The 72089-nt window shown below is 39.4% G+C and overlaps 1 protein-coding gene across 1 annotated transcript; it reads left to right on the top strand.

Moving 5' to 3' along the window:
- The first annotated feature begins 3133 nt into the window (after positions 1 to 3133).
- Positions 3134 to 48622, top strand: NEIL3 (nei like DNA glycosylase 3). The gene is made up of 10 exons (XM_040243240.1): positions 3134 to 3289; positions 17005 to 17132; positions 24228 to 24362; positions 24669 to 24882; positions 30391 to 30465; positions 32211 to 32377; positions 37495 to 37664; positions 39115 to 39532; positions 45408 to 45582; positions 48267 to 48622. The coding sequence occupies exons 1-10, from the start codon at positions 3134 to 3136 to the stop codon at positions 48447 to 48449; spliced, it is 1821 nt and encodes a 606-aa protein (XP_040099174.1). The 3' UTR covers positions 48450 to 48622.
- The last annotated feature ends 23467 nt before the right edge of the window (positions 48623 to 72089 follow it).

The following is a 72089-nucleotide window of genomic DNA, read 5'->3' on the forward strand; positions in this document are numbered from 1 at the left end:
TATCTATTTCTGCTTTATTGACTACGCCGAAGCCTTTGACTGTGTGGATCACAAGAAACTGTGGAAAATTCTGAGAGAGATGGGAATACCAGACCACCTGACCTGCCTCTTGAGAAACCTATATGCAGGTCAGGAAGCAACAGTTAGAACTGGACATGGAACAACAGACTGGTTCCAGATAGGAAAAGGAGTACGTCAAGGCTGTATATTGCCACCCTGCTTATTTAACTTCTATGCAGAGTACATCATGAGAAACACTGGGCTGGAAGAAACACAAGCTGGAATCAAGATTGCCGGGAGAAATATCAATAACCTCAGATATGCAGATACACCACCCTTATGGCAGAAAGTGAAGAAGAACTAAAAAGCCTCTTGATGAAAGTGAAAGAGGAGAGTGAAGAAGTTGGCTTAAAATTCAACATTCAGAAAACGAAGATCATGGCATCTGGTCCCATCATGTCATGGCAAATAGATGGAGAAACAGTGGAAACAGTGTCAGACTTTATTGTTTTGGGCTCCAAAATCACTGCAGATGGTGACTGCAGCCATGAAATTAAAAGACACTTACTCCTTGGAAGAAAAGTTATGACCAACCTAGATAGCATATTCAAAAGCAGAGACTAAGGTCCGTCTATTCAAGGTTATGGTTTTTCCAGTGGTCATGTATGAATGTGAGAGTTGGACTGTGAAGAAGGCTGAGCACCAAAGAATTGATGCTTTGAATTGTGGTGTTGGAGAATACTCTTGAGAGTCCCTTGGACTGTAAGAAGATCCAACCAGTCCATTCTGAAGGAGATCAACCCTGGGATTTTTTTGGAAGGACTGATGTTAAAGCTGAAACTCCAGTACTTTGGCCACCTCATGCAGAGTTGACTCACTGGAAAAGACTCTGATGCTGGGAGGGATTAGGTGCAGGAGGGGAAGGGGACGACAGAGGATGAATTGGCTGGATGGCATCACTGACTCAATGGACGTGAGTCTGAGTGAACTCCGGGAGTTGGTGATGGACAGGGAGGCCTGGCGTGCTGCGATTCACGGGGTCGCAAAGAGTCAGACATGACTGAGCGACTGAACTGAACTGAACTGCCCACAGTAGTAGATATAATGGTCATCTGAGTTAAATTTACCCATTCCAGTCCATCTTAGTTTACTGATTCCTAGAATGTCAACATTCACTCTTGCCATCTCCTGTTTGACCACTTCCAATTTGCCTTGATTCGTGGATCTAACATTCTAGGTTCCTATGCAATATTGCTCTTTACAGCATCCGTCCTTGCTTCTATCACCAGTCCCATCTACAACTGGGTGTTGTTTTGCTTTGGCCCTATCCTTTCATTTTTTCTGGAATTATTTGTCCACTGATCTCCAGTAGCATATTGGGCACCTACCAACCTGGGGAGTTCATCTTTCAGTGTCCTATCATTTGCCTTTTCATACAATTCATGGGGTTCTCAAGGCAGGAACAGTGAAGTGGTTTGCCATTCCCTTCTCCAGTGGACCACATTCTTCAGACCTCTCCACCATGACCCATCCGTCTTGGGTGGCCCCACAGGGCATGGCTTAGTTTCATTGAGTTAGACAAGGCTGTGGTCCATGTGATCAGATTGGCTAGTTGTCTGTGATTTTGGTTTCAGACTGTCTGCCCTCTGATGCCCTCTCTCAGCACCTACCATCTTCCCTGGGTTTCTGTTACCTTTGACATGGGATATCTCTTTGTGGCTGCTTCAGCAAAGCGCAGCTGGTGCTCCTTACCTTGGACGTGGGATAGCTCCTCTCAGTCATGGCCCCTGAGCTTGGGCATATGAAGACTGTATTCCATCAAAGGGCAGAAATCATGACTGAATTTGGGTTGTTAGGAAATAGGATTCTTCCTTGACTATTTTGTAACCTGACCTAGAAGCGTAAATAGTAATTAAACAAGGAAGTACAAAGAATCCTGAACCTGATCCAGCTAACTTTTTATGACTAATCTCTCCCTACAGAAAGACATTACTTTCCCAATTTTTAAATTTAAATCATTAGTATATATATTCTTCTGGTTTAATGATGGCCGTGATAAGCTTACTAAATTTTTGATAAATTGACATTGTGTTTTAATGTGCTATATTTTAATTTTCAAAAAGGATTAGATTTTTCATTATTTAAAAAGTTGTATGGAGTCATTATATATTTTCATATGTGCAACATTATGTAAATTCTAAAAACTATGCATTGCCTCAAATTTATATAGAGCCCTGCCTTTTTACAAAACAATTTCAAATGGTGCTCATCTCGGACATCCCAAAACAGAATATTTGCATGAATTTTTGTAGAATCTTGCTTAGCTCAGGTATCAAAAAATGAAGTGGATTTTAACATAGACACTAAGATATTCTTGGCATATTAGGCCACGTTTTCTAAGACATGCTAAACCTATAGGTGAAGTGAAGTCGCTCAGTCGTGTCCGACTATTTGCGACCCCATGGATTGTAGTCTACCAGGCTCCTCTGTCCATGGGATTTTCCAGGCAATAGTACTGGAGTGGATTGCCATTTCCTTCTCCAGGGGATCTTCCCGACCCAGGGATCGAACCCAGGTCTCCCACATTGTGGACAGACGCTTTACCCTCTGAAACCTATACGAGAAAAGTAAAAGCTGCTTGTTGTAAAAACCTTCCCCTGAGTCCCTCTGCGCCCACCCAAGCCCGAGGAGGGCCTGCAGAAACCTGAGGCCTGCCAGGCCACCTCGGACTTCGGGAAGAGTAAGAGAATCAGGTCACAAAACGTGCGTGTACCGTGCAGCTCAACGACAAGGGCAAAACTTCAAAGCAAAGAAAACAAAATTAGAGCTTCTGAGGATATACAGATCGGCCCCCAGGGGAGAGTGGTAAGTGAGCAGGAACAATTCTCTCCTTGCTATTGCACCCCCGCGTCTGTGCCCGAAGGCTGGGCCACTGCGCCTGCGCCGAGAAGCCGGGCCCGCGGGAAAGGGGGCGGGGGGCGGGTGCGGCTGGAGAGGCGGGGCCGGGGCGGGGCCAGGAGCGCGCGAGATTTGAACTTCTAGGAGGAGCTAAATATCTCGGCTGAGGTGAAGCTACGCGGCAGTTTTCTCGGCTGGCTTTGCAGCTTAGTGCGGCGCAGCGCGGGCCCGGGCGATGGTGGAAGGCCCGGGTTGTACTGTAAATGGAGAGAAGATTCGGGCGCGTGTGCGCCCGGGCCAGGCGGTGACTGACGTGCGGGGCCGCGCGCTGCAGGGCCTGGGGGGCCCCGGGTCGCCGCCCGCCGCCTCCGGGCCTGTGGGCCCCTCACAGGTGAGCAGCTTCCGTGTCTCGCTAGGGGACCAGCAGTGGGAGATAGAGCAAAAAGCCCATCGGGGTTCCAGGGTCCAAGGTGCCTTAGCTCTGGTCAAGGCTTCCTGCGGCTGCTGCTACGTCACTTCAGTCGTGTCCGACTCTGTGCGACCCCGTGGACAGCAGCCCACCCGGCTCCTCTGTCCGCGGACATGCCCAGGCAAGAATACTGGAGTGGGTTGTCATCTCCTTCTCCACAAGGCTTCCTGGGGCCTCGCCTTTCCTAACACGTACCTTGACCTCACCTGAGGGAGAATGCCCTGCTAGTGCGCCTGCGCGGTTGAGGTTGGTTACGGGACCGCCGAGTTAAGGCCGCATTGGAGATGCCCAGGTGGGAAGTGATGGAAGGTGTTTTATTCCATGCCACCTTGCTTAGCTTCTTTACTGCCAGCAAAAGATGCCTTCCTTCTGTCCATAGCCGCATTTTCTGCTGTTAATATTATCAGATATTATGGCACCCCACTCCAGTACTCTTGCCTGGAAACTCCCATGGACGGAGGAGCCTAGTAGGCTGCAGTCCATGGGGTCGCTGAGAGTTGGACACGACTCAGTGACTTCACTTTCACTTTTCACTTTCATGCATTGGAGAAGGAAATGGCAGCCCACTTCAGTGTTCTTGCCTGGAGAATCCCAGGGACGGGGGAGCCTGGTGGGCTGCCGTCTATGGGGTCGCACAGAGTCGGACACGACTGAAGCAACTTAGTAGCAGCAGCAGCTGCTGCTGTTAATATTATCAGATGCATGCAACCTCTGTTTTTTTTTTTTTTTTCTGTTTTTCACGTTTTAAAAACAGTAAGCTTGTAGGATAAAATTCTAGCTTCTTGCCTGCCTAATATTCTCCAACTGAAAATGTATTATGACTAATACATAATCCTAAAATTTCACACAGAAGATTTGGCACCACCCTGTCCACTCAACTCAGTATTGCCATCTAATGAAGGGGCAGAACCATTTTGGATCCCTTAAGTGAATTTATTTCTTTTTAAAGGAAGTTGTAGCACAGCTTCTTGCCACTCTGGCATGCATTGCAGGTGGTGTGATTTTCATTTGGTAAGAACTTAGAACTTGTACTGAAAATATTCTGATTAAACCTCGTGCCTTAAAAGCCCTTCACATGTACGGATGATTGTATTTCATGAATGCATGCATTATTGCGCTGTACTTCAATTTCTCCTGCAAAGCTTCATCATAGCCTTTGGTCTTGGAAGAAAAAGTTGCTTGCTCTGAAATTAGCATATGCTTACAACTTGAAAGAAATGAAGTTCTAAGTCTGAGTAAATACATTTTCAAACTTGCACAAAGAGTAATTTTTGCATCTCCTTCCAATTGCCCTTGTGTTTTATTTATTTTGACTATATGTCAGTTAGTACTCTGTACCTGTTCTTTTATTATAGCGTTTCTTTCAAAATTATTTCAGGATACCACAGAGATGAATCCTGAGTAGTCTCTTAAGAGTATTAATGTTTATAGAAAAATCACTCATTCGACAGAATTTTGAATACTCAAGGAACCTCGGCAACAGAATCTAACATTTCCCTTTGTGGAGGCTATTCTTTGGTTAGGAAGGTACATAGACATTCATTAGGTGAAAACAGAAAGAAATATAAGTTGATAAATTCTCTAAAGTAAAGATACATGGTTCCATGAGAACTTACAGGAAGTTCAGGGATGGCTTTGCTGAGAAAGTAACAATTAAGCTGAGGTGTGAAGGGTGAGGAGATACCTAGATCTGAACTGAAAGTTGGCAGGCGGAACACTGCAGGCAATAGCAAAGGAAGAGAGATTGAAAGAAATCTGGTGTGGCTGGAAAGGGGATGATGAGATACAGGGAACGTGGTTTGAAATAAGACAAAATTGAGATTGCTGGTCGAAGTGAGATCCTGGGATCTTTGCAGAACTTTGTAGGGACTCTACTCATTCTGGAATAATGGGGTTCTTTGAAGGGTGTTAAGATCCAGTGACACTTTGAAAGATCATTCTTGCAAAGGAAAATTATAAGACTGGCAGAAAGCCAGGGTACATGCTGCCTTCTCAGGTGAGGATTACAGGAGTCTGAGAAGGCTGCCTGGAGCACAGAGGAGGGGGCTGGTGACAGAAATGAAGAGAAGGGAACAGAATTGCTATTTTGGAAGTAAAGGGAGTACGTTGTCGTTATGGATATGGCATGAATATGTTATGGATATCATACTTTACATCATTAAACAATAATATATTCTGTATTAAGTTTTAAGCTATTACTAGCTCCCGAGGATACAAGATGAGTCAGATAAACTTACTTCCTTGAGAATCCCATTTAATGTTTTAAATAGACATTACCTCATTGGTCTTGAGGCCAAACCAGCATGAACCTTTCCTTTCCATTTATGATTATCTTCAGTTCCAAGGCATAAAGTGCTTTTGAAGAACTGTTATATATCATTTCATTATAAAAAATAATAACCCCATGATAAAGGATTAACCTGATTCTACAGATAAGGAATGTGAAGCTTAAAGTGAGTTTAAATAATTAAGTTGCCCGGTGTCACATGACTAGGAAGGGCTGAACCAGGTGTAATCTTTCTTCTTTCAAACTCCAAAGCCTACACTTTTAACCATAGTTCCCCCCAGTTATAAAAGGTTCAGTAGGAAAATGACTGATTCATTTTGGCAAGAATACCATACTGCTCAGCATATAGTGGTGATTACTTATTAATCAGAGAAGTGAGATGTTAAGTTTTGGGCTGTGTCTGCCACCATTTTTACTTTTGTTCAGTTTAGCCAGTTGGCTTACCTACTTTGGTAATGCTAATGGTTTCCATTCCCATATTCACAGTGCAGCCTGATAATATAATGTAGATGCTTCGTCAGTGGTTGGGAAATTAATAATATCACTTGGAAGCAATCACTGAACATTACTATATTTAATACTTTGACATAAAGAGGTATTAAAAGTTGGAATAGGTCTTTATGATTTGGAATCAAGAATCTTGTTCTATGGGAACTGGCTTTGAAAATCAATATGAAATGAATAACCCCTTTGTGAAAACCAATATGGAATTAATAATCCCTTTATCATTGGGAATATTCTAAATATTTTGCCATAGCTTCACTTTATGGGCCCTTGATTTAGAGAAATAATAATCTTTGTAAACATGAAGGGTCTTTGCATTTTAGAGGCGCATTGAATCCATAGTGTTAGTCACTCAATCGTGCTGACTTTTTTGAGATCCCGCCAGGCTCCTCTGTCCATGGAATTCTCCAGGCAAGAATACTAGAATGGGTAGCCATTCCCTTTTCCAGGGGATCTTCCCAACCCAGGGATTGAACCCGGGTCCCCCACACTGTGGGCAGATTCTTTACCGATTGAACCACCAGGGAAGCCCTATAGTAAATTTCATCAAAACGTGGTATGTTGTCACAGATCTCTGGCATGATCACTACTTAAATAGGTGATCCCATGTTTCCTAGACCTTTATGCCTGAGCATTAAAGCTATTTAAAGGTTTCTGCTACTGACTTGAAATCATTAGTTTTCACAAGGCAGCAGTTGAAAAATAATAACTGCATATGATCTTCTTTATATTGCAATAAACATGAAAAAGTACAAAGGAGAGTTAAATAAATACTAATTGGGCATTTAAAATAAATGAGTTAAACTCCAGATAATCATTATACCAAAAAGAAGAACCCCACCTGTGTAGCTACTGTTGTAATGAATCAGCTACTGTGGCCTGTAGTCGTCCTCTTGGCTCAAGTTCGAAGTTCATGGAGAACGTGTTCTAAGGCATGTCTCCTTGTGACGAGTGACCCCCGTTTTGAAGAAGAAAGCCTATCCATAGAAGCCCAGCGTTTGCTAGTCGTGCACGCACTATATTACTTCTGAGTTTTGATCCACTGTCTTGTCAGCATTAAATTATGCAACTCTGTAAGCACATCACATAAAACTCTGCTGGAGCTTTTGGAGCCTTATGGTAAGAAACAACACTGGAATATAAATGAACATGTCTGCTTAATGAGCTGTGAAGAGTCAATCCTTCGATTTTAATTGTTGGGTGGATACAATATTTTGGTGAAATCGGTGTATAATCTGCATATGTTTTCAGTTTCCTTTCACAAAACAGAATATGAAACAGTTTATAAGCATTCATTTCATTTGAAACATGATCCTCTGGCTACTCTCTCTCTCCTTAAGATTTAATATATGTATGTAATATGCTAGCTATTCTTACTCATCTTGATATGCCCTTCGCAGTGTCTGAGTTATTTAGTAAACATTTGAATGGATCGAGAAGAGCAAAGTTTTAAATAGTGCAAAAATAGTTTTGATGAAAGATTTAAAAATAAATTCAATTTGGAATCTTTCTCTATGAGTGTGTATTTTGTTATGCATGTTAAATGGAAATTTCTATTACAAGAAAATAATGAAGCCACATAATAAAAGTTTTCCTCCCTCCTTTCTCTTTATAGTGGAGGAAGTGGAAATCATAATTCGATTGCCATTATATGAAGGAATGAGCTAATCCACAGAGATTAATTTTATAGCTAAATGAAGCTTATTCGTTTAAATCTAAAAAGTTTTTTAACTTGTATAGAACATGCATAATAGTATTTGCTTACATTATTCCATGGATCTGGGTAATGGTTTCATCTTAATGACTGAGGATCATTACTACCAGCATTCAGCATTACATGGAGTCATGGAGCAAGAGTGAACAGAGATCGGTTAAGGAAACTCAGGGAGATGATTCTCCACAGCCATTGGAGCTTTTAGTGAACCCGAAAGTGTTGGGGATGACGTAGAGAGAACATCTGATCATCTTGATTTTTGAATTCCAGCTCCTTTGTTGCTTATACTCATATCTTTGCCTATTTGTTCGGAATCAGATTATAGGACACATAAAACTCTTAGCTTAGTGCCGTAGTAGTAGTGTTAGTCACTCAGTTGTGTCCTACTCTCTGTGATTCCGTGGGCTGTAGCCTGCCTGCCAGGCTCCTCCGTCCATGGGATTCTCCAGGCAAGAGTACTGGAGTGCACTGCCATTCCCTTCTCCAGCGATCTTCCCGACCCAGGGATTGAACCCAGGTCTCTTGCATTGCAGGCAGATTCTTTACTGTCTGAGCTGCAGTAAAAGTCCTGGTAATTTTTCCTTTTTCTCCCTGATCAGGGCTTTCTCACCAGACCCACCTATCTGATGATGACTTTATGAAGGGGTGTAATCTTCTGGTGTAATCATATTGTGTATAAAACATTTAGCCTCTGAGTAAGTGCTTATAGCCTCTGCTCTTACAAAATAGTAGAACAGATTTTTATGTAAAGACCTCTTTTGGGGGGCTTAGAGACCATTTTAAAGTTAGGTTTTTTTGATAGTTTAAATGGATAGATAAGTGGCTTGTGATTCCTAAAAGTATTGTTGTATTGGGGGTAAAAACCATGTGGGGGACAAAAAGGAGAGACTGTGATTGTAAGTATGGTATATTTTTCCTCTCTAGGGGAAATATGTAACTGAGCTAGAGTTGAACCATTTATCTGTGGAAAAGTCGTATTCTGTTCTTAAAAGTTCATCTTCCTTGTTCACCCATGGATAGGCAGGATAAATGGTAATCAGCACAATAAATCATGTGCTGTCTCCAAAGATATATGTTGTTTTGATGATTTCCTATTATTAAGCCACTTGAAAATGGGAAGGTGGACCCTTCTCAATCATACTTAAAATTGTGGCAAAGGATATTTCTTCTCTTACTTAAAATTGTGGCAAAGGATATTTCTTCTCTTATTTCAGGGGAAAGAGAATGAAATGTTCAGATAATACAGTAACAAGTTTATAAGGGTCAAAATGAGAAAGTCAGGTATATATTGGACAATTTTGTATAGTTACAGCAAAGATAATAGGCTTGTGGAAATTAATTTTTGCATTTGCATGGGCTGCTGAACCTTGTATGAAGAGGTGATAACCCCAGGTTCTACAGTAGGACAAGTGAATCTTTTGTAATTCTTAGGTTTATTGCAAAAGCCTTGCCCCATTTGTACATAAGAGCTCTCAAAATAAATGGAACTAACCATCACTGGTACATAAGAATTTCTCCCTCAAATGGTGTTTTAAAAGAAAAAAAAAACAGTTAAAAATGTATGCAGGTGCTTGAGATGGTCAGTTATAAGTTGAAATTTTTATTTTGCCTGGAGTATATTCTCTAGAGCAGATTATTTTAGAAATGATAGTATACTAGGGATCAGGTAATTTAGGTCAAGTGCCCACATGATAAACAATTTGTATCATCTCCCTCAAAACCCAAATAAGGTATTAGAATAGGTGTTTTTAAAGCAGTCATTTAAATGCTAAGTAAACATCTTAAGTAAAAACCAGGGCAGGCTGGGACTGGTTGCTGAAATCCTAAACCTTCCTGTAAAGTTCTTTTTACTTAATGGGAAATTCTGATTATAATATTTTACATACATCTAGCTTTTGGTAGTAACTTGGTACTCCCATATTTAAGCCTCATTTCTTTGAAGATAATTAGAAAATAAGAGACTAGGATGTTAATAATTCTCAAAGCAGCTAAAACAGTTGGTGGAACAGAAGTTTTTGCCAAGAAACCTTGGGAAAGGTATAGCAAGATGAGGATGATGGGTGGGGAATACCAAGAGGGAAGGAGGAAGGGATCTGGTTCATCCTACAGATGTTTCCTGAGCTCCAGGCATTGTGTGAAGTGCCCAGGGATAAGGAAACACCATAGTTGCTGTCCACAAGGAGCTCACAGACAACTAAGGGAGAAACATGAGTCACAGACACTTGTTCAGTTGGTAAGTGCCAGCACAGCGGTTGTAGAAAGCCCTGTGCTGGGTTTGGCAGGTAGAAAGCCTCAAGATGATTCTGCTTCCCAGGCAGGGAAATTCTAGTCCCAGCGAGTGTACTGGAGTGTATAGCGAGTGACAAACCATGTATGTGAGCAGGGAAGAGGTTATGCTAACATGTCTTTTTAACTCCCAAGCACCTCATCAAGTATTAAAAAACTAATTCTGACACACAGTTGAGCCAAGGGCTCGTGGCGTCTGTAGCTGGAGCAGGCTGTGCCTCAGAAGTCATCGGATGGTGTCAGGTCTGTGTGTTTCCACAGCTCCGGCCTCTCCACCTGTGATCGTTCCCCAGAGTTGAATACAGCCCTCTGCTGATGTCTGTATTGTCATAGTCACCTTCACCTTCATCAGGCCCAAAACATCTTTTTTCAGTATTTGTAGAGACTTTAATATCATCCCTTTCCACAGTCTGTTTTTGGTGTCCTATTCTGTGTTATTTTTGATTATAGAGACTAGAGTACAAAACCAGGACACCTGTGAAGATTTGGCTTCTGGTTCCTTGCAGCTCTGTCCATCAGGATACCACGGTTCACTTCTCGTGGACAGTTGTTTGAAGAGACTTACTGGTGCCATTCATTTTAAGTATATTGGCATTTGTGTTTTTTGACTCATCCTCCTATGTACAAGCAATTTATGTCTAAGGGCACATGCTCCTCTTTGTCTTGTTAATAAGCGGTCCAGGAACCCTAACATTTGGGAGGGCCTTCTGCTGAATCCTCCTTTGGCTGGAGAGACATTTCCCATGGTCAGATCCATTAGACTTCCTGAAACCTCTGATGGTTGGCAGTAATTGGACAGCATGTAGATGTATACTCCAGGACAGTCTGTGGTATCTTAACAGATTAATACTGTATGGAAAAGCTCTTTTTATAACCTGCCCCTCAATCTTCGTCTAGTGGGCATTTCAGCTGTTCTATCCGTTAGCTACACATGGAACCAAACTCCCTCAGGACTGTAGGAACTAATAGGAATATTTAGCACAGAGTTAGAAATTTCCCAGGGAAAATCTAGGATAAAAATCAGGATAAGCTAGATTTGGATTTCTTCCTAATAGACATTATTAGGAACCCTGGCATTTAACTTTGAGCAAGAAAAAGTAGAGCCTTTTGTTAAGAACCCATACTTCCCCCCTCCCCAGGGTTTTATGGTTTCTTTTAATTTATACCTTCTGAAATGGATGTTACAGTGGTTTAAGAATAAGTGGCACAAAAATTTTCCATATGAATTGTACTCAGAGATTTTGTTTAGCTAATTATAACAAAACCCAATGATGTGTTACTGTTGATTTACATCTGGGTGTTTTGATAATGGGGCAGTTTTAGATGGCCCAGTCTAGTCATTGAACAGTGAGCAGTTATCCTTACAGAGTGGGAAATTTCCCCAGAAAATGATCTGGTTTTCAGATATCTAGAATAAGGCCTCGCAATGCCTCACACGTAGTAGAAAGTCAACAAGCTTTTCTAAAATGAATAAATCCAGTTCAACAGCCCTGAATGATACATTTTTTATGTGGAGGGTGTGTGTCCAGATGCCACCTGCCATCTTTATCTTTAGAGGATGTCAAAGTCATGGACACAGCCAAGTGAGTGAACTGTGGTAGCTGTTGGCTGAGAATTTTAAACTAAATGGTGTTAAGTTCTTGCAAAATGGTTAATTTAGTGCTGTGAGCAGACTTCCAGGGAGACATTAGGGACCCATTTTCTATTTTATTAGATATGGTGACACCGCTGTCTATTTCGAGGTCACAGTCTCTGTCTCTGCCATGAGCCGTTACAGAACTTGGTAAAGCCAGATCAAGGAAAGGAAAGGCGATCTGAGCACTGGTCACGGTGCACACAGGTGCTTAGGGGACATAGGGGTGTGCACTCGGCCTGGGACAGGGAGAGACTCCCTCACAAGGGAATCAAGCACAGGCCGTGAGGGTTCTGTATGTCCCAGAAAGGAAGTATCCTAGGTTCAAGGCAGGGCGAAGGGTGTGTGGACTGGCATGGTGACCTTTTCCTGCATATTGGATAGATGATGGGTTTTAGATTTAACTTGTAAAGCTTAAAGGAAGATGCAAACACTGGGGTGACAGTCATAGCACATTTTCTCCTAACCAAAAAGCGGGGGATACTGCTGAGGTGTCCAGGGCTGTGTGTGTGAACCAGGACCAGATTCCCACCCAGCCTTCACCGAGAACCCTAATAAAAGTCAGAGGACTTCAGAGGACATGGTTAAAACCAGTTGCTAGTAAAGGATACTGGGAGGGATAAGAGGCTGTTGGCTCTAGAGTGACAGAGACACAGGCCCCCAAACCATTAATTTAGAAAAGGAAGGTTTAAAAGATCATAAGACATTATGGCCAAAATCCTGAAAAATATAAAACCTAGTCTATGTTGAGGCAAATCCCTCAAAACCATAGGCAAAACTGGTCTATATCTGCTCTATTAATCATCATCTTCAAAGTCTCTGGGCTAATATATGAGAATTTTTAACTACTAATTGGTTGTCATGGAAACCCACCTCAAAACTGCTATCTTAATCTGCACTTGGTTTGAAGTGTATGCAAGAGACAGCAAAAAGTCTTGTTCAGCAGAAAAATATCAAATTCTTGGTGCTTCTCAGTTTAGGGCTCTAATTGATTCAGTTATAAAATTAAGGCAAATGTGAAAGAATGTTTTTCCCTCACTGAGTACTCAGGTTTGTTGTGCCAGTGCTTGATAACCACTGATTGGTGCTAGAGTTCATCCAACTCTTTGTGATCCCATGGAATGCAGCACCCCAGGCTTCCCTGTCCATCACCAACTCCTGGAACTTGTTCAGACTCATGTCTGTTGAGTTAGTGATGCCATCCAAACGGCTCATCCTGTCGTCCCCTTCTCCTGCCTTCAATCTTTCCCAGCATCAGGGTCTTTTCAAATGAGTCAGGTGGCCCAAGTATTGGAGTTTCCCATCAGGTGGCCAAAGTATTGGCGTTTCAGCTTCAACATCAGTCTTTCCAATGAATATTCAGGATTGATTTCTTTTAGGATGGAGTGGTTGGATCTCCTTGCTGTCCAAGGGACTCTAAAGAGTCTTCTCCAACACCACAGTTCAAAAGCATCAGTTCTTCAACGCTCAGCTTTCTTTTTGGTCCAGGTCTCACATGCATACATGATTACTGGAAAAACCATAGATTTGACTAGATGACCTTTGTTGCAAAGTAATGTCTCTGCTTTTTAATATGCTGTCTAGGTTGCTCATAACTTTTCTTCCAAGAAGCAGGCGTCTTTTAATTTCATTGCTGCAGTCACCATCTGCAGTGATTTTGGAGCCCAAGAAAATAAAGTCTGTCACTGTTCCATTGTTTACCAATCTATTTGCCATGCTGTGATGGAACTGGATGCCATGATGTTAGTTCTGTGAATGTTGAGTTTTAAGCCAATTTTTTCACTCTCCTCTTTCACTTTCATCAAGAGGTTCTTCACTTCCTCTTCACTTTCTGCCACTAGAGTGGTATTGTCTGCATATCTGAGGTTATTGATATTTCTCCCGCAGTCTTGATTCCAGCTTATACTTCATCCAGCCCAGCATTTCGCATGATATACTCTGCATAGAAATTAAATAAGCAGGGTGACAATATACAACCTTGACACACTCCTTTCCCAATTTGGAACCAGTCTGTTGTTCCATGTCTGGTTCTAACTGTTGTTTCTTAACCTACTACAGATTTATCAGGAGTCAGGTAAAGTGGTCTGGTATCGCCATCTCTTTAAGAATTTCCACAGTTTGTCGTGATCCACACAATCAGAGGCTTTGACATAGTCAATAAAGCAGAAGTAGATGTTTTTCTAGAACTCTCTTGCTTTTTATATGATCCAGAGGATGTTGGCAGGCAATTTGATCTCTTGTTCCTCTTGCTTTTCTAAGGAAGTTTGAACATCTGAAAGTTCTCGGTTCACCTGTTGCTGAAGCCTGGCTTGGAGAATTTTGAGCATTACTTTGCTAGTATGTGAGATGAGTGCAATTGTGTATGAGCATTCTTTGGCATTGCCTTTCTTTGTTATTGGAATGAAAACTGAGCTTTTCCAGTCCTGTGGCCACTGCTGAGTTTTCCAAATTTGCTGGCATATTGAGTGCAGCACTTTGACAGCATCATCTTTTAGGATTTGAAATAGCTCAGCTGGAATTCCATCACCTCTACTAGCTTTGTTGATAGTGATGCTTCCTAAGTGCCACTTGACATGAGACTCCAGGATGTCTGGCTCTAGGTGAGTGATCACACCATTGTGGTTACATAGGTCATTAAGATCTTTTTTGTATAGTTCTTCTGTGTATTCTTGCTACCTTTCCTTAATATCTTCTGCTTCTGATAGGTCCATACTGCTTCTGTTCTTTATTGTGCCCGTCTTTGCATGAAGTGTTCCCTTGGTATCTCTAATTTTCTTGAAAAGATCTCTAGTCTTTCCCTTTCTATTGTTTTCCTCTATTTCTTTGCATTGATCACTGAGGAAGGCTTTCTTATCTCTCCTTGCTATTCTTTGGAACTCTGCATTCAGATGGGTGTATCTTTCCTTTGCTCCTTTGTCTTTAGCTTCTCTTCTTTTCTCAGATATTTGTAAGGCCTCCTCAGTCAACCATTTTGCCTTTTTTCATTTCTTTTTCTTGGGGATGGTCTTGATCCCTGCCTTCTGTACAATGTCATGAACCTCTGTCCATAGTTCTTCAGGCACTCTGTCTATCAGATCTAATCTCTTGAATCTATTTGTCACCTACACTGTATAATCATAAGGGTTTTGATTTAGGTCATACCTGAATGGTCTAGTGGTTTCCCCTACTTTCTTCAATTTAAGTCTTTATTTGACAATAAGGAGTTCATGATCTGAGCCACAGTCAGCTCCCAGTCTTTTTTTTACTGACTGTATAGAGCTTGTTCATCTTTGGCTGCAAAGAATATAATCAATCTGATTTTGGTATTGACCATCTGGTCATGATGTCCACGTGTAGAGTTGTCTTTTGTTTTGTTGGAAGAGGATGCTTGCTATGACCAGTGTGTTCTCTTGGCAAAACTCTAGTAGCCTTTCCTCTGATTCATTTTGTACTCCAAGGCCAAACTTACCTGTTACTCCAGGTATCTCTTGACTTCCTACTTTTGCATTCCAGTCCCCTATAATGAAAAGGTCACCTTCTTTTGGTGTTAATTCTAGAAGGCCTTGTCGATCATCATAGAACCATTCAACTTCAGCTTCTTCAGCATTATTGGTTGGGTCATAGCCTTGGATTACTGTGTTATTGAATGGTTTGCCTTGGAAAACAAAGAGATCATTTTGTGTTTTGAGAGTGCACCTAAGTACTGCATTGTGGACTCTTGTTGACTATGAGGGCTACTCTCTTTCTTTTGAGGGATTCTTGGCTACCATAGTAGATATACTGGTCATCTGAATTAAATTCACCCACTCAAGTCCATTTTATTCCACTGACTGCTAAAATGTGCAGGTTCGTGCGTGCCGTCTCTGTTAGATCACTCCCATTTACCCTGATTCGTGGACCTAACATTCCAGAATCCTGTGCAACATTGTTCTTTACATCGGACTTGACTTCCGTCACCAGTCACATCCACAGCTGGGCGTGATGGTTGTTTTGTCTCTGTCTCCATTGTTTCTGGAGTTATTTCTCCACTCTTCTCTCGTGGCATACTGTCTCCTTTTGTTCGTGAAAGTGAAGTCGCTCAGTCGTATCCAACTCTTTGCAGCCCCATAGACTGCAGTCTACCAGGCTCTTCCATCCATGGGATTTTCCAGGCAAGAATACTGGAGTGGGTTGTTTGTTCGTAGACAGTATCTAAACTGTTTTATAGTTTTATAATCACAGCATACATACTGCTTGGCTTCTGAAAAAAGCTTTATTTCTGTCATCATTTTCTCTGTCATTATGCATTTTTACTTCAAAGGCTAGTCAATTTATTTCTTTAAAAAAGAAAATGGCTACTTGGCATGGCTTCTCAGGTATTTGTAAACTCAATGCATTCCTTCCCTTCACCCACAGGAGTCCTGATATTTTATGTCTGTAATTACCTTGGTCTTTTTTATAATATTCAGTATATATGTTGTATCTGTTGTTTGGTTTCCATGCTGATGGGGGAAGGTGTACTGGGTTTCTTTTTCCTTTATTCTGAACATTACAGCTGGGGAGTGGCAGAGGAGCAGCCCTGTGGTCAGAATCCCCTCCCCAGAGGGACCCAGGCTCCGCCTCTGACCCTCTGTATCCCACGGAGCCATGAAAACTGGAGGTCACATGTCTTAATGTCCAGTAAATGCCTTTCTGATAAAATCTGGCTCCTTTGGGGTTCTCTCTCACTTTTACTTGGCTTTTGCCCTCTTTTTCTTTCTTACTGGTTTATGAGTTCATCATCAAAGGTCAAAATTTATTCTTTACCAAAATATACTATTTACCTATATTCTTTACCTATTTTATTCTTTACCACATTTAGATGTTTTTATCTGAATGCTCTTCCAAGGACCTTGGCTGTACTTTGGAAACGAAAGACTCTGTGCCCTAGTTTTTAACTTTAAAACATTCATTTCATTTCCCTGTGCCTTATTTTCACATGCATAGAACAGTATAGTCCTGGGAGAAATTCATTTTGATTCTGTGCCAATGACTTTTTTTTCCCACTTAATTTTTTTTTGGGCCTCTCTCTCTTTAAATAACTGCCTAGTAATTTAACAAAATATATGTAAACAGCTGTTTACATTATTCGACTTATTGGAGACGATTCTTCTCATTAGGATGCACCTGAGCATGGAATAATATAAAAATGTTAAAATTTAAATTATGATTTTTGTTTCAAGTTTGTATGTTTACACATGTGTATTTTCTCTTAGGCTGCTGCACTGAGTAATAATAAAAATTCCAGTCAAGATTTCTTGAGACTGTTTAATGGACATGTTTACAGTGGTGTGGAAACATTGGGGAAGGAGCTCTTCATGTACTTTGGGCCAAAAGCTTTACGGTAAGATAAACCTGTACAATACATCTGACCTCTCTATCTTTAAAGATCTGCAGAAGGCTTTTCTTGCAGTTTGCTACATGTCACATTTAATCACAGAGAAAGTACTCCATTTTTAAGAGAGCTCTACTACAAGAGGTTGAAATTTCTGAAATTATCGTGGAAAGCAGCAAGTAGAAGAATAAAAGTATGATGTCATCATTACTTGGAGAGCTAGTCAATTTATTTCTTAAAAAAAAAAAAAAAGATAGTCTGGCAAGGTTTCCCAAAGGTTGTTAGAACAACACATCTCTGTTTCACTCATCTGCAAACTCCCCTGGTGCCCTTTCCCTCTCTTGTTTTTACCAAATGTTTATTGCATTAGTGACATCATTTTCTTTATGACACCTAGTTTGATTTGAATGTCTCTCCAGATTTGTATATTTTTCTCTCTTCCTTCTTTCTCCAAAGCCTTGTACAGAAGTGGAAGCTTACCTGTACATTTCAAAAACTTTCCACAGAGGTAACTGGTTCTTTGCTGTTTTACAGTGCTTATGGAAATCAGTTGCTAACTTACAGGTTGACTTAGTGATAAAGGTGTTGAAATGTATGTAGTCACCTATCTGATTTTTTGTAAAAAATATGAAAAAGTCCTATGAAATAATGTCTGTCCATTTTGTCTTCTTGGAGTTTAGCCTAAGCTTTCGCAAACTGTAAACTTTAAACTTTTTAAAATTCTTCTTTTAGATGTTAAACAGTTTTCATCTTCTTGAAAGTTCTGCTGTTGGACCCTGTGAAGATGAATAGTGTCATAGATAATATGACTACGTGATTGTTATTTATTGCATCTCAGCTTTTGCTTGTTTTGAGTATTTCAGAGTTTACCTAGCTGCTTTTCCTTTGACGTGTTGTTCTCTCATTGTCAGCAGCTGCTGTCCTTGGAGAGCTCTGTCCCTTCATGGTTTTTCTTTGTCTGGAATTGATAACATCACATAACCTCCCAGTTCATGTAGGAGCAGGCTGCATTGTTGTGGTAGTAGATTGATTGATGTGATTGAAAATTCTTTGTTGTGAACAGAGAAGGACGCAATAGGATCCATGTGAGATAGTTGAAAACATTGATACGTTATTGATTCTCTGGTGTGAGGTGCAGATTTATTTCTGTAGAGTGAGAGGGAGGTTTTTATCATGTCTTCTCCCCCAGACTGATAAGGGGAATCATTTCTCAGTGAAAGGCTGGCTGTAGGTGTCCGCTGAAGTTCTCAACCAGCACAGTTGTTTCCTCAAACTCAGCGACATAGTACCATCCCTGGCAGGTTTGCGCTCAGCTTATGGATGAGGAGCAGCGTGGTCCCTATTTCTTTCCAGTTTCTGCAGCCTCAAATACTATTTGATGTGACAATTCAAGGTCATTGACAGATCAGCTGTTTGAATATGAAGTAAGCAACCTAAAATCAACTGTATTCCTTTTCACAGTTTAACACAAGATACAGAAATGCTCTCCTGACCTAAGCTGCTCAGGAGGATGGATGACTGTGTCAGAGAAATGGGATCCTGTGTGAGGCTGCAGGTCTGTGAGCGTGAGATAGGAATGTTGTCTTCACTTCTGACCTGTTCTGTCCTCACCAGGCTGGTCTGCTCTTTCGAAAGCCGATAGCCAGAAACATGCTTAATGATCACTTACAGTATTCCCTCCATAGGCAGCATCTCACAATTAAAACTGCCCTTGGATTTTGGTGCATCTTATAGGTCAGGCTGTGAGTCTTCCTGGGAGTCATTTGTTATCAAAGTTAAATACAGGCCTAGCCCTCTGGAGGAGAACCTGCCATGTAAAATCCAAGCTTCAGAAAGGTACAAATTAGATGCTGACTATTTCTGTTGCTAAAATATGTTTATCTAAGTGCTCAAGCTCTTGGAACAGTACCAGAAAATAATAAAAATGATTTAACATACATTTATTTTAGGAGCACAGTTGTGGTGTTATGTGTGATTAATACCTATATTGTTTCTAAACACTTTTTAGAAGCTTTTAATATGTAACAAAAAAGTCATGTTTAACTTTTTGTTAAATATGTATCAAATACTCATTAAAGCAAACTAAGGATAATGAACAAATACGAATAAATGTGTACACTCACAATCCCACTGCTGCTGCTGCTGCTAAGTTACTTCAGTTGTGTCCGACTCTGTGCTACCCCATAGACGGCAGCCCACCAGGCTCCCCCGTCCCTGGGATTCTCCAGGCAAGAACACTGGAGTGGGTTGCCATTTCCTTCTCCAGTGCATGAAAGTGAAAAGTGAAAGTGAAGTCGCTCAGTCGTGTCCGACCCTTAGCATGGACAGCAGCCTACCAGGCTCCTCCATCCATGGGATTTTCCAGGCAAGAGTACTGGAGTGGGGTGCCACTGCCTTCTCCCGGTACCAGATAGAATATCTACTAACTGTGGGTGCATATATTGCCGATGCTATGTGTGTGTATATCTGTAAATCTATTCACCCACCCTTCAAGCCACTATTTTCAATCAAAATGACACAGCTTATGTTGTGGATTAACCTGTATGTAAATATATTTTTAAATGAGTATCTTTTCCAAAAAAAATTTGCTATTTTTAACTTGTGGTTTACATGAATAATTATTACATACATACATACAATAATAGTTACATACATACTCAGAGGCCAAAAGCTGTATCTGAAATATTTTGGAGGTTTTGCCATTTTAGTGAAGCATTACGCATTATCAGTTTTGTAATTTAGTGATTTATTGGAGAAATGCAAAAGATAATGTGACAGTTTTTTTAGCTTGCTGGAAAATCTTTAAGGAATCTATGATATGCTGCATATAAGAGGGTTTTACAGCTTAAACGTAGCTTTGTAATCTGTCACATAATATGTTAGGAAAAGTTGGAATGTGATAAGGACTCCAAATTTTACACTTTAAAGTAGTAAATACCTACTGTTTGTCCAGTCTGCCCTTTTAACTTTTGCGGACAGCATTTCTTCTGGAAACTGGTTATCTGGTCACAGTAACTGGAGAGTTCAAGTTGAATTTAGCGTTTCTTTCCTAACACAATCTATTGGGTCAGTCTGAGTTCTTTTGTGAACTTTCTCAGCTGGAGCTGAGGAGAGTTAGCCTCTCTGTGATGGAGGGAAGCTGGGATGTGAGGTCTTAGACATTGTATGTGGCCACCAGCTTGTCCAAAAAGACAAGGTGATGGAAGATACAGCCAGTCTCCGTGAAACAGAGAGAGTCCCCAAGGCATCTTCATTCCTTATTCCCTCTGTCCCTGAGATCCAGCTTTCCTGCACTTTGGTTCTTCAGCCTTCCTAAGAGCCATGAAAGTAAAAAGTGAAAGAAGGTTACTCAGTCATGTCTGACTCTGCAACTGGACTGTAGCCTACCAGGCTCCTCCATCCATGGGATTTTCCAGACAAAAGTACTCGAGTGGGTAGCCATTTCCTTCTCCAGGATATCTTCCCAACCCAGAGATTGAACCCAGGTCTCCCACATTTTAGGCAGACGCTTTACTGTCTGAGCCACCTGGGAAGACCCATGAGCTACCAAATATCCCTTAATGCCTAAACTTTTTGAGTTGAGTCTCTGTTACTTGCAATCTAAGAAACCTGATCAGTAAAGTGTCTATGGGTTGCTGTTCAGTTGCCAAGTTGTGTCCAGCTCTGCAATCCCTTGGACTTACAGCAAGCCAAGCTTCCCTATCCTTCACTATCTCCCAAAGTTTGCTCAAACTCCTGTGCATTGAGTCAGTGATGCCATCCAACCATCTCATCCTCTGTTAATCCCCTTCTCCTCCTGCCCTCAGTATTCCCCAGCATCAAGGTCTTTTCCAGTGAGTCAGCTATTCCCATCAGGTGGTCAAAGTATTGGAGTTTCAGCTTCAGGGTCAGTCCTTCCAGTGAATATTCAGGGTTGATTTCCTTTAGGATGGACTGGTTTGATCTCCTTGCAATCCAAGGGACTCTCAAGAGTCTTCTCCAACACCACAGTTCGAAAGCATTAATTCTTTGGCGCTCAGCCTTCTTTATGGTCCAGCTCTCAAATCCATACACATGATTATTGGAAAAACCATTGCTTTGACTATACGGACCTTTGATGGCAAAGTGATGTCTTTGCTTTTTAATATGCTACGTAGGTTTAAGCATCTTTGATTTCATGGTGCAATCACTGTCTGCAGTGATTTAAGAACCCCCCAAAGTAAAATTTTCCACTGTTTCCATTATTCCCCTTTTTATTTGCCATGAAGTGATAGAACCAGATTCTGTGATCTTAGTTTTTTGATTGTTGAGTTTTAACCCAGCCTCTCAGCCTCTTTAACCTTCATCAGGAGTTTCTTAATTCCTCTTCACTTTCTGCCATTAGGGTGGTATCATCTGCATATCTGAAGTTGTTGATATTTCTCCCAGCAATCTTGATTCAAGCTGGTGAGTCATAACAGCCCAGCATTTCGCATGATGTATTCTGAATGTAAGTTAAATAAGCAGGATGACAGTATACAGCCTTGATGTACCCCTTTCTCCATTTTGAACCAGTCAGTTGTTCCATGTCCAATTCTAACTGTTGCTTCTTGACGTGCATACAGGTTTCTCAGGAGGCAGATCAGGTGGTCTGGTATTCTTATCTCTTTAAGAATTTTCCATAGTTTGTTGTGATCCACATAGAGGCTTTAGCATAGTCAATGAAGCGGAAATAGATGTTTTTCTGAAATTATCTTTCTTTTTCTTTAATCCAATGAATGTTGGCAATTTGACCTCTTGCTCTTCTGCCTTTTCTAAATCCAGCTTGTACATCTGCAAGTTCTTAATTCATGAAAAATAAGGTTTTGAAGCAGTAACTTATTTTCTATTTTGGTTACCATAATGGTTTATGTGTAACTGGAAAAATATACAATTTTCTTAATCACTTCAGCTTTTAGTTTGGACAGAATTTTCATATTAAAATTTTGGTTGTAAATTGCAGAAGCTCAACTTAAACAATTTTAATAATTATCTGTTATAAGAATATGAGTGTCTTTTAATACCTAAAGATAATGGAGTCAGCCTTCAGGTAGAACTGGAAGCAAAGACTAAATGCTCTGAGGACTCTGCATTCCGTGATTCTCTTCCTCTAAAATTCTCTACAATCTGTGTCTCTGCAGACAGGCCTCCTTTGGCTTTTCTGGTGCCCAGTGCCCTGTCGGTAATATCATAGACAGCTCCCAGCTCCCAGGTCTCCCAGTCCTAACAAGAAACTGATCTCTCTCTGTCCCAAATAAGTTTGTCAGGAGAACTCTGATGAATGCAGCTTGACTCAGGTGTCCATTCCTGAATCAACTGTGTCAAAAGTGTGGATCAGAGGAAGGGACAGAGACCACCCCTGGTGTAGCCTGGAGCCCACTGTGGGCAGGCAGTCATGTTATGCACAGTGAATGAGCCCAAGAAACCAGTTGGATTGGGGTGGAGGGAACATGAGATGTCAAGAAATAAGGATCTAATCAAATTTTCCTAAACTGGGTTGATAACAATGAGGAATCTTGAAAACAAATCTGACTCTTGAATGCAAATACAATAAGGGTGTATGTCCTAGTTTATAAGACATCAGTATGATTGTAGTAACAGTATGGGTATTTACTATGCCTTGAAAATTTTCATGATACTGTTAAGTTTCTTAGTTTTAGACAAAGGGTATGTAACGATAAACAAAATTTGTTTTGTTGGGGCGTGGTTATCACAACAGTTTGCTATTTCATAAAAGTTAACTAAAATTTGTTAATTATAAGAAGTTATTTTTATGCACATTTCTCCCTAAATAGATTTGTAAGACCAAAAAAAGGTATATGTATGTGTATTTGATCCAGGGTTCTTACTGAGACTATTCCTGCCTTTGAATTGGGTCTTAACCTTTGAGATTTTATATGTGGATGCAGTTTCATTATAGAAAATGATTTAGAATCCACTTTATGAGCCATGCAGCTGAAAAGATTTTAGGTATGATGGCTTCTGGGCATGACAGTTGTACACCTTTCACTGGGGTTGAACCTCCATAGCTAAATTATAGAGTACTTACAGGCACACATTTTTCCTGTCAAGAACTATGGGGCATGTAAAATGCATATATGATTGATAGTAGGGCACACAGAGTTTAAAACCCACATTTTTAAAGTTAGACTGGTTAACCTTGTACAAAACTATAACATGGTGCTTTGGAATTAGAAGTATAGAGCAGTAACATTTGCTGCCAAAAAAGCCATATTTATTAACTCAACAAAGCTATAAGGAGAAGGATTTGAAAGGCAGAACACAGTATTTCATCTTGAGAATCATTTCTGATCTTCATCATCAGAAGTCTCAAAGAACCACTTTTTTTCTTTATTTTTTAACTGGACATGCTAATCAATCCTATAAAAACTGAAAGGCTATGAATTTTTCATCACTGCACTGTGGCTTTCAAGTTAACTGTAAATATTTATAAATCCCCTCTTCCCAATACATATGAAGGTAGAAGGAAACTAAAAGAATTGAAGACAATGGTATTTTGACTTGTTCTCTTTTCTTTTGATCTGAAAGATTTTGTAAAAAATTGTTTCATTGTGTTATCCCAAAGCAGGGGAGGGGGTAAAAAAGAATAAGTGTCTTAAGCTATAGATCTCATTTTGGAATGGGTACATTTCCAATCCACTGTGGCTAGAAGTAAGAAATGTGAGTGTTCGTGGCTTTGTAGAATTCATAAAAACACCAACTGTAGGCAATTTAAATTTAGCCTTATCTCACCCCAAGCCTTTGAATCTCAGAAAAGGCTGAGAAGACAGTAGACTGTTGTGTGAATAAAAGTTACTTCATCTGATAAGAACAGGGGGATGTTTTCTTGGGATTATTATCAGGGCCTTATTATTTCTCTAGGAACTTATTTTATTTGTGGGTTGAAAAAATGATTGCCATATCTTGTTTTATAAGGATGCAAAGTCATTAACAAAAAAAAAATATGTGATATTAGCTATCATTTTGTGCCCTTGAGTGTTTATTGTGACTGATATTTGTTTGCTTATATTTCAGTAAATGAAGAAACAAAAATTTAACACACAATATACTTTCTGCTGCTCAAAGATGGGTTTGATTTTGTTCCAGGATTCATTTTGGAATGAAAGGCTCCCTCGTGATTAATCCAGTTGAGTCTAAAAATAAGAATGGAGTTTCTCCTGATTTTGAAGTACAGCTCACCAAAGATCTGATTTGTTTCTTTGACTCATCAGTAGAAATCAGGTAAAAAAATTAAGTTAGAAAATGCTTCTGCTGCAAAACTGCAAAGTTGGCTCTGCAGTTGGGTTTGGGATGTCACATGTGGAAATGAAAAAATAAACACAAAATTTTTAAAAGTGGTTTATAATTGATAAAAAACAGTTATTTAAAAGAGTCTTCAAATAACATAGTTTGATGGAATCTTCATTGTTTGGCTATATAACTTTTATATGCTGGTTAATGTAAAGGGTTTATATCAAAGCTCATTTAAAATGACACTGTGGATTGTAACCAGGCCCATGATTAATGTGTTGTCTATTCCTTTTTTAGAAACTCAACAGAAAGCCAACAGAGAATAAGAGTGATGGAAGAATTAGATGTATGTTCACCTAGATTTAGTTTCTCCAGAGCAGAAAGTGAAGTGAAAAAGCAGAAAGCACGGATGCTATGTGACGTGTTAATGGATCAGAAAGTGTTGCCTGGGGTGGGAAACATCATCAAAAATGAAGCTCTCTTTGACAGTGGTCTCCATCCCTCTGTCAAAGTAGGTTTTAAATATTTTTTAAATGATTTCTATATTTTTAAATATTGTGAAGGGCTCAACGAGGAACACTTAAATTTGGCCTGACATGTTTGGAGAGATTGTCAGTAGCACACTCTCCCTAACAGACTTCAGGGGGTGTTTGCCCATGTCAGCTTCTCTATGAAGCCAACCCTGGCCACTCTTTTTAAAGTTGGGTGTGCCCACTTCATCCCCCCAGTCTTCTATAACTTGCTCTGCTTTTTTGTTTCTCCGTACAACTGATCACTTTCAAATACAGCCTGATGTTTACTTGTTACATACATAGTATGTAAGATCTGTTCTCTGCTAGAATACAGTCTCTTAGGAGGAAAGTGTCTGTTTGATTCAGTGGCATATCTGAGTGTCTAAATACAGTGTTTCACACATGGAAGGCATTAAAGAAATATCTGGTGAATGTATAAAGGAACTAAGGTCACCAATTTCTCTTAGTATCTGACATATTAAACTCATACTCTGCAGTCACTCAGTATAGCTATTTGTGACATTAGAAAATGCTGTTTTGATGGAATGGTAAGACTGGAAGTCAAGATGCAAAGACTAAGTGATTGGTGAGGAAATGGAAGCAAAATTTAGAGTAATTGTTAAGGTAGCTTAGATTGGAGCAAAGGGAAAATATTCGACTGCCAGAGGGAGAAGTTGGGATAAGAACTGGATCTTTAGGTGTTTTTTTTTTCCTTGTTCTTCAACTGAAGTGATATGAACTTATTTATATGTTGGTGAGGGGGTGGAACTGGCAGAGCGGGAGAGGTTAAAAAAAAAAAAGAAAATGGTGATTAATAGGGCCAAGTTGTAAGAAGGTGAGAGAGGTTAGAACTCAAATCCAGGTGGAAGGATACATACGTTTTAGTTTCCAGGGAAGAAAGTTACATTAGGGCTTTTATCCAGACCCAAGTAATGTCTATTAACTAAACCATCTTTTACATATTTCCAAAGATAACTATTTTATGTGATTTCTTCCCAGGTAGGTTTTATGCAATCCAAATCAGTAGGAAATAAGTTTTCAGAGAAACTAGTTAATAATTGTTATAGATTCAGTTTGTTTTTTGACCCTTGGAACAAGCTAGTCAAATTTCTGTAATTCAGAATAACAAAACAGAATTATAACAGGAATGAGTTTATGAGCTTTTTAAAATCACCTTGACCTCTATGGAAAATATTTTTGAAAAAAGAACTGAGTGTTGTTACCCAGAGCATTGTTATTATCTTTGATAAACTGGCAATTTACTTTTTATCACTGTATCCAGCCAGCCATTCATCTAGTAGGAGATCATTTGCCCATAATGCCTGCAGGTTAAAAATTAATGGTAAGCTATTAGCCCCCTAAAAGCATTTTAAGATATGACTGAACATAGTACATAAGATGTGATAAAAAATAAATGAGTTTGAGAAGTATAATACATATGTTTTAAACTTTAAATAAATGAAAAAATAGATAATATTTACTTTTAGAAGGATTTTGTTGATTAAACAGTTTTAGATTTTAGGCACTGAAAAATCTATTTCCATTGTGTAAAAATGTATTCATTACACACAACAAAAGTGAGTCATCAGGAAGAATTTGTTCTGGAATTGCTGTTGAAACTACATGTGCCAAATGATAACTAATTCTACAAGGGGTACCTGGAGATTTATATTAGGTGGTACACAAAAAAAATCTTCAGTAAAGTCTGTTTCTGAGTTCTTCCATGTATTAACAAGTACTTTAGTATTAATGCATGTCTGTAAATTCATATCTTTTTAAAACTTGACAGTGATCTTGGTGGTCATCTACTCCTGTGCTTGTTTTTCCCTCCCCTCTTTCTTTGTGATCTTTTTTTTTTCTTTTCCTCTTTATCCTCTGCAAAACTTTTCAAGGTGGCTGTGATAGGCAATGTTGGGGCTTTGAAGATGTCCAGAGTACAAAGTAGATATTCAATAAATACTTGAATTTAAGATTAAAGTTTATAAATAAGAATGGTATTTTTTCTTTTTCTTTTAATTTTCACTTTTTCTAAAGTTGAGGTATAGTTAATTTACAATGCTGTGTTAGTCTCACGTGTACAGCAAAGTGATTCAGTTATGTTGTTTTTCAGTCGCCCAGTCATGTCCGACTCTTTGCAACCCCGTGGACTGCAGCGTACCAGATCTCCCTGTCCCTCACCACCTCCTGGAGTTTGCCCAAGTTCATATCCATTGCATCGGTGATGCCGTTCAGCCATCTCATCCTCTGACACCCTCTTCTCCTTCTACCCTTGATCTTTCCCAGCATCAGGGATTTTTCCAATGAGTCATCAGTTCACATCAGATGACCAAAATACTGAAGCTTCAGCTTTAGCATTAGTCCTTCCAGTGAATATTCAGGGTTGATTTCCTTTAGTATTGACTGTTGTGATTTCCTTGCTGTCCAAGGGACTTTCAGGAGTCTTCTTCAACACCACAGTTCAAAGGCATCAATTCTTTGGCATTCTGCTTTCTTTACGGTTCAGATTTCACAACAGTACATGACCACTGGGAAGACCGTAGCCTTGACTATACGGACCTTTGTCAGCGGAGTAACGTCTCTGCTTTTCAAAACCCTGTCTAGGTTTATCATCACTTTCCTCCCAAGAGGCAGTCATCTGATTTCATGGCTGCAGTTACTGTCTGCAGTGATTTTGGAGCCCAAGAAGAGGAAATTTGTTGCTACTTCCACCTTTTTCCTATTTGCCATGCAGTAGTGGGGCTGGACGCCCTGATCTTAGATTTTTTAGTATTTAGTCTTAAGCTGGCTCTTTCACTCTCTTCCTTCACCCTCATCAAGAGGCTCTTTAGTTCCTCTTTGCTTTCTACCATTAGAGTGGTGTCATCTGCACATGTGAGGTTGTTGATGTTTCTCCTTCCTAACTTGAGTCCAGCTTGTAACTCATCCAGGCTGGCATGTCTCATAATGTGCTCAGCATACAGATTAAACAAGCAAGTGAGAGCAGACAGGCCTGTTGTAGTCCTTTCTCAATCTTGAACCAATCAGTTGTTCCATACAGGTTCTAACCATTGCTTCTTGACCTGCATACAGGTTTCTTAGGAGGCAGGTAAGATGGTCTGCTATTACCATCTCTTTAAGAGCTTTCCATGGTTTGTCATGATCCACACAGTCAAAGTCTTTAGCATAGTCAATGATACAAAGATAGATGTTTTTCTGAAATTCCCTTGCTTTCTCTATAATCCCGCATATGCTGACAATTTGATCTCTAGTTCCTCTTCCTTTTCTAAACCCAGCTTGGACATCTGGAAGCTCTTGGTTCACATAATGCTGAAGCCTGGCATGCAGGATTTTAAGCATGACCTTACTATCATGGGAGATGAGTGCAATTGTCCGATGGCTGGCACTTTCTTTGTTACTACCCTTCTTAGGAATTGGGATGAAGATTGACCTTTTCCAGTCCTATGGCCACTGCTGAGTCTTTTAGATTTGCTGACATAATGAATGCAAAACATTGATAGCATCCTCCTTTAGGGATTTGAATAGTCCTGCTAGAATTTCATTGAATTTAGTAGCTTTATTGCACCGGTGCTTCTTAAGGCCCACTTGACTTTGCACTCTAGAACATCTGACTTTGGGTGACTAACCACATACATCATGGCAGTAATCTGGTTCATTAAGATTTTTTTTATACAGTTCTTCCATGTATTCTTTCCATCTCCTCTTGATCTCTTCAGCATCTACTAGGTCTTTACCATTTTTATCCTTTATTGTGCCCATCTTTGGGCAGAATACTCCCTTGATGTTTCCAGTTTTCCTGAAGAGATCTCTAGTCTTTCCTTTTTTGTTGTTTTCCTCTGTTATTGAGCATTGTTCCTTGAAGGCCTTCTTGTCTCTTGTAGCTATTCTTTGAAACTCTGCATTTAATTTGATGTACCTGTCCCTCTCTCCCTTGCTTTTCACATCTCTTCATTCTTCTGCTATTTGTAAAGTCTCCTCAGATAACCACTTTGCCTTCTTGCTTTTCTTTTTCTTTGGGATGGTTTTGTTTGCCGTCTCCTGTACAACATTACAGAACTGTGTCCATAGTTCTTCTAGATCTAGTCCCTTAAATCTATTTGTTACCTCTACTGTGAATGCATATGGGATTTGATTTAAGTCATACCTGACTGACCTGGTGTTTTTCCTGGTTTTCTTTAGTTTAAGCCTGAATTTTGCTATGAGAAGCTGATGATCTGAGCCACAGTCAACTCCAGGTCATGTTTTTGCTGACTGTATACAGTTTCTCCATCTTCGACTGCAAAGAATGTAATAAATCCGATTTCGGTATTGATCATTTGGTGATGTCCATATGTAAAGTTGTCTCTTGTGTTGTTAAAAAAGGGTATTTGCTATGACTAGTGCATTCTCTTGGCGGAATTCAGTTAGCCTTTGCCCTGTTTCATTTTGTTTTCCAAGGCTAAATTTGCTTGTTACTCTAGGTATATCTTGACTTCTTACTTTTGGATTCCAATCCCTGATGATGAATAAAACATCTTTCTTAGGTTTTAGTTCTGGAGGTCTTCTTTGTCTTCATAGCAGTGATCAGCTTCAGCTTCTTTGGCATCTGTGGTTGGGGACTGGATTACTGGATTACATAGACCTGGATTACTGTGATGTTGAATGGTTTGCCTTGGAAATGAACCGAGATCATTCTGTCATTTTTGAGGTTGCACCTAAGTACTGTATTTCAGACTCTTTTGTTGATTATGATGGTTACTCCATTTCTTCTATGGGATTCTTGCCCAGAGTAGTAGATATAATGGTCATTTGAATTAAATTCGCCCATTCCTGGCCATTTTAGTTTGCTGATTCCTAGGATGTTGATGTTTATTTTGACCATCTCCTGCTTGATCACTTCCAGTTATACACACATATATGTACATATTCTTTTTCAACATCTTTTCCATTATAGATTATTACAGGATGCTGAATATAGTTCTGTCTGCTATACGGTAGGACCTTATTATCTATTGTACATATAGTAGTGTGTATCAGTTAATCCTAAACTCCTAATTTACCTCCCCCACCCCACCACTGGCGGTTTCCTTTGTGCCTGCAGTGCAAGAGACCCTAGTTCGATCCCTGGGTCAGGAAGATCCCCTGGAAAAAGTAATGGCAACCCACTCCAGTATCCTGCTTGGGAAATCCCACCGACAGAGGAGCCTGGCGGGATACAGTCCATGGGATCTCAGAGAGTCAGACGCAACTGAGTGACCAACACTTTGACTTTCACCCCTGCTGCTATACCCCTTTGGTTTGTTTTCTATGTCTGTGAGTTCATTTCTGTTTTGTAAATAAGTTCAAGAATGGTGTTTATTTATCTGCGCTTGAAATGGTCAACGCTGTTAAGAACACTAAATATATGAGTTTTAGAAGAGATGCATATGTTTCAAATCTATTTATAGTACTCTTAGAACTGGCAAGTGGTACTATTGTCTATAGTAATAAACAAATTATGAAACTGTCCTGAGTAGTTTTTCTGTTTTAAGGTTTGTCAGTTAACAGATGAACAGATCCATCACCTTGTGAAAATGATACGTGATTTCAGCATTCTTTTTTACAGGGTAAGAGCAAACATTTTTCAACTATGCAACATGTTTCTTATTTCCCTTTAATTGCACCAAAAATGTTAAGGCTCTATGTAGTCATCTAAGGGTAAGAGTGTAGAGGCACAGTGCGAAGAAGTGACATGTTGTGGGCATAATTAACATCTTAAAATTTTAGGTCAAAGGTCAGTCCAAACTAACTATAATTATGTTAAATTATGTTTATACTAAGTTGAGGGACAGGTATGTTGGCATGTTACTTAGACTCATATTCTAATTTGGGGCATACAAAAGTAAAAGATAGTCTAGACAGAGAGTCATACTTTGGGAAAAATATAGACTTTGGTGCAATCACATTTTGCCACTTACCATTTGTGTGGTTAATATTATTTAGGTTACTTAATTTAGGTTTAGTTTATCTATAAAATAGAATAATATTTGTCTTAACACAGAGGCTGTTTTGAGAATAAGTCCTAACTAAATTGTAAATTTTGAAAGTTGTGTATATAGGCATGGGCTTCTCTGGTAGCTCACCTGTCAAGAATTTGCCTAACAATGCAGGAGACATGGATTCAATCCCTGGGTCAGGAAAATCCCCTGGAGAAGGAAATGGCAACCCTTTGCAATGGCAATCCCAGTGCCTGGGAAATCCCATGAATAGAGGAGCCTGGCGGGCTACAGTCCATGGGGTTGCAAAGAGTCAAACATGACTGAGCAACTAAGCAGAAACATATTTTATCTTTAAACAAATTATCAAAAATATGTCCTTTTTTCTCTACATTCCATTTTCTATGTTCAAAATGTTTATTTTTGCTATTGTTAGAAAGTCAGGTTTGTAGGATTCTTCATTAGTTGGCCTAAAGTGTTAATGAGTCTTTAGCTTTATATACCTGTCCTAAGTATCTGTGGCTGTTTCAATATTACTTATGCCCACTTGTGCTTTTAGGGAAAGATGGTTCCAAATAACTACCCATTTTCTGCCCAGATTAAGATGTGTATTTCAATACTCGGCTTAAATTATTATGGGCTTTTTTTTTTTTTTAGATTTTCAGCTTGTACTATTATTTGCTGTATTTCTGAGCTTTTAAATTTTCACACTGCTGATATAAATCCCAAACATTGTCTTTGGAGGAGTTTTCTGTGTATGTGAGTAGAATGAAACTGTGGCAGAGAATAGTCAGTGTCTTTTGAAATAGAACTTATGCCAAATGGAACATGTTTGCTGCTACGATGGCATCTGAATGTTTCTTCTTTTCCAGTGAACCTGTAAGATTAAAAACAACTGTCCTTTTCACGTCAGCAAAGAAGATGATCTTATTAAGCTTTACCCTGTAGAAATAAATTTTTTGGCTATTGAAACAAAGTGAGCAGCTTCAGTGTTCTAAAAATAATCAGATTTAAAGTTAATCTAATATTTTTCTTATAACCACATAATTATGTTTAATTATAAAAACCTTAAAAGCATGAAAGACATTTTAAATTATAGTACTTTTGTATCCTTTTTAGATAAGAGGGCAAAAAGCCATGCAAAGAGTAATTTTAAATACTAATAAGTTATAAAATAATGGCTTAATTACCTCACACAAATCTTATTTGACAAATGTTGCTGAATCTTGTCAATACCTTTTTCTCAGATGAAAGAAAGATTATGAGGATATATGTATAAACATGTACATTTTTAACAAATCATTTTTAGAAATGACTTTCAAGAATATATCAACACTGTTTTGTATATAACATAATGTTTGTTTGTTTGTTTTTAGTGCTGCAAAGTGCGATCTGCTCTCTCTCAACACTATAAGGTTTACAAGCGTCCTAATTGTGGTCAGTGTTGCTGCAAAATAACTGTGTATCGCTTAGGGGAGAATAACAGAATGACATATTTCTGTCCTCACTGTCAGAAGGAAAATCCTCAGCATGTTGACATATGGTGAGAAATCTAATTTAAAGTGTACTGTTTGCCCCAATTCTCTTAACAAAAGGGCTATTAATAAGAGAACATAGCTGAAGAGCTATCAGGCTATTAAGAACAGAACATAACTCATTTGAGGGCTTGGAAGAAAATAGTAAATAATATCCTCCAAAAACCAGAAAGATCTGGAGATGATTTATGAGCCTCTTCTGATTCTGCAGAAAATCTGTAAGTTTGATGTTAATATCCAGGCTTTGGCTTTTGTCTCATTTATAAAATGATTACCAGGAAGTGTAGTTTTGTCAATAATTGGAAAAATGCAACTACTTTCCAAAGGTCTTAATTAATAGTAGAAAACATTAGCAAACTCTCTTTACAGAATTGCTGTCTTTCTGGTGAAGCAACCAACTACTTATTAAACATAGACGTAGTGATTCAGCCAGTGGCTGAGTCAGTCTGTTCCCATTCTGCGTTCCAGGGCAGGGAACTCAACACTGGGTGGGTTCAAGGACACACTGGCTCCACTGCGAGAATTGAGCTAAAACTGTGTTGATCTCCTGACCTGCACAAGCCCCTGCTCTGACCCGTGGAGTACAGTGGTACTTCGGGCCTCCTGAAGTAGGTGTCAGTTCAGAACTAGGGTCCTGTAGTTTGCAAAATGTTTGCTGATTTCTCCTTCCCCAGTATACACTTACCCTGGTAAGATGCCGTAGGTCTCTTTGGGGAAGGCTGGGTGAAATATTAACCATGTAAAGGAGCTGCAGGATTTGTGATTTTAAGTCCGAATAATCAGTACAGACATGAAGCACACTAAGTGCTACCAGACTGCAGGGACATTAGCTCTTTATAGGTACACAAAAGCTTGGGGAAATCTCATAGAAAAAGTGTAATTTGATGTTTCTTTTAGAGATATAATTTTGGCTAAGTAAATGAGCAAGCAGACATTATTTAATTGGAAAAGCATTGCCACAAACCTCAAATCATTGATGGTAACACTGGCCAAGCCACGTGAAGACTGCAAGCTGTTCAATAGGAAAAGCTAGTTTTACAGTTAGGGTGGAGTTAACTGGTCAGAATCAGTAGTACTAGGAATGGTTCATGTCTCACCTAAATCAGTAGATTAAAGACTTTTTAATTGATTATAGCAATGTTAGGATAGAAAATGAAGAAACACACATGAAACTTGTGTAGTATAATGGGCAAGAGATGGTTACTAGGCCTGAAGTCAAGACACTGGAAATGGAGGAAAAAATAGTCACCTAAAGCCAGCAAAAATTATGACAGATTTGATATGTGGGGTAATGCAAAAAATTCCAAGCCCCCAAACAGAAATTTTCACTTTACAGGACTGGGAAAGATGGGTGGAATGGAAGAGAGAAATCCAAGTTTTGGATATGTGGACCAGATCCATATATGATGGATAATGAAGACTTGATGGTTACACCTGTGTTGTTGGTGGAAGTATTAACACAGAATTGATTCACTGGAAAAGTATAGAGAAAATAAGCAAGGTCTGAGCTTTGGAGAGTATCCCTAACTACACAGTAGGGGGAAAAGAGGCAGAGAGGGAACAGGATGCGGTGGTTGGAGACAGGAGGGCAAGCAGGGAGATACACGTCTGTGAGGAGGCCTGGGAGGGCGGAGGCACCGTTTTGTCTGGGGAGCTCAGGGCCCTGGGACGGGAGTGATGTGGTCCAGATCCCCATTACGTCTCCATCAGTAAGTATGTCTGCAGCTGTCTTTTGTTTTTTCTTCCTTGTTCCTATGTTTCATTTTCTTCATCACCTTTTGTTAACAGTTACTTTTCTCTAAACCATGCCATATCCCCCTTTTTTTCAGCTTCCTCACCCCATTTTACTATCAGAGATCTGAAATATGGTTAGATAATGTTATATTACACAAATTTAAGGGTTTCTTATTTTTAATATTACATTTATTCAATCAAAAACGTATAAGAGTTTCTGGCAGAAGACATTCAATATATATTCATCTACTGAATAAGTGATTAATATTCCACATGTATTTGTTTTCTATGAATTGATAGCTTTTGAAAATTTTAAAAATTCACATTTTTCCAGATTGTCAAATAAGCAAAGTTCTTTTGAAACTAGGATTCAAAGCCTCAAGGGTTCCCTGAAAGAGTCTTGGAAGTCAACTGTGAGCTGTAGAGGCATGGTGCACTGGATATGTCCTGGGCCCTCAAGTCCCTCCCTCCTAACCTGGTTCTGTTTTATATGTTGGCACCCAGCTGAAGACTTATTGCAGAATAAGTGTGTACATAATAAAGCATTTGAAAACAAGTAATATTTGCCCCACTCTTAGAGATTTCTACAAGTAAGTATATTCTAGTCATTGTCCGGATGAGCATTTGAGCACTTTTTATATTGACTAAACTTTTTTCGTTTTAAAGTCATTTCAAATTCAAATGAAATATTAAAAATCCCCATCATAATGATCTAAATTCTTGTGTTCCTTCAGTCACTAAAAATTTACTTCAGTCCTTCCTGAAGTCCTACCCAGATTTTCTAGTCTATTGGTCACACCATACTTTGCATACCTGTACCGTGTATTGTTGGCTCTTCTTGCATACTAACTAGCAAAATCTGTGTGTGTGAGTATTGTTTCCATGAAGGGAAACTGCATTATTCTTTGACTTTACTGGAGTCTTTATAATTTCTTTCTCACTTTTTCATTTTTTCTGCTGTTGACTTTATTAGGGTCTGCAATACATCAAGTGCTGGGATAGCACAGAGAAAATATAATAGTGACTCTGTGACTAATACGTTCCCACATGGTGCTGCTGCTCAGTCCTTTATCTGAGGACCACCAGCCCTCAGCTTCCCCTCTACCAGGCTGTTCCTCGGTCACTGGTGGATGGTGCATGTTTGAATGGACTTGGGGCCCTGGTCATGACATCCCCTAAGCAAGGAATGGAGCAGCATCTCTTGAATTGGACATTTGAGACAGTCCACCTGCTCCCTGACATCACCAGGGCATGTGGTCCCTGGGCACCGAGCAGGTACATGGTGGTGCTGGCAGCACATGGGCTTTGCCCAGAGAGAACCCCAGGCCTCACGCCACGGACAGCGCCCTCCACGTCGTGCTGCTGGAATGACTGCTTCCATCCTCCACCCTCCCCTCCCCCCTCCACAGAGGACCACACAGCAAGCCACGAAAGCTTCCTGAGTGTCTGGCAGATTTGCCTCTGCAGCAGGGCCTACAGGATGTTTTGACAGACTGGGTATGAGGGAAAAGTGTTACAGACAGCTCCCAGGTTTCTTGCCTCATCAGCTGAGTGCATGGTGATGCCATTTACCGAGATGTGACAAACCAGCAGGATTGCAGATTGGGGGCAGGGGTCCAGACTTTTATCTGTACAAGTTTCCTGTGGCTGCTATAACAGGTTACCAGCAACCAGATAGCTTAAAGCAGCAGCAGTTTATTCTCTCATGGTTCTGAATGCTAGCAGTTCAGCATTATTCTCACTGGGCCAGAGTCACAGTGTGGGCAGGCTGTGTACCCCTAGCCCAGCGGCTCTTGCGGGGAATCCATTCCTTGCCTTTTCTAGCTTCTGGTAATTCTAATGTCCTTCATGTGTGGCTATATGATCCCAGTCTCTGCCTTCCTTTCTGCATGTATCAAATCTCTCTCTGCCTCACTCTCTCTTAAGGATACTTGTGTTTGGATTAAGAGATCACTCTGATAATCTTTTGGAGGTCATTATTCAGCCTACTGCAGACATGTTAAGGTTGAAATTCTGGTGAACTGTCCAATTGGGGACTGGAAATAATTTATTACTAGATTGTTAAGACATGGAGCAGTTAGGAGAAAATGCTTCCAAAGCTTCTGTATGTAACAATAAATATCCTCTTATGGTAAATTTATAGGATAGAAAATGAAAATGGTGAAAAGTTGGAGCACATTAAAAATCTGAAGGTTATTTAAATTTTTTGTGCTTTACTTAATTATGAATAAATGCATGATGCTGCTGCCTCTCATAGTAAGTCAGTAGAGGGCAAGCATTAGGTCAAGTAAATTCTTTAGAAGGTCTGGTATTGCATAGGAATAAGAAATATTTTTTAAATTTTATTAAACTATAGTTGATTTAGAGGGATAAGAAATATTGAATAGCATTAAAAGTCAAGATAAGTAAAGATAAAAGAACCATAATGAGATGTGTCTTACTTTCAGATTTTCTTATGCTATTTATGATTTTACCAGACAAGTCTGAATTTAAAACCTATTATAATTATATGTAGGGAGCAAAATATTACAGAAGACAAGACTACTTTTGAAAGTCAAAGAAGTCATGTTCTGAAATGTAAGGTAGAAAGCCTTTACCAGAAGAGTGTTTTTTCAATATTAATGTTTGGACACACGAAAGGAATCCATGACACTGCCTTGGTTGCTAAACCGTGTGATGTGCTCTGTAGACTCAGAAACGTGCTACAGAGCAGGACTATATCAGAGCTTAGAAAGGCACTTCCTTTAACAATACAGAGTCAATTAGAAGTTCAGGGTAGAGAATCATACTTTACGTCTGTGCCATAAATCGAGGTTGGTTTTACTATTTGCTTACTAATCTCTTAGTTAGATATCAACATGAGAGAGTTTCACATGAAGGGAAATAACGTTAAGTATAGATATCTTCCTCATCATAGTAGATTGTAGCTCAACTAATTGCCACAGTGCTGAGTAGATGTTGAGAAATTCCAGAGGCACACAAAGTAAATGTGAAGCTTTTCTCATCTTAACAGTTATTTCTTTAATTTCTGCATAACTTTTTTCCTCCCTAATTTGGTCGAATAAAGATAGTTTTGCTTCAGGAAGAGTCCCACTTACTTTAAAAATTAGTTCCGAAATGTTCCCTAGTGGTTAGGTCAACTGCTTTTAGTTGGTTTAAAAGCACACATACACAGTTCTTCGACTGTAAGACGTTTGTTAGTTCTGTCTTTAACGGCAATTTTCAGGACCCAAGTGAAAACATTCTGAGACATAGAACTTCTAACCAATAGTAAACGTGTAGCATTTGGGTATTAGTGGTTCTGTAATTGTTTCTGGGGCACTCAGAATGTATAAGAACAAGGCCATAATAAAAGTGTTAATGATTAACTTCAGGACACATTCTCTTCTAGCATGCTGCCAGTTAGAAACACCACAGTCAGTTGGCCTTCTAGCAGAGAGGGTCATCTTATGGACTGTGTGGCCCAGAAATCTGAAGAGCAGTGGACATGTGAAGTCTGTACTCTAATAAATAAGCCATCTTCTAAGACATGTGATGCTTGCCTGACTTCAAGGCCTGCAGGTAAGACTGAATTTTGATTCTGAGTTCCTGCCATTTCAAAGAGGATAAATTGCACAAAGTCAAGTATATATCTTGTTCCATTTTGATATTTCACAACTAACTAAAATGCCTTCTTTCTGAAAGGTTTAAAATAATTGCCAGCCTTTGCGTGTAAACCATGCTAATATTCTGTTGAGCTCTTTTTTTTTGTTTTTAAACAGGGAGGGAAGACATGGTATGTGCCTTTGTATCTCAAAAAACTGAGATGATCACATCTGTTCTCTGTTTCTAATGAATTATTCAATAAACCGTTGTTTTATGCAGATTTCAGCAACTTTTGAGTTTGTTATTCAGTCCAAGTGGTTCATAATTTGAAACGGAGGATTTCTGTAAGAATATCTTTGCAGGTGGAATAGAAAAATGCTGAATTTATTCCTCTTTCTTTATCCCTCCTACCCCTTGTTATTAAAATCTTTACCCAGACAATTGTACTGATTTCATTCAAATTCTTCAAAATAACTCTTCATAGCTCACAATTTCATGCGTTCAGAGAATGTAAAACCTCAGAGGAAACCTGTGATTAAGAACCATCTCATTGATGTGGCTTCTATTGTGTTCTCAAAGTGTTCTTTCTTTCTTCAATTAGGGAGGAGAAAGTCCGTTCTTGACTTCTGGATCCCACATTGTGTGAGCTGTCATATTGTGTTTTGTTCTCTGGGCCAGAGAGGCAGGCATCACCCCTTACACAGCTTCACTGGGAGCAGAAGGAACTGTGTCTCCTATTTCTGGCCCTCCCTTCTTCAATATCATTCAACAGAGAGCCCTCAGAAAATCACAGTCTTAGATTTCCACATTTATTTTGACATTCTGAAATGCCTTTACACATCTTAATTGTTTTCTTATTTTTTCTGAATATGAAAGGCATATATATCTCAAGAGCAATTTAGAATAAATTACAGTACAGATTCTAAGATGCTGTCTTGAAACATATTTAATAAATGCAAATCTTTGTAATTCATCTTTACTTTTTTGTAATAAGCCTTTTACTTGGTCTTGTCATTCACAGACACATTCCTCATGATCTAGATACAGGCTCTAACTGCTGATCTAAAGCTTTGTGGGATGTCCCCTCTTAACTACACTGCATTAATATTTGGTCTGACAGTTGCAAAATTGATAGCCCAATAACCTTTAAATGCTAAAGCACAATATAAAGCGTAATAAATATAAATCTTTATTAAACCCAACTCTGAGTCCCTGGAAGTTGTTGAAATTTTGCACTTCATGTAATACTTTATTTCCTAATCAGAAGGTGGCTAATTCTGGATTCCTCAAGCTAACTTTGTATTATTAGTTATATACATTAAGTCACTGTAATAAATGAACTGAATGTTTTAATCAGATGAAAAGATGTTTCAAATAGTCAGTGTATTTAAAGGAATACTATAGAATTACTTGTCTCTTTTTCCAGATTCAGTACTCAGGAATGAAGGAAATCCTACTGTCTTTAACAACTTAGTGAAATACCCTTGTAATAGCTTTGGAAAACCGAAGGCGAAAGTGAAGATCAACAGGAAAACTGCATTTGGAACTACAACTCTTGTTTTGACAGATTTCAGCAATAAATACAGTGCTTTGGAAAGAGAAGAAAGCCACAATCATATACCAGATGGGGAGTTTCCAAGCCCTCCTCCTAACGTGTGTGGAAGTGATACACTGAACACCTCCAAGGAGAGAACAAACTATAGAAGTCAACCATCTAACAAAATAAATATATCACCTATAGTCTACTCTCAGTATAAATTATTTAGTCCAGCACATAAAAAATTAAAAACAACCCACTATTCATCACCAGATCTTAAAAGTTGCAACCCTGGATTTTCTAACAGGTATGATGCTTCTCACCTTGGTCTTTAAGGTATTTGTGTTAAGTTTTAAGGATGAAGAAGAATCATCCATTGCTAAGGAAGCCTAATTGATCTTGGAAATGTAAATCAAACCCGGAAAGACTTTTACAGTATTCAATAATTTGCATCCCTTTCTTCCTCTAGCTTATAATACTACAGAAGGGAAGGGAATGAAAAACAGAATTTCCTCCATCCGTAGAAAACTTGGTTTTGGTTTTTCTGACCACTGTATACATGCTTAATACAGAAAGTTAGGAAATATTGGAAATTATGAATACAAATAATTAAATACCCCCCCAGTCATACTGGTTATTAGTCTCCACTGTTAGCAGTGTTCTGTTTTATTTTTTTTAACTTTTCTTCCAATGAAAGATAGTTCTTCTAACAGGGAAACTGTTCATTTAGTAAATGTCCTCTGTTCTGAAGGAAAGGGATCTGAGACATTTTTAGTGACATTTCTGCTAAAGAAAGTGGCTGTATTTCAAACAGCCAAGGAGAGTGGCAGGCATTGTTTCAACCAAAAAGGCTTGAAAAGCATGTGTACTACTTTTGGACATGAAATTAAAAGGTTGTAATTTCAGTTAATGAATACTACCAGACCACATATGTTTTTAAGAGACTACTAGGAGAAGGCAATGGCACTCCAATACTTTTGCCTGGAAAATCCCATGGGCAGAGGAACCTGGTAGGCTGCAGTCCATGGGGTCGCGAAGAGTCATACACGACTGAGCGACTTCACTTTGACTTTTCACTTTCATGCATTGGAGAAGGAAATGGCAACCCATTCCAGTGTTCTTGCCTGGAGAATCCCAAGAATGGGGGAGCCTGGTGGGCTGCCATTTCTGGGGTCACACAGAATCGGACACAACTGAAGTGACTTAGCAGCAGCAGCAGCTATACATTCAGGAGAAGACACCAATTGCTGTCACCAGAGATACAGTGACTTTAGTAAACAGTGTCATCCTTGTTCCTTAATAATTATTGGCAGCTCTTCCTACTGTTCTTCTCCAGCCTTATTTAATAGTTTGTCTGGGGCTCCTGATGACCATATCTCCATCAGGGAGAGACTTCTCTCCACAATTTTCTTTTCCTTCAGAAAGCAGACATTGTGTATCCAGCATCTTTACATGAAGTGAAGAATATTTTAAATGAAGTGAAGGTGGGTCTTCTTGCCAGTGGGAGATGAGCAGGGGAAGAGCTGCTGTGGGTGGGCTCTGAAGTAATCTCAGGAGGGGTTCTGGTTTCCACCCTCTCTGATTAGCTGTGTCTTTGCTCATGGAAAGATTATTCCTCTGGGTAGTGAGGCGAAGGACCACCAGTGCACACACCTAGAGTAACCTCTGGGAATCCTTGTAACTTATTTCATAACAGAATTCTGAGATGATTTTTGGCCAATAGATGCTTTAATCTCAAGTTCCCCTTACTAGTTCTAAATTTATCATCAGTTTATCTTGATAAATTATTCTTGGCTAATTTTTTGTTGTTCTTCCTAATCACTTATTATAACTTGTTTGACTTTTATCTGTAATACTCATAAAATAGAGACATTTGAGTTAAGTTATGGAGGGGAAACTTAACTGCTCAATCAGTATACCATCTCTTCGCTTAACGCTAATTAACGTTTCATGATGAAAGTTCATGAAGGAGCTAGTTTAGAGGGCCCGAGTTGGTAGGCTTTCCTGAAAGAAAATCGTTTTTGAACAGCCTTTTTTGTTGTGTCCCATAAGTGGAAAGAAGCAGATGTGATTGTTTAAAAATATTGTGGCTGTTTTTGTACTCAGATGAAGTATCTTGGCATATTTTTATTTCCTTGGTGCTTTGTAGAAAATCTCAGACAATTTAACTAATGAATTAGGGATTTAAAAAACATTAATGTAACCTTAAATTTAAATGATTTCTTCATAAGCCATTAGTAATAGGGTCATATGATTAATCACACGCAAACAGCATTACTTAGAAACACTGCTGCATGCGAATGTGTTGAATGTAAGAACCCCAGGAATGCGACTCTAAAATCAATCAAGATCAACTAGCAGAATAAATGTCAAGTGATGAAATACATTCACCCAGCAGCCCTTCTGCACCCAGCTACTTTACAAGGAATAAATTGCAAATTACTGTCATTTATTTCATTTTTCTCCTTGTCTGACAGCTATAGTGTTCATCTCGTGGACAAGATGCTGAGCAGAAGCTCACAACATAATAGGATTAAAGCAGGTGGTCCACTCAGAGAAGTGATAGCCAGTTCATTTTTTCTTTAATAATTATATGGTAATTAATTTGCCTTTTGTTCTCTTAATTACTGATCTCATCACCACATGATACATGCTATGTTGACAGGGCGTATTTTCAGATTGGTCTTTAGACAGATTTGAATTGAATCCAGCTACTGGATTATAAATCAGATAGTTGAACCAATTTTTAAGCAGTTAAGAATGACTGTTAGACAGTTTTAAGTCTTTGATCCAATTATTATAAATACAGAGCAAAACACAGTGATACCACTTCAAAGAAATCATACATGTGTTTCAGGTTGAAGTTTTTCCTGAGCTCATGTAGATGAGAGAAATGAGATAAAATCAGTCTGCTGCCATCAGGGTTGCCAAATTCTACCTCTAATCACCAGTGAAGCACTGGCACCTTGTACATGCTCCTGGGTCACCTTTTGGAGTTTTCAGTCCCCAAGAATGTCAGAGCCACCTGGGACCATCCAGGATGAGTCATTTAACCTCTGTTTGTTTGTTTGCTGTGATCCTTGAAATACTACTGAACTACAAGATATACATTCAGTGAGACTGATTAATTTTTAAAAATTAGATAATATTTTTATTATAATCACCTGATCTGTATAATAAGTTAAATCATGATAAATTGGTCATTGAAAAAAATACCCACTTTAAAATTGAAAACCTGTGCTTGGTAATGTCCTCCTTGATAATAGCTTTTGTCTGATGTGTTTAATATTATTTGAACAATGCTTATTGAACATGTTCAGTGTTTATTATTAAGTATGTATTGAGAACCTATTGTGCATTATAAGCATTACTCTTGATTCTAATGACTTTTACCTCAGCAAACTACAGTGAGCAGAGCTAAAAACAGCCCACCCCCAGTTTTAATAAGTAAAGTTTTACAGAGACAGTCCCATTTCTTGTTGGTTTACATATTCTTTCTGGCTACTTTTCATGATAAAACAGCAGACTTGAATATTTTGTAACAGAAACCAAAAAAACCATGAGCCTAAAAGTATGTCCCTTCTGAAAAGATTCACCAACCCTGATCTATTATATTGACGATTTATGCCGTGCTTAGTCATAGATTTGTGTTGCGACCGCATGGACTGTAGCTCTACAGGTTCCTCTGTCCTTGGGGGTTCTTAAGGTAAGAATAATGGAGTGGGTTGCCATGCCCTCCTCCACTGACCATTTGTAATCCAATATTAATATTTAAGATAACAGTCTTAGTTATCAAAATAAGTTAAACTATTCCATATGCTGTTTACCCAAGAAAACACTTTGCTACATTATTGAGAGTTTTTAAAGTAATGATGGAAACAAAGAGGAACCAGAATGTCCTCAGTTAATCAGAACATTTAATTATTCTGGGTAATGTTTGTTATCATGAAATGAAGATTTGTCTCGTGTCTTTGGAGCCTGTGTGTTCTTGGTCACAGTAACTCGGTCCTCTGACACGTACTGTGTGTATGTTCAGTCTCTGGGGTTCTGATTCTGCCAGCCATCTGGTGTAGAGGCAGATGATTCTGAGGAGCTGCCCAGTAATCCTGAAGCTTCTGGTCAATGGGCCATACTCAGAGGGCCAGGATAAGATAGCATATGGTATTTTTTAATTTATCATTGTACTAAGGAAGAAAGGGAATGGAAGATAGAAATGAGGAACTTACAAGAGACACTGGAGTCTTTCCTTCCTACCTTGATCCTATCTTCCACCATGCTCCTCTCCAAAATAGCTTTACTAATAAGGGAATCTAAACCTCTCCCTGGATTTGTGAAGCTGGAGATTTCTAGGTTGAAGCAAGTGGGTTCAAAAATGTTTGATTGTTAACCCCAGCCTTCCAAATAATAAAATTATGTTTGCATATGTGTACTTTTTAAAAGAAAGCATCAGTTTATTTCCTTCTCTTAAGATTTTTAACTTTATTTTCTCCTCCTCTAAATTTTTTGTAAGCATTATTTATTGCCCTCTTGCTTTGATTTTGAAATCACTCAACTTCTCTACAACTATCCAAATGTTTAACTTCTCTTGGAGTTAAGATTTTAATATTTACTCTTTCGGAGGCACTGATGAAACCAAAGGAGATGGAAAAGAGAAGTCTTTTGCCTTTCACCTTATTAATTTCTGGTTAGTGTTCCCTGTGATTCTAAATAATAAGCCACCATCCCCAAAACTGAAAGTGCTACCAACAAAATACCTGCTGAGGAATATTTAATAATAACAGTTTCTTCACAATGCCCACAGCTGCTTTCATCTCATAGACGCGGCTGCACAAACAGCTTCAGAAACTACCCTCAGGATGTTTGAGTCCATTTAAAGCAATATAGTTAAATGTCTTTTATAAACAAGTGTAGACCAGCTTCATCACAAATAAAAGATCCCTTGTATGTCAATTATATCTCAATTGAAACTGGAAAAAATATCTCACACTCTGAACATTTTGATGAGATATGATGCCTTGAGATATTATAGGAACGAGTATGTGAAGCATATAGTTTAGGATTTATAAGTATTTTTTAAAAAATCACTTGAGAATGGTATTTTGTTCTTCAGAAATTAACAAAAGAAAGGAAGAACTTTATCATTTAAAAATTTAAAATTGGGCTATTAGGGGAAGGGCTTCTGTTTTTAATAAGGGCTCTTTTTCTCTTCAATTGACTTATTAAAAAGACTATTATAAAGGCATTATTAAAAATATGCAAAGTATAAAAATTAAATCCTGAAGCTCCTTTTTGAAGAGAAAATTCCACATACAGTGGAAGGCCAGCTTCTGACCTTTATACACTGTATACAGGGATAACCTTCAGCCGCTCTTGATCTAATCATGAGGAAGAATAAAGCTTCCTTGCTAGCTTTACAGAATACACCTTTCTGCTCTGGCGGCAGCCTGCTGAAATATGATTGCAACTATTATGTAGCCTTGATCAAAGCAAAGCATAGAAAATTATCTTTAGAGTGGGCAGTAGAAAGAGTGATCTCTTTGGCCTTGTCAGAGCCATTGATGACAGTCTGCTACCCATGAGAAAATAATTAGAGAAGATTGTGACTCTTGCTTGTTTTGGGGTCAGAGGGCTGTTGGACTTGAGAATATTTTAGGGGAAATAAAAGTGGCCACCCAGTCATGTTGGGTAAGAAAATAACCAAATGTCACAAATGAAAACTAAGAAGATTGGATGTGCAAGTCAGCTGTTTTTACTCTTGAGAAATTTGAATTACATGTCTAATTTAAATTAAATTTGCATAAATAGGTACCTTTGGAAGTAAATTAGAATTACCTGGGAAAACCAAGAATTAGAACGACCTAAGAGTCGGACATGGCTGAGCAACTTCACTTTCATGCATTGGAGAAGGAAATGGCAACCCACTCCAGTGTTCTTGCCTGGAGAATCCCAGGGATGGGGGAGCCTGGTGGGCTGCCGTCTATGGGGTCGCACAGAGTCAGACACGACTGAAGCGACTTAGCAGCAGCAGCAGCAGGAGTGTACGCAATTATGTGAGGTTGACCACGGTCCCTTTTTGGCACCATTTCTCTGTACAGGCGGGATTCTAATGTGGAGGTGAGGTGATGCGAATGATCCCTTTTAGCCCTGTTGTGCTGCAGTTATTTTGTAACTTGTCATTACAGTGAACTTCAAAGCAATATGACAGATGGTCCTCGTTTGTTAAATGCTGGCAGTCCCCGCTGCAGTAAACATGGCCGCCCCTGCGCTCTCCGAGTGGTGAGGAAGAGTGGAGAAAACAAGGGCAGGCACTTCTATGCTTGTCCTCTACCAAGAGAAGCACAGTGTGGATTTTTTGAAGTATGTGTATGATTCATCAAGCTTAATGATTGTGTCATTGAATACTTAGGCCACTAAAATGTAGCAAATATCCATCCATTTATGGTTTTATCTTTAAATATAAAAGCTGTACTGGTGGTGTTAAAATTTGAAGGTGTTCATCCCAAAAAGAAAAATTAATTCAATGACAGCTGTTCCATTATTAGAGTATATTTGTAGCCACCAGTACAGGTAGAAGTATCCCTTGGTTTACAGAAAGAAAAGTAACCGAGTCACTTACCAGGGACTGATAATCCAAGATAGATATTTGCTTTTCCTGACTTCAGAGTTGCCAGGGTCCAGCCCCGGTGGATCCAGGGTAATTCAAAGGGGAGACAGAGTAGGCGAGGAAAACTTATTTATTTAGAAATATAAAGAGAGATTAGGAAAAAATAGTGTAGTAGGAAAATTTAGTGGAGAAAAGAAGCTGAATAACTTGCTTTACGCGGAGAGCTAATAAAACCTCGAGACAAAAGGTTTGCACCATCTACGTAGGCCACCGGCGCCCGCTTGAATAGTGGAGGGTGCCCCGGCTTGGGCTCCCTCTCATGTGGGTCTTAGAAGCCAGGGCAAGTAAGTAGACATGGTGAGCCTCACACTCCAGATGGGAATTCAGCCTGAAAAGGGGAGGGAGAGAGAGTCGACACAGGGGGAGCCAGATTTCCAAGAAACCAGTTCGAGAAGCTGGTCTGAGAAACTGGTCCATCCTTTATTGTTCAGGGAAGCTTTTTATACTTTTGGTTGTACATAGAGATCAATGGATAATATAAAATTATGCAGCGTCAGCAGCCCTGACTGTCATCGAGACCAGGCTTTCTCTCTGCATACCTAGCTGTATACACAAGTCTTAGGTGATTTACATCATCTTCTGCCCAAAAGGCCCATTAGCATTTTGCAGCCCTTTTCTGATAAGGGTCTGTCAACCAGAAAATTTATTTGCGTTAATAGTGTTGTTCTTCCCAAAGTCCGGTGCCACTCTCAGAAAGCACTAATTAAGGTTACATTCTTACATAGCAAGGACACAATGATTTATAACAAAGAAAGAGGAGTACAGTGATTTATAACAAAAAGAAAGTTTACTAACTCAAAAGTCTAGTGTTGCTAACATCAAAACTACTGTATTCCTTTTTCTATATCCCAATTACATTGATTAATATCCTTCAGGTGCCTAAAAGATGAAGACTGTGGAGGTCTGGCAGCAGTCATTGACTCACCAGTGAAACCCATCATCAACATAATTTTTAGCTTTTTAGAAAAGGGCTCTATATCTTTAAGATGCTTTAAGCTTCATGCCTCTCTCAGTTGGGGGGCTGTAAACAATCACAAGTGTAGTTAAACCTGTCAGGCAAGTTAGAGAGCCATCAAAGGGGTTTGAGCTGAAACATTCCTTTCATATGCAGGAGACCAGTTGGAGCTCTAAGTTAACTTTTTCCAGAGAAAGATGGTTGGGGATAGCCCCCTGTAATGCTGGAAGAGTATAGTATAGCAGACAGTAAACAGACAGATTTTGGTTTCGGGGTAGATGCTCAGGCAGAGGACCCCTTGAGACCTGACTCGCCTTGCCCGTCAGGTCTCTCCACATGACTTTGTCATGGGTGGGATCTCCCGTGCTGGCTCCCGGCACAGAGTGACATCCAGACCTTTGGTTTATGCATTGAGTAGAGATACCTGGGAAACTAATTTACATGCCCTGGGTTTACAATAAGCTTGGCGAATCCTACTACACAAGCTTAGCCAAAAAAAGTGATGACACAGTAACAGTTTAGATGTAGGTGATTCCCCAGTCTTTCGGTCTATGAGTTTGTCCCTCCAAATGACTATGAGACAGAAGACAGGAGCCTGGGTCCTTTGGGTCAGTCTTGCTTCCTTCCTCATTGTTAGCCTCACGCTGCTGACTGGCATGTTAAGATTTAAAGATACAGCTGCTTTAACTGATGAAAAACTGGAAAAAGAAAAGACGAATCTTTTCAGTGCTGGAGCAGGAGTTTGCTGGTTGGGCTTACTGAGAAAGAAGTTATCTGTCTTCAATGTGGTGCCTTCCTAAGGAATTCCCCAGGGAAGATGTAATCATGATTTCAGAGCCTAGCCCCTGCCGGAGATGTGACTCCATCTGACTCAACGTACACATCTCCCCCAGAAGCTTGTATAGACTTACTGGAGAAAATATTATTAACAATACTAATCACAGCCTTCTTGGTAAAGGCCTCTTGAGGCCAAAATTAATAAGGATAAGAATAATACAGTGGAATCCGGTAGTAATTAGTCTGGGTAATTCTGTATTGGATTCTTTTCCTAAGAGAGTAAGAAAGTTTAGTATTAAAGTCATAACAAATCTTTGATCTTAGTAGCTTTAACTGAAACAGATCTATAGCAGGAACATTGCTGATTTACTTTACAGTGAGATTTTCAATAAAGTGAAGGAACTTCTGTAAGTAAGCCTTCGGAAGAAGGAGACTTGGAATTATGACAGTTTCTCATGTGGTTCAGGCAAATTTGTTAGAGAAGCTATTTATAGGATATAAAGCTTTTAAAGGGCAATAACTAATGACTTACATGCATCTTACAATGTCAGGTTAACAGGAAAAGGAGTGGAAACAAGAAGGTACTAATCAAACACATCTCATCAGTCTACCTCCATCTAAACTGTGCCTTCTGTTTCTCTCCAGTGGGCAGATTTGTCCTTCCCATTCTGCAGCCATGGCAAACGCTCCATCATGAGAACAGTGTTGAAGATTGGACCGAATAATGGAAAGAATTTTTTTGTGTGCCCTCTTGGGAAGGAAAAACAGTGCAATTTTTTCCAGTGGGCACAAAATGGGCCAGGAATAAACATTATTCCAGGATGCTAAGTTTCTAGTATTTGAGAGCTATTCATTTAAGTGTGTCATCTTTCCACTCAATGGCTGTGTATATTTCTTTTTTTGCTTGATGAATGCTATATGTTTCATCAAATATACAATATATTCCATTTATAATGTATATTTAGTCTATTTAGTTATGACAATAAACTATTTTTAATATGCTGTTGGTCTGTTTTAACTTATTTAGGGAAGCAGTAATTTTTTTTTTCTTTCAGGAGAGTGTGCAGTTCAATAAAATAATGCGGTATTCAGTCTGTGATGAATAATTTCTCATGTATCACCACTATTCATAATATATGATTAAAGGAACTTCTTGTTTTCCTAAGTGAAATGTAAGAAATGGAATCTTCTTTATAGAAAATATTTTCTTTCTTTTTATTCTATTCAACAAACATCAAGTTCCTCAAGATGCTAGAGACATGCTGAACACATGTATAACTTCAAACACATTTTTGTGAAAAGCTATGGGGATTCAGAATATAAAAGTAACATTTAAGAAAAGAAGTCATCTGTATATCTTTAAAAGAGAAGTTGGTTTAAACTTTTCTGCTCGTGATTTAATGCCTGTTAATTAATTGTTTAAGTTCATTTCAAAAGCTTAATGTGCTATTATTTTTTAATTTCTAGTTTTAACTCCCCTCTTTTTAAAAAATTTAGCCTAGGTATAATTATTTTCCAAAAGAAAAGAAAAATATTAATCTCAATGCATTTCTGCATGTTTATGGAAAATTCCATTCAGAGCTGGTTCTGTCTATTTTAAAGGATAGCATGGAAGATGGCTGGACCCTCATGCCCCTTCTAAAACCAAATAGTCCCTGCAGCACTCTGGAAGTTAACAGCATATAAAATTACCACAAGGAAAGAGCATATTTCATCACCATGTGCTTAAAATTTTACACTGAAGAGACACAGAACCAACCTGAGATCAGTGATCTTAATCGCTCAACAGGGTAATTTTAGAGCTCAGTTGGGCCATTGATGGTGTTAATGACTGATGTGAAGTACACAGGGTGTACATTCAGAAAGTAACTACATGTTGATTGTAACACAACAAGTGGAAAGGCCTATTGCAAACCAGGATTCCATAAATTCTAGTCCCCCAAATCAGCAAATTAATTATAAGGAAATATAGGCAAATAAAATAATAAATTTAGAGATTATCTACTAAAAAATGTGCAAGATTTATATGAAGAAAATTTTACTGACACATCAAAGAAACATGTCTAGACAAGGCAGCATCTTGATTGAAAAGGATGGATGTTTAAAAAAGGTCATTCTTCCAAACTTAATTTTGAGTTTTAAAGAAATTTCCCATCAAAACCTCAGGGAGGTTTCTGCTTCCATTGAGGAGTAAGCTCCAACTGAACCCAGCTCTAGATTCTGGAAAAAACCATTCTGGAGAACGAACAAAAGCAGACAGCTTCTAGAAGGCTGTGGAATTTGGAGGAAGAGACCAGCTGGAGGTAAGCAGTTTTTATCCTGAGAGTGGGACAAAGTCAGTTTCAACCCACTATCTGTCTTGAAGAGCCAGCAGGCAGTCTGGGCAACCGCAACTCCTGAGAAGGGGGAATTTCAGAAGACAGTTTGAGATGAGGAGCCCTAAGTTCTGTGTTTAAACTCCCCATGACCTTGAATGACCCCTGAACAACATTCATGTATAGGGCAGCTAAAGATACACCAACTGAACCAAGATTTTATCTACTGCCCAGGAGAATTTGTAATTTGAATCCAAAGAAATCAATCGCCTTAGAAAAGAGTCAACACTCTCCAGAGGAATATACCAAATCCAGAGCCCACCACTTCTTCACATTCATTATTCCATCAGGAATTATACAGCATAAGAAGATCTAGAATAATGTGACCCAGATTCGGAGAAAAGACTTAGCACCCAAGACCTACTCCAAGATGACCAAGATGTTGAAATTACCCACCAAGGATCTTAGAGCCGCTATTATAACTCTGCTCAGTGAAGTAAATGCTAAATGGATATGATGCCAAGTAGAAATTCAGATCTTCAAGAAGCAATAGAGAAACTCTGAAATGGCAAATATCTAAATAAAAAAGTATTACTCTGTCTCTTAGTTTCATTATAATACGTGGGATTTTTTAAAGCAAAAATATAATCTTGTAAGATTTATAATGTATGTAGACATGATGATAGCCTAAAGAGAAAGATCAAAGGAGCTATTCAGTTGCAAGTTTTCTACATTTTGTGTGAAATGGTTCCATGTTAACTCTAATTATGAAAAGTGTATGTTTATGTGTGTGTGATATCTATTATCAGACTTAGGGACTATTCAACCACTGTTTCTGAGTACTTTTTTAGTTCACACTTTTCTTTCTGAGATTCTGATGTTTCAAATATTAGATCATTGCATTATGATTATCCTGCAGACTCCTGGGCTCTGTTTATTTCTTCCACTCTCATTCAAACTGGGTAAATCCTAGTGATCTGTCTTCAAGTTCACTGACTATTGTTTTTGATCTTCACTCTATTGTTGAGATCAATCAACCAGCTAAAATTTTTATTTCAGTTATTTTTTTTCATTCCTGTACTTCTACCTGGTTCTCTTTTTATGATTTCTGTTTCTTTATTGACATTTTCCCATTTTTTTCCATTGGTTTCAAAAATTTATTCCAGAAGCACATTTATGTTGTCCGCTCTAAAATCTTTGTCAGATAATCCCAATACTTGATTTATCATAATATCTCCATCAGCTGAGTGTCTTTTATCCTTCAGATGTGTGTTTTCCAGTTCAGAACAGGACAGATGATTTTTCAGTTGTATGAAAAGTATTTGGTTATTAATGTTTGGAGACTTTAATGTTCGGTTATTATGTTAGGAGACTTGCTCCTCTGTAAATAGGACATGCAGTCATTTTGTTTAGCTGAGTGTGTAGTTTCTGACTTACATTTTGGGCTTTATTCCCAGAGGCAGATTAACTTTCAGAGCCCTTGCAGTCCAGTTCTGGCCTGCTTTATTCTGGATTTGCTGTGAGTCCTCATCGAGCCCTCTGGTGCTGTCTGCAGGCAGAGAAGGTGATCCCTGGGCTGTCTGGTGTTTCTGGGACACCTTGTTCAGAGGGGAGAGGGCAGGAGCCACTGCCGCTGCATCTCCTTATGTCACGGGGTGAAGGGAACTGGTGTTTTTGTTGTCCCCATCAACAGCGTGGGTTCCCACAGCACCCGAGCCAGAACCAGACAGTCAGCCTTCAGATCCAACCTTGATGTATCATTGTGCTGAACCTTGGAAGCTGCTGTGTTGTCTGCTACTGTTATCCCTTTGGAGTTTATCTGCCTATTTCTTGATATTTCAAACCACTATACTGTGAATACAAAGGCTTTTCATAATTCAGGGAAAGCCAAAAATGAGATAGAAGGTAAAATGATTTTAAGAGCTGTTTCTGAACTTTTATGTGGTGACAGCTATTGTCACTTTCCATAAATTATTTTATCTAATCCTCTTTACTGCCCCATGAAATCTGTTCCTATTATTTCTAATTTTCCAGTTTAAGAAAGCTGGCTTGCTATAGGCTAACTCAGAAATGTGTGTCACACAGGCTGTGGTTTGAAGTTTGCTTAGTGCTAAAACACGCAGATATCCTTCTTTCTTCATGAGTTAAAGTGGCTGTATCCAGAATTGTGTGTCATTGGTATATACAAATAGATATCTAACATATACAAATGAAAATAATTGTGGGATGATAATAAAATTATGGTCTTTTTTTCTCTAAAATTTGTCATGTTAAAAATTTCTATAAATTGATTTTAAGCCTATTACTTTCCATTACTTTTAAAATTTAATTTCTATTAATTTTTTAATCCATTATTTGTACTCACAATCACATATTCTAGACTACCATTATTAGCAAGTTGGTGTGTGGAATGAAAGAACAAATGTTCTAATGAGTTTTCAAAAAATTTAACCTCCTTTTTCTTTGTATATCTTTTCAGCACTTTGCATTTCTACTGGAGCCTATGGTAGGGTTTCCCTTGTGTTGTATAACTTGTCCTGTCTGCATTTACTGATGTTCACCTAAAGGACTGTGTGTAATCCTTCTTTGTTCTTCACAGGATCTTACCAAGGATTGTGCCTGTACACAGTAGAAACTTGGTAAACATTTGTTGAACCTAATAGATGAAGGTTTAATATCATGTCACTCTGTTGGAACATTTTTAACCTTGTTACCACTATTCAAACATGAATGCACTTAAATGTCATTGAAAAGAGTGTCACTGGTTTATTATAAAAGAGAAATTCCTTAGTGTCTAAAAGCTGTTAAATCTTTCTAGTAATTTAAATGAAAAAAAAATGGCATTTTATAGAAATTTTCCTTACATACAGATAGGAAAAAACTAATCAGATCAAAGAGCATGTATTTGTTGAAAAGTAAAGAAGCCATCAGGCTTCCCTGGTGGCTCAGAGGTTAAAGCATCTGCCTCCAATGCGGGAAACCTGGGTTCAATCCCTGGGTCAGGAAGATCCCCTGGAGAAGGAAATGGCAACCCACTCCAGTATTCTTGCCTGGAGAATCCCACGGACGGAGGAGCTGCATTATTGCTAACCCATGTTTCATAACATATAGAGATGAAAAAAAATGTGAGTACCCCTCAGTGCCCATGAGTTTGAACCTCTTCCTTTTACAGGAAACCAAGTCAACCAGTTTAAATTATTTCTTAGCTTTTAATTCAGTTAATCCCTACTGAGCACCCATTATGTGAAAACTTCGATGATACATATTTTTAAAGTAGATCTTGCCAACACCTAAGTGAAGTAGAGATGATGAGGGATGTAGTTCTTCAAGCAAAGTGTGGACAGACGGGAGCAAGCAGGGAGCCCACACCTGACTGACGAGTGGATAAGCCTCAGGACAGAGGGCTGCTGGAATTTCACTTCAGTGCAGATCTGCATATGTACAAAGGCGTCTCAGTAAATATAGCCCAGAACACAGGGAAAGTGTGGCAAATAGCAAAGAATCCCATTTGGCTAGATTATAGGGAATATGAAGGCAAAAACGGAAAATCTGTAAAGGATGAATTCACTCCATTTTGTTGCTACAAATAGAGTTCCTAAGATGGGCCAAGTCTTTGTTCCAAAGATATAAATGTCACTCTCTCCCTTTAGGGAGCCCGTGGCAGAGGAGCAAGCCAGTGTGCATCAGGACCCAGGTGGACCCAGGATCCAATCAGAGGGTCTTCTAAGCAAAGGAGAAAATGAGTCTATTCTGCCAGTGTTGTGCAATATGGTAGGTACCGTGTTTAATTACTAGATGCTAGAAAACAATTGAGTTCTTAAGTCAGACTGCTAGTTCTGAGGCCTGTCACACCCCTGACCCTTGCTTCTTGGAAGAAGAGCTATGACAAACCTAAGCAGCATATTAAAAAGCAAAGATGTTACTTTGCCAACAAAGGTCTGTATAGTCAAAGTTATGGTTTTTCGATGTCAGAGCTGGACCATAAAGAAAGCTGAGTGCTAAAGAATTCGTGCTTTTGACCTATGGTATTGGAGAAGACTCTTGAAAGTGCCTTGGACTGCAAGGAGATCAAACTAGTCAATCTTAAAGGAAATCAGTCCAGAATATTCTTTAGGAGGACTGATGGCTAAAGCTGAAACTCCAATACTTTGGTCACCTGATGCAAAGAACTGACTCGTTGGAAAAGACCCTGATGCTGGGAAAGATTGAAGGCGGGAGGAGAAGGGAGTGACAGAGGAAGAGATGGTTAGATAGCATCACAGACTCAATGGACATGTGTTTGAGCAAGCTCAGGGAGTTGGTGATGGACAGGGAGGCATGATGTGCTGCAGTCCATGGGGTCACAAAGAGTCAGAAATGACTGAGAGAGTGAACTGAACTGGTAAGATAACGATTGGGATACTGTGTACTGAGTCTTAACTTACCTTACCTGTTCGGTGGTGGTGGTGATGATGGTCCTATCTCCAACACTATTTTAAGGATAAAGTGCTATATCCCTGTGAAGGGCTGAGCACAGTCCCTGGCCATCAGAACAGGAGAGTTCATTTTATTATCTTCATTAATCTTCCCCCTCCTGCACCCACCACAACTATTATTGAGGGAGGTCCCAGAGAGGAAGGATGTAGCAGGGGTAGTAGCCTCAGAGAAGGATGTGGGTTTCACTGGCAGAGCAGGACTCGGGATGGAGGGGAGATGGGTGAAGGAAGTGTGGGAGCAGGAGGAGGTGTGCTGTGTCGGAAATGGGGTCTGGAACCTCATAAGGTTTCAGGAAGAAGGTGCTGGGCTGAGTTTTATGTTTTCAATGACATGTCAGAAATTTAGGATTAAAATGTGTGAAAGAACTATGAAAAGCCATCATTCATGAAGAATAGACACAGCCAAGGGTTCTCAGTAATGCAGGCATCTTTTATTCTAGACAGAAGTCATGTATCCTAGCAGTGAGTCCAAATCTTATCAATTACAATAGCTTGTAGCACCATCTCTCCCTGTTTCTTTGACTGCAAAGAGATAATGTCTCTGAGTGCATGGAAACACTAGAAAAGCAGGTTATCAGGTCAACCAGAGTGATGAATCCAAGCAGTAAGTACAGAGGGTCCCAGTTGCAGAAATCCATTTTAAAACAGGTGAATCCAATGTTTCACATGGCAGAACAAGGCCCCCAAACACAGAAAGTGGGTGAACCCTATTGTCCTTGGAAGTCGCAGAATAAAAGCCAAGGGTTTTCAGTTCAGTGCATTTCGGTTACTCAGTCCTGTGTGATGCTTTGCAACCCCACAGACTGCAGCGCCCCAGGCTTCCCTGTCCACCACCAACTCCCGGAGCTTACTCATGTGCACTCATGTTCATTGAGTCGGTGATGCCATCCAACCATATTATCCTCTGTCATCCCTTCTCCTCCTGCCCTCAATCTTTCCCAGCATCAGGGTCTTTTGAAATGAGTCAGCTCTTCACATCAGGTGGCCAAAGTATTGGAGCTTCAGCTTCAGCATCAGTGCTTCCAGTGAACACTCAGGACTGCTCTCCTTTAGGGTTGACGAAGTCCTGGCTCGCCAAGGGATTCTCAAGTCTTCTCCAACACCACAGTTCAAAAGCCTCAAATTTTCAGTGCACAGTTTTCTTTATGGTTCAAGTTTCACATCCATACATGACTACTGGAAAACCATAGCTTTGACTAGACAGACCTGTGTTGGCAAAGTAATGTCTCTGCTTTTTAATATGCTATCTAGGTTGGTCATAGCTTTTCTTCCAAGGAGCAAGTGTCTTTTAATTTCATGGCTACAGTCACCATCTGGAGTGATTTTGGGGTCCAAGAAAATAAAGTCTCTCAATGTTTCAGTTGTTTCCCCATCTCTTTGCCATGAGGGGATGGGACCAGATTCCATGATTTTGGTTTTTCAAATGTTGAGTTTTAAGCCAACTTTTTTCACTCTCCTCTTTCACTTTCATCAGGAGGCTCTTTAATTCCTCTTTGCTTTCTGCCATAAGGGTGGTGTCATCTTTGTACGTAAGGTTATTGATATTTCCCTTGGCAATCTTGATTCCAGCTGGTGCTTCATCCAGTCTGGCATTTCTCATGATGTACTCTGCATAGATGTTAAATAAGTGGTGTAACAATATACAGCTTTGACGTACGTACTCCTTTCCTGATTTGGAACCAGTCCATTGCTCCGTGTCCATTCTAACTGTTGTTTCTTGACCTGCATACAGATTTCTCAGGAGGCAAGTAAAGTCATCTGGTATTCTAATCTCTTTAAGAATTTTCCACAGTTTGTTGTGATCTGTGCCATCAAAGGCTTTAGCATAGTAAATGAAGCAGAAGTAGATGTTTTTCTGGAATTCTCTAGCTTTTTCTATGATCCAATGGGTGTTTGCAGTTTGATCTCCTGTTGCTCTGCCTTTTCTAAATCCGGCTTTAACATCTGAAGTTCTCATCTGAACATCTGAGGTTTCCGTATTGCTGAAGCCTGGCTTGGAGAATTTTGAGCATTCCTTTGCTAATGTGTGAGATGAGTGCAGTTGTGTGGTAGTTTGGACATTCTTTGGCATTGCCCTTCTTTGGAATTCAAATGAAAACTGACCTTTTCCAGTCCTGTGGCCTCTGCTGAGTTTTCCAAATTTGCTGGCATATTGAGTGCAGCACTTTCACAGCATCATATTTTAGGATTTAAAATAGCTCAACTGGAATTCCATCATCTCCAATAGCTTTGTGCCTAGTGATGTTTCCTAAGGCCCACTTGACATACTCCAGCATGTCTGGCTCTAGGTAAGTGATCACACTGTTATGGTTATCTGGGTCACTAAGATGTCTTTTGTACAGTTCTTCTGTGTATTCTTGCCACCTCTTCTTAATATCTTCTGCTTCTGTTAGGTTCATACCGTTTCTATCCTTTATTGTGACCGTCTTTGCATTAAATGTTCCCTAGGTATCTCTAGTTTTCTTGAAGAGATCTCTAGTCTTTCCCATTCTATTGATTTCCTCTATTTTTTTGTATTGATCACTGAGGAAGGCTTTCTTATTTCTCCTTGCTATTCTTCAGATCTCTGAATTCAGATGGATATATCTTTCCTTTTCTCCTTTGCCTTTCTCTTCTCTTCTTTTTCCAGCTATTTGTAAGACCTCTTCATTCAACCACTTTGCCTTTTTTTTTTTCCCTTGGGGATATTTTTGGTCACAGCCTCCTATACACTGTTATGATCCTCCCTCCATAGTTCTTCAGGCACTCTATCAGATCTAATCCCTTGAGTCTATTTGTTACTTCCTCTGTATAATCATAAGGGATTTGATTTAGGTCATACCTGAATGGTCTAATGGTTTTCCCTACTTTTCTTCAATTTAAGTTTGAATTTGGCAATAAGAAGTTCATGATCTGAGCCACAATCAGCTACCAGTCTTATTTTTGCTGACTGTATAGAGCTTCTCCATCTTTGGCTACAAACAATATGATCAATCTGATTTTGGTGTTGACCATCTGGTGATGTCCATGTGTAGAGTCTTCTCTTATGTTGTTGGAAGAGGGTGTTTTCTATGACCAGTGAATTCTCTTGACAAAACTCTGTTAGCCTTTGCCCTGCTTCATTCTGTACTCCAAGGCCAAATTTGCCTGTTACTCCAGACATTTTTACATTTACTCAGTATTTAATCCAAGTTTCTGTTGATGGGGGGCTGTGTTCCCTCCCTGTAGTTTGGCCTGAGGCCAAAGGAGGGTAATGGGTACCTCCCTGAAAAGGACTTATGCCAGCACCCACTGCTCCCAGGACTGTTGTATTCAGTGCCCCAACCCCACGGCAGGCTGCTGGAGACTCCTGGACACTCACAGGCAAGTCTGGCTCAGTCCCTTGTGGGATCACTGCTCCTTTCTCCTGGGTCCAGGTGCATTCAAAGTTTTGTTTGTGCCCTCCAAGAGTCCGTTTCCCCAGTCCTGTGCAAGTTCTCTAATCAAGTCCCACTGGACTTCAAAGTCAAATCCCCTGGGTGTTTTAAGTCCCTTTGCTAGATCCCCAGGTTGAGAAATCTGTTGTTCCCAGAATTTTTGTAACAATGTGAAAACTTCTTTGGTTTAATTGTTTTCCAGTTTGTGGGTCATCTGCGTAGTGGCTCTATGGTGGGGCTAATAACAACTTCCTCCAAGAGTTTTAAGGTTGAAAAACTCCAAGAGTCCAAGGATTTTAGGACTGAAAATTTTTCTGTTTATTATTCAAATACTGTTGGCTGAAGGAGGGAAAAAAATAACAGGAAGTTACAAGAGATGAAATGAAACAATGATGGTAGGAAAAAAAATCTTGTCAACAGAAAGGAAAAGACAAAGAGAAAGGCCCAAAGCATCTATGTGGACACTAAGCCTCCATTTTTAGCTTTCAGAAACACAAATATATACACGGTTAACAAAAGAAGAGCCTTGTAAATTTTTAAAGCTGAGCACTAGCTTTTTGTACTAAATGCTATCATAAAATGCAAAACTGAAAAACAAAGGAGCAGTCTCATTAGAACAATTCCATACCTAAAGCACATCTCTCTCATTCCAATCCTTAGCATCTTCATTTACATATTAATAAATATTCATCTGCTTTTAATATGCATATATCTTTCTCATATTATTACACTCAGTTTTTGGCTCCATTTAAAAAGAATTTATTTTGCTATCAATGGCAGAAAACAATTTAGGAAACTGAACAGAGCAGGAAAAATGTCAAATTTAAGTATTTGAGTCAGTTATGGACTCATTAGTTTAATAACTCGTTTTCTCCAAACTTGAATAATTTGAACACATTAGGAATGATACAGCATTTTTAAAAAGTGTGTTCTTAAAATGGTAAACACTGAATCTAGGATCTGAGTTTGTAGTTATTACTTATTTAAAATAAACGACCAAATTCCACTGAGATATGGTCTCATTTTCAGGAATGGTCTATTAACAGGCAGCAGTGAGCAAAACAATTAACTATATCAGCGCATTAAAACCTAATGTGTAAACTCTGCATAGCAGCAAACACACATCCTACCATGGCCTATTAAGTAATCAGAAATGATTGCAGATAATTAGCTGGTGAACAGCTGCATAAACTCAAGTATCCCATTTTTTATCGGACATGGAGACTTCAAGTGAAAGGGAGGTCTGTCAACTATGTCTTGAACCAGGCAGGAGTGTCACCATGAAACAAAATTAAGGACAATTCTAGGGCTGGATGGCAGATGGCCACTTCAGATTTTCTTCTGCTGCTGCTCCTAATGTTCAAGTGAAAATAGTCTGTAAGTATGGAAGCAGGGGCACTACCAGTGACCCAAAAGCTCTTGTAAAATTGGAAATTGAAATAGGATAACACAGAAATCAGGTTGTTAAGTTTTCTTAATGAGTGCATATCATTCGTACTTGTTTGTATTTTTAGTTCAGAGTTGATTTGCATGTTCCCATATATCCCTTCTGGATGAGATTGTATTCTGATATGTATCTAAATGGTGATATATACCATATATACCGTGTAAACATATAGTTGCATTTGAATTAGTAAATGTACTGGATAAGTATTTCTTTCTTAAAAAATGCAAAAAACACAGTTTCTTTCTTTTTTTTTTTTAATCCCTTTTTTGACTAAAACATGCTGAATGGACCATGATGACTATCTTTAGGAATTTGAGGTACTGACATGAAAAAATAATCATATTTATTCCATACAAGTCCAGAAAACGTAACTAAGAGACATATGTTTAATAAAGACAAAATTTCAAAAATTAGAGTTCTTAAAATGGAAGTGAGTACACTGTAAGGTTCTTAGGTCCAGCCAGGAATGTCATCAGATAAATTCAGCGTCTGATTCCTACCAGAGTGGATGTGGTTAGAAGGACCTCAGATTTTATCAAAGGTTTTTTATCTCCCATTGTAAAATCCTAGACACTAGAGGAGATGGTACATTGTAAAATCCCATCTCTAGAGGAGATTGTACAGCAATAAATAAATGTATTATCATCAATGGTGCTAAACTTTTGGGTAGTACTTGATGAATACTTGCATGAAATGTTTTGTATCATGTGAAATTACATTTACACATGTTCACATGCTTTTTTTTTGACACAAGTTTTCATTTTATTTATAGGCCTGCTACAGATAAAATGGATGGATGGATGGATAGATAATAAACATATAACTGAGAACCATGCATTTCACTCACAGAGAATTAGTTCTATCATATGGATATTATATTTATTTTCTCTCGAGTTATCCTCATTGATAAAAGCATTCATTCAACAGATGTTATTGCCGTACCTGTTGCTGTGCTAGGCTCAAAGTGCTGAAAATGTAGATGAAGAATATTTCCTCAAGATGTTTAAAGTCTTTGGAGGGAAGTGAGCCTTCAAAGTATCACTCACAATTACAGTTCAATGAGACAGAGATACAGGATACAAGGAGAAGATGGGGAAGGAATTCCCATGACAATCTGAAAGACACCAGGAGTAAGGCTAGGTATGGGGAGTGTGCCAGGCAGGGCATAGGAAGAGGCTGTGCCTGGAAGAGGGTACTGATTACACCTCTGAATGGTGACAGAGCTAACACCTGCTAAGCTGTGCTGTGCTCGGTCGCTCGCTTGTGTCCAACTCTTTGTGACCCCATGGACTATAGTCCACCAGGCTCTTCTGTCCATGGGATTCTCCAGGCAAGAATACTGGAGTGGGTAGCTATTCCCTTCTCCAGGGGATCTTCTCAACCCAGGGATCGAACCCATTGCTGGCAGATTCTTTACTAACGTAATTAGTCTCATGTTGCTCTCTCATTGAAAATTGTCAGTTGTTCTCATCCAACTTTCCAGAATGATTTGCTATAACTATTGTCTGTCTTCTAGAACCAGTGCTCAGAAAGTGCTAATAAAAATGTGGATGTGTGCTGCAACTGATACCCAGTGTAGACAAATAAATAAATAATTTTTAAAACTTTATTTAAAACAAAAATGTACTACAACCTCAGCATCACCTTAGAACTTAGTAAACACTCCCAGATGGTGGCCCAGCTAGGTCTGCTTTAACAGTACTCCAGGTAACCTGTCTATAGCGTTAAGTTTGGGAACCACTGTTGAGCAGAGTATCTGCATGTGTTTCAGAAAAATTTTGTTAATCTAAATGAATTAGAATAAACATGTAAGACTTTTTTTTTAAAGTGTGTTGTAACAGGTAAATTAATTTTTGAGGTGGAATGAGGATGTAAGATTGAAAAAAAAACAATGAATGGACTGGGAGTCAGGCCAACTGGTTACTAATTCCAGCCCTGCCACTAAATGGTAACAATAATCACCACCAAGTAATGTCCAACTGTGCCAAGATTCTGGACTTATCTTGAACCTCAGGGTTTTTCAGCCAGAAAAACAAGGAGGTTATATAGGAATATTTCTAAAACCCCTTTCCAAGTCTAAAATGTGGTTCTGAAGGAGTTTTAATATTTGTTATTTGCATTATTGGGCTTCTCTGGTGACTTATAGGTAAAGAATCTGCCTGCCAGTGCAGGAGATGTGGGTTCAATCCCTGGAAGATCACCAGAAGGAAAGGGCAGCCCACTCCAGTATTCTTGCCTGGAGAATCCCATGGATAGAGGAGCCTGGTGGACTATAGTCCATGGGGTTGCAAAGAATCGGACATGACTCAGTGAGTAAACAACAACAGATTTGCATTATTAAAAAATTTAATCACGTCAGTCTCTTTGCAGATGATTTTAAACTGTTTTCTCCTCTTGTGTCTTTTGAAAGTAGTGCAGCCCTTGCTGTCTGCTATTTCTGGGCCATCATTTTTAAACCTTTTGTTTCTTCTTTCCTGCTTTTGGGCCAGTGGTTGGTTCACTCCACAGTTATTTAAAGTAAGATCCTCTTTTAAACATATTAAAACTTCCATAAAGACTCCTTGATGAAAACTACCCAATAGACTTTCAGAAGAAAACAAAACAAATAGCCTTCATCTTAGAGTGTGAAATATTCTGTCTTGAATGTCAAGCAAACAATTCATAGGGGGTAGAAAATAATGTTTCACTTAAGATTTCACAAGCTAGAGACCCAGAGAAAAAATTTAACCCTTCCTTTTGTACATGATGCTTTAGAATATCCTTTCCTTCTTTCTTTCTTTCCTTCCTTTCTTTCTTTCCTTCCATCCATCCATCCATCTCTCCTTCCATTATCCATCTTCTCTTGTGCTGATTTTCTTTCTGCTAAGCAGCTTTGGCACCAAATTTTGCATTTATGAAAGTGCAGACTTCTAAAAAGCAGAATTTGTTAAGCCCTCATAATGTTTAGCATGACACTCAAAACAAATAATTTCTCAATAAAAGTTTAAGGTATACAATTTTAAATTCTGTCTCAGTATAATCTTAGCCCCAGTCAGTAAACTGGTTTTCTTCACAATCTTTGGAGCTTCTCTCCAAAATATTTTCTCTGTATTTCTGTAAGGAGATGCCTGGAGGAGGAAATGGCAACCAACTCCAGTATTCTTGCCTGGAGAAACCCACGGACAGGGGCGCCTGGCAGGCTACCGTCCATGGGGATGCAAAGAGTCAGACACGACTCGGCAACTACACAGAAGGAGGTGCAGCTCCTGATTCACGTTTAGATTTGCCGCTTCCCCTGCTCGCACTCCCTTTCTGATGTGATTTCTGGCTGGGTGGCTGACATGGTGGCTCTCTCTTCTTTTCCATGGTGCAGGGTGTGGCAATCCCCCCAACTCCTACCACGTGTCTGGGTGATGCAGCTTCTGCTTGAGCGCCCTTGAGACCCACTCAAAGCATGCACTTGCTCGCTCTAAAACTTCAATAACCCTTCTCTGTCTTGAACAGGAAATTAGAGCAAAATGCTCTGTTTTCAGCATTTCTTTGCAGTTGGGTATGCCTGCTAAGTCGCTTCAGTCGTGTCTGACTCTGTGACCTTTTGGACTGTAGCCCGTCAGGCAGTCATCTCACCTTTATGCCAGCCACTCTTGAATCCCCAGATGGGTCTCACCTCCTGTTAGCTGATTGTCCAGCTATTAAGAGGGACTGCATCAATAACACAAGAAGAAGCTGTCTCCGGAAATCTTCATTTTTGTTTTGGGAGTGAGCATAGATAATTCTGATCCCTGGTCAACTCCAGGGATATAAAATTGTGAAGGCTATCTGTTCTAAAAATACTGGAAGGTATTCATTTCTGGAGAGCACATTATCTCTGGAATGTGGGTCATTATCTAAGTCTCTCTTGGAGCCAATCTTAAATATTAGCAAGTCTTTCTAAATCGTTTCTCTGTGGATAATTGTTTTGTTACGGGTCATTTTTGAGCTACTTACTGTCATCACTATATACGCAGTATTCATCTAATTTTACTCCCTCAACTTGTGAAATAGTTCCGTGTCCTTAAAGGGACTCCAAAGAGCTCTGGTGCTATAGTCCTTTATGTCTCAGTGCAGACAAGAATGCAATGAGAGCAAAGTGATAGATAAGAGGTGATTTATTAGAATAGGACCCTTGTGAGATTTACAAGCAGACGGGTGAGAAATGCCATGCCCTGAGAACTTACTGGCTACAGTTTTATAATCAAAGGAAAAGTGGGGAGGGGAAGAAGATATTCTTTGTCTTTCTTAAGTAGAAATGCTTTCATCATAAGCTCCTCCTCCAGGTTGAGCAGGGGAGTACTTTTGTCCCTTCATGGTCAAGCTACATCCACAAATTATTGTTTATCATGTGTGCAGAGAGCATGTCCTGGGGTCACTGACTTGCTGAGCTCACTGCGCAGGCTGTGGTTCTCTTGCCACCATTGTTTTATTGTTTTGAGGCTTGCCTCGTGCCTCTGTTGCATGGTTTTGTTGCTAAGCAAGCCTGCTTGGTTTTGTGGTTAAGCAAACCTGCCCTCTTGAGTGATCATTAACTTACAGAGGTCTCCCATATTTTTCTACTTATAATCCCCTGGGATTATAAGTGGGATAAACACCTACTACGTCCCTTCACTCTGTTCCTATCACTTGTATTTATTCTCATTTTCCTCCATCCCTTTCCTCTTTGTAAGTGCAAGTGATAGTTGCTCAGTTGTTTCCGACTCTTGACGAGTGTCCCCTTTGTAAGCATAACTCAACCAAAGGGAGCGTCTCCTAAGAGCTTTCTTTAAAGCTCAGATCAATTCAGGGGCCTTTGCAGTTTTTTTTTTTTTGTTTGCTTCTGTTCAGATAAATCCTGTGTATTTTTTTCCTATGAATAATCACAATTGCAACAAAATAATATATTGGGTACCTAATTGTTTAATGTCTGTCTTCCTTTTTAAAATGAACGCTCCGCGTGGGCACGGCTTTTCTCTTACTTGTCACAAGATCCTCACCTCCTAGGCCAGCGGCTTGAATACAGTAGTTGTTCCATAGAAGCTGTTGAATTAACAGGATCCTATTACTTTATTCATTTTGCTGACTGAGCTTTGGCTGTTATTTTAATTCTAAAATGCAGTCCTTTGGCCTCCAAACTAATAGGGAAGGCTGCTTTGCTAATAAGGATGCTCTTGCCCCTGTAGGCAAATCCACATGTGAATAAAGCCTTTGAAATACAAATTACTATGGAAACAGAGGTTTGGGTTTGGACGTGGAGTGCTGAGGCTGCCCTTCTCACGCTGGAGGGAGCAGCAGTGACAGACAAATCCCAGCTCCCTGGTCTCCCCACTTTCTCACAGATGCCCCCACCATCTGCTGGTACGGTTCTCTCTTCAGGTGGGTTACAGTACAATTGATTGTGATTGGAGTACTTAATCTATTCACTATCACAGATTAAGTTCTTGCTTGATTGTGTTACAGCTTCATCCATTTACCCTGATTAGATTGTTACTGGAAATACAGGGATACCATCAAGCTGCCACCACTGTCAGATTCCTCCGGGTCTCTCTGAATTTCTCCACATAATCTTTTTGGCTGTTCCTTAGGGTATGTCACTTCCACAGATAACTAATCTCATCCATTACATTTTGAATCTCCCTGATTTTATTCTTGGAGGAAGACTTTATCTCAGACTCCCCCCGGTGACCCTCCTGCCCTCTCCAGGACTAGCCACCCCTGGCAAATAACTGTTGGGGCTTGTGGAGGCCACAGACCACTCTCCTCTTTCTTCCTTTCCTGCCTGTTTCTTGTCTCAGACTAGTGGTGGTGGAGAGTTACATATAATTACCAACCAACATAAGAGGGCTTTTCATGAATTTTTCACCCAAAGGCCTTTGACGGAACTTTCTGTCAATGTCTTGCATATATTGGAAGAGCAGGGCAGGCAGAGCAGAGTTTGTTAAAAATAATGATAGAAAGTTTCTCACTGCTCAATGTTACACATTAAAAACAAAACAAAACAAAACAAAAAACACACAATTCAGTTTATATCCAACCACTTACATTCAAGCTCACTTTTTCCAGGGTGAAGTAGGATCAGGAAATAGTTGCAAACACACCTCCCTCCAGCTTTCTAGCTGTGGTGACCCCAGGTCAGAGGCAGAGGCTTAGCAGTGCCACAGTTTGAGGCCATCTGGCTCAGCAGACTTGTTCTTTTAGAAAGTCAAAACACAGTGGAGTAGGGTATATTTATTTGTGTATTTGACTTTATAGAAACATCTCCTTTGAATGAGCAGTGGAGAGATTTCCCTTTGTATTCATAGAAACCAGAGACTTCCCTATGATTCCTCCAGAAATATTGTATATAGCTTAGAAAGGTATTGTCTAAAAAAAAATTTTTTTTTCTCCAAAAGATTCAATATAGTATGAAGAATCTCATGGTAAATATTACTTAGGGACTGAACTTCTTTTAGTCTGTGTGTGATGATTATATTGGGCTTATGTTTCTTGCATGATTTGCTAAATTATTTCATAGCTTGGAAGTCCTTGTTCTTCAGTATTTCAGATGTCTCTTCCATTTATACAGTCAGGTTCCTTCCCATGCTCTGTCTCCAGGTCTACATCTAATTGCTTCCAGAGACAAATGAGAGTCACAAGTTTATAAGGTTAAATATACACAAAATTCATTTTAAGTTTATTTCTTCATGCTGCACTGATCTACAGAAAATGCAAACTCTTGACACATGACCTAAAAAATTTTACTTGAAAAGGAAAAACAAGACTACAAATAACTATACATTTTTAAAATTCAAAAATAGCTTTTCTGACATAAAGCATCATCGTTCCTAAAAGGCTTCGTGTTACTCTCTTCACCTAAATGAGTGGCCATAGCACATGCATTTAGAGGTGAGTACATTCTTAGCATACCCTAGCTACCTCACTGACAGATTCAAAAACATCTTTATTTTGAACCTGTGTATCCAACAGTCCTGCAGAAGTATGAAAACCATGGCATAAGCAAAACCTGCGTGCGAGGAGATAAAATGCAGCGTCCCAAGTGCAACTACTGAATTTCCACATCTTATGTTTGGGGTGAACTCCTACCACCTTAAAACGATAGGATAAAATTCTCAGCCTATTTACTCTTTATGTGCTATTTTCATTATAACTGTGTTGCTCTAGGCTTTGGGAAGAAAAAGCAGAAATAAGAGGTAGGGAGAGAGGTTCTTGGTATCCATATTGATACAAGCAACCCAACACAGAGAAATACAGGAAACCGCAAAAAGCAGAGATCAGAATTCAAAATGTAAGGAGCTTCTTGTCTCATTCAGTTTTAAAGTCATCCCTTTCTTATAGCCTAGAATAGGAATCTAGGTTCATCATGATGACACTGAGTAATCAATTCAGTAAACATGTAACAACAGATGACGTGTACACAGCATAGTTTACATTCTGTGCCCACCACATTTTTTAGCATAGAGTGTAGGAGTCCAACTACTGTATGCTGAATAATATTGTGAAAATAAACACAGAAACACAGTGGAGATTAGGTGTACTGTACTGTGATACTTTTTATGGGACCACTTCAAGAGAATAGCATAAGAAACTTGAAAAGATACCAAGGATAAAGCAAGTGAGCTGGTGACTGAGTTTAAAAAGGGATGAAAAGCCATTAAAGATTATAGGAAAAGGTTGAGAATACAGAGCTTTGAAAAATGCAGAGGTAACATAGTGTAGCAGCAGAATCCTAGATCATCTGAAACCACAGACTAAAGATTTAAGTAGGCTGTAAAGGAGACAGAGGTAGTATTTGATAGAGAAAATGATTAAGATATAAATAAGAATCTCAGTGTAGGCAGGACTCTGGTAAGGGCACATATTAGACATGTTCAAGGGTGCGTGACAGATGGAAAGGCAGAGGAGGAAAGGGTAGCTTCAAGTCAAGGATACCTTAACTACTGGGGGCCTTGGGAGCAAAATAAAAATAGGAATTTTGGAGGAAAAAGAGCAAAGCCAAACTGCTGTCTAGCATAACTAGAAACGAGACTGCGTTCTTTAAAGAATGAAGAATGAATTGACATAAAAGTTCAGGAAGATGACAGATTCAACCTAAAGAATAAAATAAGTTGATAGGCTAGGTTTAAGACCATATATATATATAGTATAATTAAATGTAATTAATCATGTAAATACTGTCATCACAGTCACACTGGGAGATCCAAATTCAGGCTTAATTTTTCCAATCAAGTGCAGGGGGCACTCCGCAGAAAGAGAGAGGCAGTGGAACTTCCCTTGAGGGGTCCCGAGGAGAGGTGAGCCTGCTGTCCACCAACCCAGCCCCTCAGTGAGCAAGAGACAATCAGACATGACAGGGGTTCCGTCTAAGCAGTTCCCCTTTATTGTTGTAAGCTCTTGGTTTATAAAGGCAAGCGGGGCGGGTGGTGGGGGGTTTGCGAGGGACTTTCCATAGTTGCACCAATCACATTAAAGGTCAAATCGTCATGTGCCATCATTATAACAGAAGTCTATGGTGATCACGCGCTGTCTACCTGCACGGAAATCAAGAGAGCCAATCGAAAGTTTTGACAAACAACTTAGGCCGCCCCTCATCTTTGCCGCCAGGCGCCATCTTAGCTCTACACCGCAAAGCTAGCCCTTCTTTTTAAGGTTTCCCATTTAGGGCCCCACAATCAAGAAAGTATTTAATGAGTTAAAAGTGAGAAATATTTTGAAAATTGTGGGAAAATGTACTAAGAAAGGGAGTTGTGCAGTGAGAAGGAGGGTAATTTTAAGATAGCCCAAGCAGCATCTTGTTATTGGTGGCTCAGCTCCACCTTCAGGAGAAGGCAATGGCACCCCACTCCAGTACTCTTGCCTGGAAAATCCCATGGATGGAGGAGCCTGGTAGGCTGCAGTCCATGGGGTCGCTAAGAGTCGGACACTACTGAGAGACTTCACTTTTTCTTTTCACTTTCATGCATTGGAGAAGGAAATGGCAACCCACTCCAGTATTCTTGCCTAGAGAATCCCAGGGATGGGGGAGCCTGGTGGGCTGCCATCTATGGGGTCGTGCAGAGTCGGACATGACTGAAGCAACTTAGCAGCTCCACCTTAAAAGCATAGGTGATTCAGCTTTTAATAAGGACACTTCCACTGCTCTTCTAATTACACCATATTCACTTTGACAAAATTTTGAGGATGCACTGCAGTCAACTTTTACTAACTGGAATCATTTTTGCAGATCTTCTCATTAATTATAAAAATAGAAATCATTGTCCTTGTTGTTTTACAATAAATATTCATGCAACCAAAGTTTTTAAATATAACCTGGCAATTTAAGTGATTCATTACAGCAGCATAATGCTTGAGACATTCTGATTAATGGAAAACTTAAAATATTTCAAGTAAAATATTTAAATAAATGAAGGTGTCTTTAGACTAAAGGAAACCAAAGTGGTTATCATTGAGAACTATAGATTCATCTCTTTCTCTTCTTCACACAAACATCAAAATGTTACCAAACTCAAGTTCAGCTGCTGACCACTCAAAAGCCAGTAATTCAAGAGGCAAGTGTCAGTAGAAATGAAAGGTGCTTTCATCAGAAAAGCCAGCAATCTGGGTAGGAGGTAGACTCAAGCCTGGAGACCAACTCTAAAGATTCTGCTCAGCCATGACAGTGTTTACAGGGAAGGTGGGGGCTGAGGGGGTAGGAGTATCAGTGAATCATCCAGGCAGGAGGTTCGGTTCTGCATTCATCTCCACTGTGTGCAGCCTGGCTGACTCTCTCTTCAAGTGTTTGCCCACCCAATCTGCCTGCAGGATTGCTATGGAGGCTGTTGAGGGTGTGCATTCATGCTAAGTTGCTTCAGTCATGCCCGACTCTACAATGCTGTGGACTATAGCCCACCAGGCTCCTCTGTCCATGGGATTCTCCAGGCAAGGTTACTGGATTGGGTTGCCATTTCCTTCTCCAGGGGATCTTCTCAACCCAGGGGTCAAGCCCACGTCTCATACATCTTCTGCATTGACCAGAGGCTTCTTTACCACTATTACCACCAGGGAAGCCCTGGTGAGGGTAGAGTCTTTAAATACTAAATTCTACATTAGAATTAATATAATCAATGAAGTTAAAAAGGAGTGAATAAATTCAACAGCATTACATGACAGAAGGGAAGATGATAAATGGGAAGAGAGCGCAAAAAAAAATCACTCAAATACAGCACAGAAAGCACATATGCAGCACAATATATGGAAAATATGAAATGAAGCATGAGACAGTAAGGGTAGATAAAGCATGGAAAATATTGCCCAATAAATTATTGCTTTGCCATTGACAGTAATTTGCAATCCAATTAAATAATGCTTCCGTTCAGTTCAGTCACTCAGTCGTATCTGACTCTTTGCAACCCCATGAACCTCAGCATGCCAGGCCTCCCTGTCCATTACCAACTCCCAGAGTTTACTCAAACTAATGTCCATCAAGTCGGTGATGCCATCCAACCATCTCATCCTCCATCATCCCCTTATGCTCCCGCCTTCAATCTTTGCCAACATCAGGGTCTTTTCAAATGAGTCAACTCTTCACATGAGGTGGCCAAAGTATTGGAGTTTCAGCTTCAACATCAGTCCTTCCAGTGAACACCCAGGACTGATCTCCAATAGGATGGACTGGTTGTATCTCCTTGCAGTCCAAGAGACTCTCAAGAGTCTTCTCCAACACCACAGTTCAAAAGAATCAATTCTTCAGCACTCAGCTTTCTTTATAGTCCAACTCTCACATCCATACATGATCACTGGAAAAACCATAGCCTTGACTAGATGGACCTTTGTTGACAAAGTAATGTCTCTGCTTTTCAATATGCTGTCTAGGTTGGTCATAACTTTCCTTCCAAGGGGTAAGTGTCTTTTAATTTCATGGCTGCAATCACCATCTGCAGCGATTTTGGAGCCCCAAAAACTAAAATCAGCCAGTTTCCATTGTTTCCCCATCTATTTGCCATGAAGTGATGGGACTGGATGCCATGATCTTAGTTTTCTGAATGTTGAGCTTTAAGCCAACTTTTTCACTCTCCTCTTTTACTTTCATCAAGAGGCTCTTTAGTTCTTCTTCACTTTCTGCCATAAGGGTGGTGTCATCTGCATATCTGAGGTTATTAATATTTCACCTGGCAATCTTGATTCCAGCTTGTGCTTCCTCCAGCCCAGCGTTTCTCATGATGTACTCTGCATATAAGTTAAATAAGCAGGGTGACAATGTACAGCTTTGATGTACTCCTTTTCCTATTTGGAACCAGTTCCATGTCCAGTTCTAACTGTTGCTTCCTGACCTGAATACAGGTTTCTCAAGAGGCAGGCCAGGTGGTCTGGTATTCCCATCTCTTTCAGAATTTTCCACAGTTTATTGTGATCCACACAGTTGAAAGCTTTACTATAGTCGGTAAAGCAGAAATAGATGTTTTTCTGGAACTCTCTTGCTTTTTCGATGATCCAGCGGATATTGGCAATTTGATCTCTGGTTCCTCTGCCTTTTCTAAAACCAGCTTGAACATCTGGAAGTTCACGGTTCATGTATTGCTGAAGCCTGGCTTGGAGAATTTTGAGCATTACTTTACTCGCGTGTGAGATAAGTGCAATTGTGCAGTAGTTGCATTCTTTGGCATTGCCTTTCTTTGGAATTGGAATGAAAACTGACCTTTTCCAGTCCTATGGCCACTGCTATACTTTTCCAAATTTGCTGGCATATTGAGTGCAGCACTTTCACTGCATCATCTTTCAGGATTTGAAAGAGCTCAACTGGAATTCCATCACCTCCACTATCTTTGTTCATAGTGATGCTTCCTAAGGCTCACTTGACTTCACGTTCCAGGCTGTCTGGTTCTAGGTGATTGATCACACCGTCGTGATTATCTGGGTCATGAAGATCTTTCTTGTACAGTTCTATGTATTCTTGCCACCTCTTCTTAATATCTTCTGTTTCTGTTAGGTCTATACCATTTCTGTCTTTTATTGAGCAAATGTTCAATAAAGGTATGTCTAATTTTCTTGAAGCAATCTCTAGTCTTTCCCATTCTATTGTTTTCCTCTATTTCTTTGCATTGATCACCGAGGAAGGCTTTTTTATCTCTCCTTGCTTTTCTCTGGAACTCCACATTCAAATGGGTATATCTTTCTTTTCTCCTTTGCTTTTTGCTTCTCTTCTTTTCACAGCTATTTATACGACCTCCTCAGACAGCCATTTTGATTTTTTGCATTTCTTTTTCTTGGAGATTGTCTTGATTCCTGTCTCCATACGGTGTCATGAACCTCTGTCCATAGTTCATCAGGCACTCTGTCTATCAGATCTAGTCCCTTAAATCTATTTCTCACTTCCACTGTATAATCATAAAGGACTTGGCTTAGGTCATACATGAAAGGTCTAGTGGTTTTTCCTCACTTTCCTCAATTTAAATCTTTAAATTATAAATGCTTAGATGTTAAAAAAATTTAACTTACAATTAACAAAGTTAATACAGATAAAGACAAACAATGAGAGAGAAATTTTTAAAATGATGAAAATTTTAAATATATGGTGATCTTTATCATCTTTATGAATCATCAGATTTAGAAGTACGGTGAATTTCAAGGAGAACGAATAAGTAAAAATAAATCCACACAAAGACACATTATTTGGATAATTAATGACCCCCAAAATAAAGAATTTCTAAAACTTTCCTGAGAAAATAAGTTGCACACGAAGTCAGGAAAATTAGATAACAGAATTAACTCTCAACACCAACTATTGAAGCTAGACACAGTATAATTAATTCTTCCAAGAGGAAATAGCTATCAATTAACAATTGAGTACCTAGCAAAATTCAATAATGAGA

This window comes from Oryx dammah, unplaced genomic scaffold (assembly GCF_014754425.2).
Source record: "Oryx dammah isolate SB20612 unplaced genomic scaffold, SCBI_Odam_1.1 HiC_scaffold_7, whole genome shotgun sequence".
In the NCBI taxonomy this organism is placed as follows: domain Eukaryota; kingdom Metazoa; phylum Chordata; class Mammalia; order Artiodactyla; family Bovidae; genus Oryx; species Oryx dammah.

Bases quoted from the DNA above. Each gene is read 5' to 3' on its own strand.
- NEIL3 (XM_040243240.1), top strand. From the start codon at position 3,134: ATGGTGGAAGGCCCGGGTTGTACTGTAAATGGAGAGAAGATTCGGGCG. The intron at 30,466-32,210 runs GTAAGAGCAAAC...GTTTGTTTTTAG, and splicing joins TCAGCATTCTTTTTTACAGG to TGCTGCAAAGTGCGATCTGC. The intron at 39,533-45,407 runs GTATGATGCTTC...TTGTCATTACAG, and splicing joins AACCCTGGATTTTCTAACAG to TGAACTTCAAAGCAATATGA.